Genomic DNA, 69,536 nt, shown 5'->3' on the forward strand with positions numbered 1-69,536 from the left:
CAATAAATATGAGAGACGCCCTCACAAACAAAACAAAACAAAACAAAACAAAAACAACAACAGCAAATATATATATATATATACACACACTTCCAAATAAATAAGTAACCGGGATGTAATGTATAGCATAAGGAATATAGTCAAAATATTCAAAATATTGTAACAACTTGGTATGGTGATAGCTGGTACCTAGAATTATCATGTATATAAATGTTGAATCACTGTGTTGTACACCTGAAACTAATGTAATACTGCGTGTCAACTACCCTTCAATAAAAAATAATTATCCAGAAAAAAAAAAAAGATATTGTTCTGGTGATGGGGGGTACAGGTGAGGAAGGACTAGGGAGGAGAGTACCCAGAGGCTTGTGGGGAGAACGGTTAAAGAGCTAACATACAGTTAGGAGGACACAAAGCCAGGCTTCTCACCCAACTGCAGCAGGATGGAGGCAGCAACATAAGGGCACAGAGAATTCGTGCTTCAGGGTCACAGCCCACATCATGGGGCTGCTCAACCCAGTTCTGTTCCAGGAGAGCCTCCACCTGGAAGGAAACCCACCAGACTGTAAACGCTAAGAATAAAGAACTACACCAGAAATGGCAAATATTTGGCCATATTCCTTAATCCTGAGCCCACAGCAGATTAAGTAATCCATCATGGCACTCTTTCCTATGGAGCCGGGCAAGCCTCATACTTTCTTCTGGAGACCACATTTCTGTATCTCCTCTTCTAATCTTTCTCTGTTAAAATGAAGCATCCTTATCCCCAGACATCTACTATCATCGCCTGCCATTCACCCCACTTTCATCTCCCCAGCTCACCCCAAGTCTAACACCAACCCCAAATTCTCCTCCACCTCCAGGAAATCAAAGCTTATTTAGTCCTTGCCATTCAAAGTGGTCTTTGGACCACCCCAGGAGTAGTAGAGGAAGTTAGAGGAGTGGTTCTCAGCCTTGACTGTGCATGAGAATCACATGGGTAGTGACTAAAAATCCTGATGCCCAGGCCAAACCCCCAGATCAATTAAATCAGAATGTATGGAGGTGGGACTCAGCCACCACTAGTTTTAAAGTTCCTTAGGTGATGTCTACAGATAACTAGTGTGAACCAGCGTATTTAGAGGAGATACAACCTCTGTAGATTAAAGCTGAAACCTGCTTTGGTCACCACCCTACCCTTTTTTCCCCAACCTCCCCCCTCACCCACATAGATGCAGCTACCCTACCTGAGCTGTGGTCCTTGAGACCAAAGTGGGTGCAGCCACCCTGAACACAGCTGGCTCCCATTCTTACCTAAGCAAGATGAACCACCATCCTCCTCTGTAAAGAGGAAAAATAAACTCAGACAGTCTTCAGGTAACCTCTAGCCCCCTATGGACATTCTCTTCCCAGAGAGGGAAGTTTTCATTCCTGGATTCTGAGCCCTCACTGCCCATATCAGGGAACGTGCACCCTCATCATTGTGTAAATGACAAAGCACTATATATTTGCAGACCTCTTCCCACAACCTCAGAGATAGGCAGCCATGGGATTATGCCTAGATGATCAAAGAACGGAAGCCAGAGAGAATGCAAAATATGCCCTCAGTCACTCAGCAAATTTGGGTCAGAGCAGGGACTGGAATCTAACTCCTGACTCCTCTGTTATGCTGCTTTAGAATGACAGATTAACAGCTAGCAAGACCTTGCCAGGACTGAATCTCTAACTTCTACAACTTCCAGGAGTGTCTTAAGTTTTTCTACCACATCTAGACCACTCTCTATCCCTTCCCAAGGCCTCTTAGACAGTACAACACTTCTAGGATCCAGAGAAAGACTGAAATTCCAGAAGAAACCACATTCAGAATCATAAGGATCTTCTAGTCTAACCCATTCATTTTCAAGTCCAGAAAACTATTGCTCCAGAGGCTACAGAGCTATTGGGTGGCAGAGCCAAGACTCCCATTCCAGTGCTCCTTTTACAGCAAGGGCTATCCTGTGAGAACCAGCCAGGTAATTCAGTTGCACTTCCAAGGCCAGTAAAACTTCAGTTAGGGCTATGTCCCCAGGATCCAGCACACTGACCCAGACAAAGCAAGTCAAAGTTGTTGGAGCCTAGAAACCCTAGGTCGACATGCAATCCAACCTGCTCCTCCAACAGGCGGATTTTTCTCCTGCCCTTGCTGCAGTTCCCCCACCCCCAGGTGCACCCTGTTGCATTCTTAGCCCTAGTAACTCTATAATTCCAGGCCATCTATTATCCTTGCTCATTCTGTAATGAAGAACAGGAGGCCCAGAAGCTTACTCACCCTCTGGAAAGGATTTTGTTTTGCCTGAGAAACAAATATCTAAACTAGTACCAAAAAAAAAAAAAAAGAGAGAAAGAGAGACCAGTTACAAGACCAATTCTCGTGCTGTTAAATTCATCTTTCTAGTCTCTCCCTAATCCTCACACCTTGCCTCCACCAAAAAAGAAAAAATCCCGGGAGATGGGAATTAATACCTCTGGACCAGCATTAGTGTGCTGGTGGGGCAAATCATGTGTCAGCGGTGTCTGAGCAAAGAGCCTCAGTCCTTCCTCCCAGTCCTGAACGCCCCTCTTCCTTGGATCTGCCCTCCGCCTTCCAGCTCGAAGGACCCCTCCCGGCCGACAAGGGCCTGGCTGATCTGACCCCGCCCAGCTCGTGTGTCTGGGCCCCCTGCCCGTCCTCCCCCCACCAGGCCTTGCTTACTTATCCTCTCCGTGTTGGGGAAGATAAGCTGCTTTACTCCGCATCCAGATCTCCTTGAGCGATCTTGCCAGCAACTTGGCCTTCTTATGGCTTCTCAGTAAAGTCATCACTGAGTGTGGCACCACTAAATCCCTCCCATTCCTGTCTAGTGATGCAGCTCCTAGGAGGCAGGAGGGCCGGAGCCACAGTGCCTGGAACAAAACAAGTCTTCACTAAACATTTGTTGAATGAACAGTGGAAACAACATGAGTTTTGGGGTCAGGCGGGTTAAAATTTCAGCTCTGCTAATGTTTTTAGCTATAAAACAGGCTCATCTACTGACCCTCTTTGAGCCTCAATTTTCATCTGTAAAATGGGGACTCCCAGGATTGTTCAGGAGATGAGGCAGGATAACTACATAAAGCATCTAGAACCAAAGGACAGAGCCCAGGCTGGCACCCCCGGCCTGCAGTGGGTGGGCCACGGCTGGCCCTGCCTCCCGGATCCTAACCTTGGCTTCATAGCCGAGACTGATGAGCTCCATCAGCCTCTGATAGAAATGGTGCCCCTCACTTCTCAGGGTTTGCTCCTTTGCTGCTTCTGGAGTTTCTGTCACCAGAGACAGATCTTTTCTCATTGTCTGAACTGACTGTAATGAAGTGGGTAGTTTTCAACTTCCTGGAGGGAGTGGACGGAGCACTGGGAGTTCTGGATCTCAGGGGTGCCACCTCCCAGTGACATTTCTCCCTCTCCACCAGCTAGTTCCTATTTGAGATTAAGTGCTTCTGGGCAGGAAAACCAAGGAACACATGCCCCCACTGCAGCTTCCATTACCTACTGTGGGGGCAAAGGGATGTGAAGTCAGAAGGGAACACGTTAGCATTTGTAGAAGATTACAATGTGCCAGCACCGAGATACCTCACATGTCATTTCATGTGATCCCCACCACCTATGATGTAGGTAGAACTGCATCTATTTTTCATACAAGGAAACTGAGGCTCAGAGACAGGTCGTGAATGGTACGAGGTCACAGCTAATAACTGTAGAGCTGGGATTCCAACCATGGTCTGTATTGAGTTCAAACAACATGCCTTACCCTTGGGACTGAGATAGGCATCTGCCCAGCCTACAACACCGTCTTCTCTGAGAAGGGGCTCCAGCTCCTCACACTGGTTCCTGGGGCTGGCCGAGTTGTCCATCCTTAGGCTCCAGGAGGCATCTCTGATTCCATAAGGCAATTCATTTTGTGACTAAAACAGCCTGATGGAACTTCTGGGATTTGCAACCAAAAGACCATCAAGGAAGACCTACATCCTTGCCTCTGCTGACCTTCCTCTACACATCAGTGCCCTTCCCTCCAGCTTTATATACACACACCACAAGCCTCAACCTGGAAACAAGCATTCTAGGAAATACTGAGCTCCCTTAGAAAAACTCCAAACACCCCTCCCTAGCAGTACTGGGGTGGGGAGGGGTAGTTCAAAGGACCAGTAAACTTTCACTGTCAGCCTTTCAGTTTTTAACTAAAAAGGAAAATAAAAGACACCCACCCCACCCCACTCAAGGAGGGCTATCCCAGGAGAACAGGGTGGGCCGGTTCTCCTGAGCTGCTCCACACTTTACAACGATCCCAGCCAGGGAAGGAAACAACAACCCCACCAGAAAAGAAAAACTCCTGGGAGAGAGATGGGAAGAGGGGGGAGGCTGGTGATGCCCCTTTAAGTCCACTGGAAGCACCATACCCTCAGCTATCAAGACCTCTGTGGCACTTGATTAGTGGGCCCTGAAACATTAGTGTTATACACATAGGACTGAGTTCAAGCACTCAGAAAAATGCATTCTGGAACTGATAGAAATGTGACAGAACTGGAAGTAGTGCTTGAACTCAGTCCTGTGTGTGTGACACTAATGTTTCAGGGCCCATTCGTGTCTTGAGCACTGTCAACGCCACCCTGGTGGGGTGGGGTGATGGCACTTTCTGTGCAAGAAATGTTCTACAGGGGTGCTTTGATTTCATTGGGCCTCACTTCAGTTCTCTTACTGAGTACCTACTGTGTGCTAGGGATAAAAATACAGAAAGGATAGTAAAGTCAGCCTCTGGTCACAAGTTGAGGGAGAGGAACATGGAAACCCTGGCTTGCCACAAGGCAGAGTGAAACAAGCATGAAATACAGATTTGGGCAACTCAGTATGAGAGAACAGGGAGGGGGGGCCTCTTAAAGCCAGCAGGTTTTGGTCCAAGCCAGAGTAATCAACCATCCTGGGAGTCAGCAGGGATGTGAGTGAACTGGTGTCAGAAGGTTTCCTGGAGGCTGATCCTGGAAGAATGAGGCGGCTTCCTGAAAGTGGAGAGAAGGAAGTGTGCCTGACTAAGGGAGTGGGTTGGGGGAGTGCTGGAGGTAGGGAGTGAGAGGCTACACCTGTCAGAGCACCCCCACTGCAGATGCCCATGGGGCCCCAAATGGGCTTCTCTCTCTCTCCATTCTCACTGCTGCCCACCTCTAGCCTCACCTGTTGTCAAGGGAATCCAGATACTATTGGGGTATCCAGTACTCCAGTATCTTGATTCTCTGCTCCCCAGACCTTTGGAAGTTCCCTTCAATTGTTATTTCTTTTGGTAATTGCACTTTCAAACTTCCCTTTGAGTCTACCACATCAACTTGGAACTCAGCATTTGGACCTGGGAAGAGAAAGGTGAAGGTCACACTGAGGCCGACCCAAAAGATCTCTCTACAGAAACCCCTTCCTGGAGCAGCCCCTCCTGGGCTCTCCTCCGCAGTCCCTTCCCTCCTGAGGAAGTCCTCCAGCTGTGGATCTCCAGGAAACGCTGTTCTCGCCAGGAGTCTCAGCAGTCACACGATCCCGGGTTTGAACCTGCTCTGCCGTTTGCTTACCAAAAGACCTTGGATAAATTGATTAACCTCTCTGAATCTGTTTCCTCATCTATCGAAGGAGAATATTAATAGTATCTATTTCCAGTGACTGAGAAAATAAAATAATGCAGTTAAGCATTAGCAAAGTGCCTGGCACACATACACACACACTAAATGCTGAATAAATGTGAGCTAGTCCTATTTAACTATTTGAGAGGCTTAAATGAGATAAGGCTAAGTAAAGCTAAAGAATTAGGAGCTCCTGCCAATTAGGAAAAAAGAATTAAGCAGAGATCCATCTCTGGTGTTTGTGTAAACCATGCAGATGTAAAATGAGGCAATGCTGGGAAGTTGCCTATGCACGGGGACGCTGCCCGGACTGATGAGGTGCTTTCATGAGGGCCTTGATTCCACGTCAGCTGCTGCTGCCCCGGAGTTAGAGGAGCCCGTGTGGAGATGCCGCCAGGCTGAGTGCCTGTCTCTCAGACCTCCCAGGTATGAACCTACAGAGGAGAGAGAGCTTCTACTGCTAGGCTTTGGGGATGGGGCTGCATTTCCAGAGAAAAACGCATTCTGGAACTGACAGAAATGTGACAGAATTGGCAGCAGTACTTGAACTCAGTCCTGTGTGTGTGACACTAATGTTTCAGGGCCCATTTGTGTCTTGAGCACTGTCAAAGTGAGTGTATTTTATCAGGGAGAAAAGAAAAATCAAGCCTATGCCAACAAAGAGTATAGAATGGAGAAGAGGAAAAAGGAGTAACTTTACACTGGAGAAATCTGACAAACACTACCTCAGCCAGGTGACCAAGGTCAACATCAACGACGGTAAGTCATGCTGACAGTATGTGCCCTTGATGTGATGATTAAAATGGCATTTTATATCCCCAAAACCCACTACCTCATTCTAACCATGAGAAAAAAATCAAATTCCAACAGAGACGCATCCTACAATATGCCTGACTGATACTCCTCCCAACAGTCAAGGTCATCAAAAACAAGGAATGTCTGAAATATTGTCACAGCCAAGAGAAGCCTAAGGAAATAAGACTAAAGGTAATGAGGGATCCTGGCACAGAAAAAGGACATTCGGTAAAAAGTAAAACCTAAGATAGTCCGAGTAAAGTAAATTGAAAAAAAAAACAAAAAACCTGTGAATACTTTAACCATAATATCAGCAGTGTACAGTTTAAAAACAAATAATCCACTTGAAAGGGATTCAATTCAAATCATCAATCCATGTCATTCTTAAGGATTTTTTTTTTAAGTTTGATTTTACATTTGCCTCTAAGTTTTTTAAGCAAACAGACTTTCCCTTAAAGGAAGTTAACTGACTTAGTCAATATTTTTTCCCCATATTTACTCTTTGCCCCTGCTCCTGGGGAGTGATACGATCATGGCAAAACGCCTTAGTCCTTGTTTCAAGTTTTTTTCTGTTTTCAGTGAACTGGTTATTTGGCAAGCTGATTTTCTGAGTACTAGCTTTTAGCAGTTGGCTCTTTGGCAATTTGCTTTTCAGAGAATTGACTCAGAATTTTTGAAAAATGCCGATATGAAATTTTCCTCAAGACCCTTGCTTGCTTGATTAAACTCCACTTATGGAAAGGCCTGCCACTGCCAAGTAATCTGAGCCCTGCTCCTGGTCACATAACAGCCATGCCTGGCACACGGCAGGTGCTCTAAAGCTGTTCGGTGGTGTTGTCAGAATTCTTTCCATCTCTTGGTGAGACCCAATGGGCTACAGTAGAGATGTCGGAGCTGTCAAACTCCTTACCAAGAGGCACAAGATATTAAGAGCAGTCTTCAAGTAAGGGTTCAGCAACACTTACTCTGGGGCTTCTGAAACCCAAGAAACCTCAGGAATAGCTGATCTTGGAGGCAGGGGGATGGAATAGACTCCTCTGTAATTCCCTTCACGCTCTTAGGGAGTTCTGCTCACTAACAGCATCCCATTTGGTCATGATCTCCAGGGAACATGAAGGGGTAATAATAATGACCGCCACCAGCAGAATGACTGGGGCTAACTCTTACTGAGTGCTTTTTCTGTGCAGGCACTGTATAAATGACTTACACAATTCATCTTATTTGATTCTTGCAACAGTCTTCTCGAGTTGACAGATGAGGAAACAAACTTAGAGAGATAAAGCAATCCGTCCAGAGGTCACCCAGCTGGTGAGTGAAAGAGCCAGGCTTAGATACCAGATGCCCCTAGCTCTAAAGCCAGCAGCCTTTCTTATCCACTAAGCAAACTGCTTCCATTTATTTATCCATTTAAATGATAAACAAGTAAACACATGGGAGGACCTCAGCTAATTTAAAAGTGAATTATTTACAAAGGGAAAAAAACAAGAAAGGAAGACTATTTAGGAATTGTTTGTGTTCAATAAAAATAAATTTCCACTTAACCCATTGCCTTCTCCCCAAGCAGCTCTTTTGTGCATTTCTTAAATTGATAGGTGTGGAAGTGTACATGCAAATTCCAGTTTCTTTCTTGACTGGTTGACTTGGTTGATAGCAGTGGGGAGTAGAGTCGGGTGAAGGAGTGGGCTAGTCCTCTGGCTGGCCATCTCCACCCACCTCATATTGACCTTGGAGCCCAGAATACAGATTATCAAACAGCCCTTCACCCTCTTCTCTCTCCACTATGTCCTACAAGACAAAGCCTGTCCTGAAGTGCCAGCATCGGAATAAATCTCTTCTTCATAAGACTTAAGCAGTGAAGTCTGTCAGCATCCACAATACTTCTGACAGCAATCGTATCCCCTCCAGCAACCATCTCTTGGCCCACAACTCTTGTGACTTTCTCAAATACACTGGCCACTGTACCTGGGTCAACTGGGAAAAGGAAGTCAATTTCAGTTTGAGGGTGGGGGATATTGGTTCAGGTTTTTTAATCTACCTTTGGTAGCCTGGAAGATCTAAAGGTTCTAGGACAACCGGGACTTTGCCTTCTCTGTTTCTAGAAGGTGAGGTAGTCACTGCACACTAAGGAGGGGTGACCATCACCAACACCAGACTCTCCTCTGCCCCTCATGGAGTTCTCTAGAGGAAAGACAGGGAGCAGTGCTTGCTCCAAACAGGAAGTGAGCCCTATTTCTGCACCCCCCATAACAGAGCTGCCCCTTTGCTCAGAGGGGCCTGAGGGGTGGGAAGGCAGGCCCACCATCTATCTCACAGCCAGACCCCCACCAGTGCTGAGGACAGAAGACCAAGGCCATGGCTTCCAGACCTCATGGTCCCAACCCCAGCTGACGGCTTCTCCCCTCAGCTCTCACTCCTGGGACTCCCTCCCTTTGCTATATTCTCCAAGGCAGTCGGGTGGGTGCTTCTACTGACCATTTCCCAACAAGATGGTGGTAAGTCTGCCTCAGAAGGAAACAGAAAAGAAAAAGGAGGGAATGCAAGAGTAGTTTCAAGCTGGTGCCCTGAACAGCCCCCTACCAGCCGGCCCTGCCCCCTCAGTTTATGGCCACCTTCTGCAGGTCCCCTTACACTTGGTAAAATGAATCCCGAAACCCCACCTGGGGCATCTCCCCTGACCCGTTCTCCCCTTCGCCCTCTGCTGGTCTACAGTCAGCCCCTGTAGCTCTGTCACTCCGTCCTGAAGGACCCTCCACAGGCCTCTCCAGGTCCAGCTGGCACAGCTGCTCCTTCCCCATTTCCATTCAGCAGCTCTGACCCCACCCCACTGGACCCTTCGGGCTCTGTTACCTCCACATCCTTCTCATTCTTTCCCTTTCCATCAGTTACTCTGAAACTCCTTCAAGATCGCTTCCCCTTTCTTCAGGGTCCTTTGCTTCCCTCCTAGGGCCAGGCCTCCCCTCACAAGCTTCCTAGGCTCCAGTTCCCTGTCCCATCTCTGGCCACCTTCCCCTAAGTCCCTTCCGGCTGGCCCAGGCACCTACTCACCCACAGTGCCCCTCTGTCCCTGCTCCCATCATGGTGGCCAGCTCTCAGCTCACCCCCGACCTAGGAGTTCTTCTGGGTGTCTGGGAAGGCAGTGCCCAGGGCCCACGAGCCTATCTCAGTGGCCGCCCACTTCCTTTCTGTCCTCAGCTACTCACCAGAAAAGCAGGTTGTTTGAGAATCCCCTCTGTAAGATCTCTGCACATTCCTGGCTAGTCTCAGGAAGCTCTAATAAAGAAATTGAAAGGAACTAGAAAGCTGAGTAAGGCTAGGTGCCCCACCTCTCAGGCATTTAGATAAGCCACATTATGGCTGGGCTGGAGGCAGATTAAGGCCAGAAGCAAGAAACCCTTCTCTCCTCTTAGGCCCACAGAGCGGGTGGGATATTTTCTATGAATATATACACACACACACACACACACACAATGTGTGTGTGTGTATATATATTCACCTGACATCGATACTAGGTGAGTTTGGACCAGAGAATGGTGCAGAGTGAGGCATAGTGGGCCAGGCAATCCAGTGAGTTTGAAACAAAGAAATAAGAGTATGGGTAAGTACCAATCCAGTACCAGCAGGAAATGGCTATGGCTGTGCCAGTGACATGAGGCCAGAGTGATCTAGCCAGAAGCAGCTATCCTATAAGCCTTATTCCATAAGGCTCTGCTATGGTGGGCAAAACTAAAGACTCAGAGAGCAACAGCAGCTAACACACGTAGGGAAAAGTCTGGGTCAGTAAGGACTCAGCCTCCCTCCCCACCATGCGCTCCTGTGCAGCCCTCTCAGAGAGATGGTACCGAGGTCTTCCCCCACCTCCTTCTCCAGGGAGAAGCCTCCGGCCCCACCCATCAGTCCTCAGAGATGCCCATCTCAGTGAGCCCAGCCTGTCTTCTCATCCATGCCTTCCTCAGTTCCAAAAGAATATTTAAAAAGATGATAGTGGTAGTAACAATAGTAATAGTACTGATATGGCCACCATATATTAAGTATTTGCTACATGACAGGTGTACGAATCCTTACAACAGCCCTAACAGGTGTTAACATTAAACAACAGAAGAAACTGAAGCTCAGGGAAGAAACTTGACAAGGCCACAAAGCTAGAAAGTGGCAGAGCTGGGATTCAAACCCAGACTGTTTTTGATGTGCTCCAGACCCTTCCCATGACTGTGCTCCTGCAGATCCACGGGAGCTGCCAGGGCACTCTCACCCCCAGATATGAACCCAGGTGGCTGCATTTCTCCTCTCGGTCTGTACAGGCCTCACTCAGGGGCGGGCAGAGGGTGGAAAGGGTGGACCTGGGCAAAGATCCTGCACTCCTGACACCCACTCCAAGGACACTGTTGCTGCACCAGGGCCAGAGAAGAGCAGAGGCTGCAGGGGGAGGGTGGGCAGCTCTTCCCTTCTCCCTGGGACTTTGTACCTGTCCCAGAAATTGCACATGGTACTGGACAGAGCATGACCAAAGGCCGGGATCTGAGATAAGGACTTCACTAAAGGACTCCTCCCTCTCCTGGCCATGCCAGACTAAGTCCTGGGGGGCTACCTCTTCCCCTCCCACTCATGGAGGGGAGGAGGAGGCATAAAGATTCCTCTGAAGACTGAAAGGCCACAACACACAGGCCTCAGGCAAGGATCCTTGCACCGGGGGAAGAGAAATGAGAATGGGGGAAGGCATTTGGAGGAAAGGACTTGCCCCCCCTCACGACTCCAGCTTCATTTATGAAGCCAGGGCTGGACTGATGCCCTCCCTGTCTGTGGCACAAACCACCCCCTGCCAGCCCAGCTTGGCTCAGCCAGCCTGTGGAGCCCAGATGTGTAAGTTCTTTCAGGAACAGCCAGGCAAGGTCACAGCGCAGAGTTCTGCTCTCTGGACTGCTGCTGCCTCTGCCCTTCCCTCGCAGCCTGCAGGCATGCTCTGCTGGGGGCAGTAAGAGCAGCAGTCCCAGGCCCCTCCCCTATCCAGGCAGAGGGTCGCAGTGATGCCCCCACACCCCGGCCCCCCTCCCCAGGGCTCTCCAGGAAGCAGAAGCCAGACTCAGGGGAAACAGGACCACACTGTCCTTTATTTGCATTTCTCAGAATACTGTACAAAGGGAGTAAAAATCCTATTCACACTTTGCTTAGAAAGATTTTGAGGTGAAAGTTCCCTATGATACATGGGGTGGGAGTTGGAAGGACTAGGAGGCAGAAAACAGGGCCAGTGAGCTCCCTTCTCTCTCAGGGCCCTGGGAGGGGACACAGACCCTAGTCAGATTAGGGAGGGGAGAGGGCAGCTCCTCTCCAGCCCTGCTTAAGGTCCTGCCCCACCTCTCTTCCCCTAAGACTGAGGAGGCAGTGCCTGCAGGTCACTTCTCTTGCCACTACCCTGCTGAAGCAGAGACCATGCAGGACTCTGGCCCACCAACCCTGTTTGGGGATGGCCTCACAGTCCCACATACGCATGCCAAACGAGAGGTCCTACACCAGGAGGTTAAGAGGTAAAGGGCTGTGGAAGGACTCCACCATTCATTTCTGCCCCAGTTTCCCCCATGCCCCTTGCGCCACTGCAGAAAGCAATGTCAAACTGGACCTGTGCTTATGATGACTCATGGGCCTCTTCCACCCATCTCCACCCCCTCATGCCAACCTAGAAGCCTCAAACCCACAGCAGCCTCCCCTCCTATTACATCACTATGCTGTGCATAAATTAACTCTCCAAGCCTGCTCCCTCCCTGACCACTTCTCAAAGGAAGATACTGGGTCTAGCTTCTGTCCCCACCTTCCTACCCTTACACCACCCTCTGCTTTGTGGCCTCCTTCTTCTAAGTCTCAATTCACCATCCCTGCTCCTACCCCCACCCTCACCCCCACAATAGGGCCAGAATGGCAGTGGCCCTGGCCCCCTCACCTCTGGGACCAGCCCCCTTACCATTCCCACCCAGTACCCAGGGTGAGCTGTAGGGATACTGCCAAAAGCGTAAATCTTGGGTAGACCGGTTCTCTACCCAGAGGGATGAGGCGCCATCACGCACTTGGTTTCATCCATACAAGCACACATTGAGTGTCACGTGAAAGACTTGAGGATTAAAGTGAAACAATCTAGAAGCTGTACCGTCCCCTCTGCTCCCCTTGCCGGGGTTAAAGTGCTTTAGCAGTCTGAGGATGAACAAGTGCACAGGGATTCCCCTGGCCTCCTGTCCCAGCCTCACAGGTCTGTATTCAGCCCAGGAGCTCAGCCCATTCCATGACCACCCCCGCAGTCTCTACCCAAAGGCAAAAGGAAAAGATCAAAAAAATCAGAAGGGATCAGAGCCCCCGGCGGGGGAGAGGCCCACCCCAACCCCACTATAAGCTACTTCCAGTCGGCTACTGGGGGAAGTGGGGAGGGACACTAGGGCCTGCGGCTCAACCCCCATCCCTGGCAGTATCCAGAGGGTCCTTCCGTCTTCAGCATCACAGCGCAGGCTTCCAACCCTCCCCTGCCCTCCTGGGCGGGGATGGGGCTGCACTCTCAGTACTTATTGATTCCAAAAATCCGGACTCCATGGAGCTGGGGCAGCTTGGGGATGAGCACGCTCATCAGGGACACGGTGTTGAGGATGAAATGGATCTGGTCGTACTTGGTATAGAAGCTGGTGAGGAAGTACCTGGGTGGGGAAGGTCAGAGAGAGGTTTAAGACTCTGTCAGGAGGATCCCTTCCTCCCTCACTCCCTAGGTGGGGAGAGGCAGCCAGGTAGTTACGGGACAGACCCCCAGAACAGAAGTAGGGTGGCAAGATCTCACCGGCTAAAGAGGTCCCTCCCGATCCAGTCCCCTTGCTTTACCCCAGGCCTGGGGGCCTACCTCACTGGCAGGCAGGAAGCCCCATTTGAGAAAACACTGGGCCAGGGAGGTACAAGGCCCAAGCCCTGCATAAAACCCAGAGATATTCCAACTTCCTTCCTCTGCTCATTTCTATGCCAAAAAAGTAGCAGAGCCAGAGCTGAGGAAGGGTTTAAGCCTTGTGGGGCCCCAGCGTCCCCCAGGTCTTGGCCTGCCTGCTGGCACCCTCCTCTACCCAAGGCACTCACAGAACGATGGGTGTGATGGTCAAGAATTTCCGAGATGCAGTGAACTGGACCCCGTAGTCCATCTGCTCCCAGTGAGTTAACAACCTCGCCTTGCCCTGGTCCGGGGTCTCAAAGGGTGTCCCTTTCACCGTGTGCAGGAAGATGTACATACCCTGGAGGGAAGAGCCTTCATTAGAGGACACAAAACGCCAAAGGCTTTCCAGCTCAGCTCCTCCACCACAGCAAGAGAAGTGGGCTCAGGGTGCCTGGCAGCTTCCCTCTGTTGGGCATGGGGACATGGGCTGGAGGTCAGGATGGAGCAGGGGAGAGCCTGGCAGGAGGATAAGGGGACCCACTAGGTGAGAGGCCCCTGCGTGCCCACTAAGAAAGTAGCAAGCGGGTGGTGAGAGAGCATAAAGGGGCAAAAACAGAAATGGTTTGATATCCGAGCTTGGGAATGAGGCATTTCTGCTCCAGGCTAGGCACCTGGGTCCTGGGGACTCTTTGGCACCCTTACTTCAGCTCTCAGTGGCCCACCCTTCCAGGTCCAAAAGCCACCCCATCCTGAGATGTGGACAAATCTGCAGATTTTATCCGTCTTATCAGCTAAACCCAGAATGGGGAGTAGGACAGAAATGAAAGCTGGGTCTGGGTTCTGGGAACAGATGTTGTCAGCATGTCACCCTGATATCTGGTCCATGTCTGGGGGGTGCCCCCCACTCCTCTGCCCCACCAAAGAGCAGCCCACACGGTTGGGGCAGGCAGCAGGCAGGCCCTCACCATGTTGTGGATGAGGTTGGTAAGGGTCCAGACGACAGGGACGCTCACGAAGGGGATGCTGAGCAGCACTACATGAAGAAGGCCGATGGCCAGCACATAGGAGAGCCAGATGCCGCGGCTGTTCATCACCCGCGTGTTGGGGTTCACCTCACTGTGCGCTGTGCCCACATTCATCCTGCTGCCCCTTTCCTACTGCTGTTTGGCAGACAAGCAGCACAGGTGAGACAGGTCACACCACTTTCCCTCCCCCCTCACACCCTCCAAATCTTACAGGCAGGGAGTGCTCTCCCTGCAATTCTATTGTTTTGATTCTCAAGTAACGAGGCCAGAGAAAGTCCATGTGCACTTAAGTCTATTCAAATTTCCCACTGCTGGGTTGGGATGAAAACCAGGCTGCCCCATCCCATCATCCAAGCAGGAAAGTGCCCCTCCAGGCACTGAGACTCCCTGGGGAGGGACAGCTCATCAACAGGTATCCAATTCCCAGCAAAGAGACCACCGCCCATGCCCCATTCTCATCCTCCAGAGCATTTGCCTGAGGGCAATGCTCCATTCTCATCCTCCAGAGCAAAGCCCAGAGGAGCGGAGAAGAGGCCTGTCCTCCTGGAATCATTCAGCGTAACCTCTGCTGGACTGTCTGGCTGAGGGCCTGATATGAGACATCTCCCACCCCTGAGCACCATGCCCTCACCAGACAGAAGGAAAAAGGAGGGGGAAAGGGGCTTTGAGAACAGAGGGCAGTGAATGAAGTATTTGGAGGTCATTGCTTCTACCCATCAACCCTAATTCTCCAATCCCAAGGCTCCCCCAAACCTGACCCAGGAGAACTGACAGGGTAGAAAGGGGGAGGGAGGAAAGAAAAGAGAAAGCAGTAGAGTAGGGACAACCTTTGCCCAGATCTGGAAGCCTCCTCCTTGGTGACACATCTATCCATAAGTTTTATCCATTTGGCTGCCACTCAGGCTAACCCTCTTTGATGCCAAACCACCCTCTGGTGAGGTGAGGACAGAGGACATGGCCAACATCCACAGCTCCCACGGTTAACTGGAACCCAAATCAACATACCCCTCCCAAGGACACAAAATCCCATCTGCAGCCCTTTCCTCTCTGACCCACCCATCATTATCTCAGCCTCCTTTCCCAGTAGTTGTTTCCAAGTGTAAGTTAGCAGCATGGCCTCCTTTGCCCAGCTCCAATGGTGGAAGCCCTGCAACAGGATGAGGCAGGGCTGCCCTTGATGCCTAGGGAACAATGCAACCCAGCTGTATTCCTGGATTCAGGTAATGAAGGGAATGGGCATCCCCTTGTCCAGAGCTCAGCTGTCCCCAGATCCCTGAGGGCTCTGTGACCAGCAGGGGGTGGGAACAGATGGTGCCTTTATACTGGTACACCTCCCTAACTGAGGGGAGATCCTGCCTGATAAAAACCCTAAGGTCATCACTACGGTAATAGCGTCATCTTTCCTGGGGATGCAGAAAAGGGTCCCAGATGGGGTTATCATGAAAGTACCTCCCTCAGCCTGCTTCAATGAACCCCCTCAGGCTCAACTGCTATCTATCTCTGGCTGGGATCACGATCATGCCTGAGAAGGAACCAGAATTCTCAAGGATCAGTTCCTTACTTTCAGGATAATGACAACAAGTTTCCTCTTCTCATACAATTCCAAGCTTAAGAGATCTCAAGAAAAACATGACCCACAACACACCTTCCCAACACACAAACATATGTGAGATGGTCCAGGGCACATCCGAGAAGAAGTGATGGTCCTGGAGCACATCAGCTGAGCCCTTTAGGCTGGATAATTGGGCTTAAAAGAAACCCAAGGAACTAGAATACTGGACTGGCTCAGTTGTTTACCTTCCCAGAGCCTTGGGACTTCAGTTACCCTAACACTGCTCCTGGGACACCTACACCTGGCAGAGGGAGAGATGGGTGGTGAGATGACTAGCAACAGAGGGCTCTGAAGGACATACTACTGACTAAGGAGAGAGAAGGTTCCCCAGGTCTGACCAACTGCTGCCCCTCCCCACTTCTCCCTAACCCACACGGATGTAGGAGTAGAGTTCCTCTAGCCCTGCCTGCTATTTTGTCAGGGAGTGCCAAGAGCCTCACTAAATCCCAGATCACCCTACACTCCTTTTTGGCTGAAACAGGGAATCCAATGAAGCCTGATGAGTCCAGGAGGAGGCTAAACCTAGGACCTAATGGATACCTAAGGACACTTCTTCCTGGAGCCTGAACACCAGCTGCCCTGACTGTAGAAATCCAAGGAGACCCTCCACCCCCAAAAAACAGAAAAGACCAATAAACTAAGAAAAAGATTGGCAACCAGGAAGCATTCGAGACTTTTGTGTGACTAAACATATCACTTCCATTAGTAAAAATAACCAGTTGCCCCCCCCCCCAACCAGAAGGGGAGACATGGAGAGAAGAAGCTTGCAGAGGTAGAGTAGGTTCACAGCAGTTGAGGCTGAAAAGTTCTGCTGCCATAGTTGGCAGGTGGCTGCCCATGCCAGTCGCTGATGTGGTTTCACAACCTGCCTCAAACCAGAGCCTGCAGCAACTCTGTTGTGTTAACTACTTTCTTGCTGATAACTCTTTTCTACTCGTTCCCTCTCTTCCCCGCTGGCTCCACACACAAATATCCGTGCCCAGCCTGTCTGTCAGACACCTAAGCCAAGACCACAGTGCGCCCCAGGGCAGCTGCCAGTGGAGCACTTCCCATTCCCTCCTGCAAGTAAGGACAGCTGTTTAAGAAGCAAACCTTTGCCTTCTGGGTAAGTAGCACAAAACAGCCAAGCTTGCAACCTAGGCCCCAACGGGGAGTCCCTGACAGCGCGCCACAATGCCATTTTCATTCTTGCCCACCCTTTTACCCGCAGGACCAGAGTTCCTTACCTCTCAGCTCTGGCCCTGCCTCCTGAACTCGGGAGGGCCGCGGGAATAGAAAGACGGCGAGTACCGGGCGAACCCCGACTAGCCTTGGGAGAAGGCGAAGCAAGGAGGCAGTCGTCACTATTGTTGGAGTTTTCTGAGCGGGACCTCCAGCCGAAGGGAGGGGCCTCCCGCTCCGCTCTCCAGCCTGGGACCTGGCACTCGGAGCCTGGCCCGGTACGGAGCCCCACCCCCACCTCCATGAGTTCACTCATCCCTGGAGGCTGCCAAACCTTTATCCCCGAAGCCTGGCCACTCCCCGCCCACCACCAGCCCGAGAGCTCCTCCCCGACACCCCTTCCCCGGCCTTGCATCCCCACTTCCCGCCCTGGGCATCCCCTCGGCTGATGCACTCCTCCCCCGCCTCGCTCACCCTGCCCCGGCCCCCTCCAGCCGGGGGCGCCTCCTCAGCAGCCCCCACTTCCTTTCTCGCCCCGTCTCTAGCCCCAAGAGGCTCCCGGCTCGACGACCTGTCTGGACTCACTGTGCAGGGCCGGGGGTCGAAGGCCCGGGAGGGGTGCCCAGGGTTGGGGGCCTCGGCTGCTCCAGCAGCTGGAACAACGCGCGGAGACAGCCACCCCGCTGGCAGGTCCGGCCGAATCAGCGCGCGCCGGCCCCCGCGACGTCACCGCACAGCGCCGGCCCCCCCAATACCTCCTGGGAGTTGTAGTTTATCCCCGCCCCTTGACCCCCCACCCCGATGCCTCCTGGGAGTTGTAGTTTTTTCTCCTGCTCCCGCTGGTGCTTTGCTGGGGCTGTACAGCCAACGTTTCAATAGGACGCAATACTAAGATCAGATGGCAGTGCCTTGGTGAGTAACAACCCTTCTTTTGTGACCTCGCGCTTCAAGTGTGGCTTACCCTTGCTCCGTTCTGCAGATGAGGGAACTCAAGAGTCTTAAGTAACTTGTCATAGCTGGATCCCAACATGGACCCGGGGCCAGAGATGCTGACCCCCAGTCAGAGTTTCTCCTCTACACCTCTCTGCCTCCGCCCTGGCCGCAGATTGGTTCCCCCAAAAACGACTAGCCCAGCCCAGTGCTGGGTCTTCTGGGAAGAGGGCTTTTCACGACGTTGGTTAGGATGAGTCTGGAGGGCAGAGACCACAGCTTATGGGCAACGTTTGTCCAGAGTTTGTCTAGTCGTCATTTACACCTGATACAGGATGGCCTGGGCCAAGCCACATCCTCAGCCCCACTGCGTGTTTTGGGAAAAGTCCTTGATGAATAGGTAGGAGGCTGAATTCCAGTCCCAGTTAGCTTGTGTGGCTTTGGGTGGGAGGCCCCACCTCTCTGATCAGCAGTTTTCACTTCTGCATGATCTAAAGGCAAGGGCACAGATTTAGGTGCCAGGAAGGAATAGCATTAACACTCTTTTACCAGAATTGTGACCCTGGTCAAATAGTTTGTCTTAGTCTGCAATTCCACACCTGTGAAACCCTACCTCCAAGGTTGTGTGAATTCAAAAGAATATATGTAAAGTACCTGTTGCATGGTAGAAAGCTATTTCTATAGGAAGTTGAACTAAATGGGTCTTGAGGTCCACTCCCCACGTTACCAAGAAGGCCTCGTTTGAGTGGTTTCCACTTCCCCCAACCCAGCTTCTTTCTGAGTCCACTCTGCATGGCAGGGCTGGAATAGCAAGATCAGGTGATGTTATGACATGCCAACCTGACTGGCTGTAAACACACCCTGAAATGAATGTGAAGGGACGGGAGAAGGATAATGTTGACCAAGGGAATCTGGGGAGCACTTCTCTCAGACCTCACTTACCCATCTCCAGGAGACTTCCAGGAAACAGTTGTCAGAAAGCTGGAGTGGGGCCCCTGGAAACACAATGGGCACCAAGCAGGTGGATATCTGAACCACACAGAGCAGGAGAATAGGCAGCTTCTCAAATATTTCCAGGTCAATGGCCAAAGTGCACTTATCCTAAGACCTAAATAACTACCCCTGAGTCTGAGAAAAGTTCTGCCTTGCATTCTACAGAGGTTTCTCCTGGCTCTTGGGGGCCCCTTTCCTTAGCGACAGCCTTCTGAAGACATAAGCAAGGAACTGAATATTGTTCTTGCCACAGAAACCTCCCAGCATTGAGGAAAAAAAAAAAAGATGTCTTTACTTTTTTTCTAAAGTGAGCCTCTTTGACACCTTTGACTTTTGTCTGGGATTCTTCCATCCTCTATCAAATTGATTGGGCTCTCTGGATATTTGCCAGTTTCCTCACATCTCGGTAAAGAGACAATGAGCCAGACTGGGTCTATGTCTCAAAAAAGGTTCTGAGCAATGCACCGTCTAACGGAAAGATTACTGGACATGTCATGCCCTATTAATAACTCCTGTTATCGAGTGTTCTTTTTTTTCACAATGGGAATGAACAGAGTTCTGACTCACTCTACGTCTGTGGTAAATTGTGGATCTCTCTCTGCTTAATTTAGCCTGAGTTCCTGTCATCATCTTTCTCCTTCTCTAGCTCTCTGCCCTCATAATTACCATGTTTTCGCCAAACATCCTTCAGCCATGAATAGGCTAAGTACTGTTCAGAATGAGTGACAACACTCTTATGAGGTTCCTGAGAATGTACAACCCCGTGGACAAACATTTGGTAATATGTGCCAACAGCTTGAAAAATCACTCAGGCCTTGGAGTCATAATTACCTTTCCAGTAGCATATTCTAAGGAAGTACATCCCATGTAAAAATGTGTAAGGATGTTCATTCCAGAATTTATAGTAGTGGAAAACGGAAAGAAACCTAAATGCCCAAGAAAAATATTATGGTATATTTATGGGATGGAGTAACACAAAGCTATATAGTAAATGGTTGTGAAAACTATGTGGCAGTATGGGAAAATGTTTTTTAGGTTATATGAGAAGATCAGGAAAAAATACTCTGAGCGTTCCCCAGGGATGCAATCAGCAAAATCTAGAATAATGGAAACTAGACAAACACCAATTCCATTAACAAATACATTGAAAGAAATAAAGGAGAGGGAAAAACTTACAAATTAAATTAAGCAATGTTAACCAAAAGCTGTATTTGGATCCTGATTCAAACAAACCAAACTTTAAAACATATTTTTTTTATTAATTTATCAGGGAAATTTGCTGATAATTCAAATTGATGATATTAAGGAATTACAGTTTTTAAGGCATAATATGGTATTTTGGTAATGTTGGTTTTTTTAAAAAATAAAAAGCCCTTATGTTTTGCAGATGTATACTAAAATATATATGGACGAAGTGATATCATGACTGGGTTTGCTTCAAAATAATCTGGGCTAGGGACTTAAGGGAATAAAAGAAACAAGATGGTCATGAGGTGATAATTATTGAAGCTGGGAGATGTAGTCCTTATATTATTTTATATTCATTTTTATATCATTTTTTCTACTTTTTTATGTTTGAAATTGCCAGTAATAAAAAGTTTTTATAAACCTGCCTATGCATTATGATTATAAGAAAAAATAGAGCAACACTAGTAGGTTCCTGGCACCAGACTACCAGGGTTTAACTCTCAGCTCCTGTAGTTACCAGCTGTGTGACCTTAGGTAAGTCACTGAACCTCTCTGTGCTTCAGTTACCTCGTTTCTAAATGCAGATGGTGACGATCAAATGCCCACCTCACGCTGTTATGAAGAATCAAGGGGTCAATAAATGTGAAGCACTTAGAACAATTCCTGGTATGTAATAAGTGCTCTGTGTATTTTGCCTTTTATAAATCCATTCCACATTCGATTGATATTTGATATATTGAGACTTTACTAGGCTGTGGAAATTCAACAAAATAAAAACAGATCTTGTGTTAGGATTAGAGATTTGTGGTGATCTTTTTCATTCTCCAGTTTCAAACTTTATACAATGTGAGATCATTAATTTTAATTTTTTTATGAAATGTGTTTGTGTTTTTAAAACAGAGTGAACCACTTTCACAGGCTCTCCCTGCCCTCTGGGAGCTCCTTAGTCTGCTGATGTAGGTGCATTCCCCAGCCTTGGGGTGTTACCATCTGGTGGGGAGACATGGCCTCTGCTTGCTGTAGATACACCCATGTGGGCTGAGATAGTAAACATGGGTGGGGTAAAACTGGGAACACGTTCTGGGGTAATGGCAGTGGTGGGAAGTAATGAGGTGTGGCACTGAGAAACAGAGCCCCTTCCTCCAACCCCTGGGGGAAAGAATGGCACCCCCCCAGTCTTACTATCCCCTCCTCCCTTCCAATTCATTCCTACTATCTCCCTATGCCTCCCATCTCACCTCCCTCCTTCCTGAAGAGGTGGTGTTGAGGTCACACCCAGAGCAAGTGCAAGGAAGAAAAGAGCTGTTTATTTTATTGGCAGTTGTGTTTTTGTTTGGTGGGGGGCACCCCAGGCATGTGAAGGCAGTGGTGGGGAGGGGACAGTGATGCACAGCAGACAAAGAAGCACTGAGTGAAGGCTTCCAAGCTGGTGAGAAGTGAGGAGGAGGTGCAGGGACTGGTAGCATTGCTAGTGGGCACTCGGCTCCCTTGCCCAGCCCTGTGGTTGGCTATTTCTGGCTGCAGGCAGAAGGGCTGAGCCAAGGCCTGGGAACCAGAACCTCCCTCTGGAAACCAAGAGCAGGACTGGCTTTTAGACACCCCTCAATTTGCATATTTTTTTATATGGACAACTGACATTTTCTCTCAAGAAAAATAAGCAGTTAAGGAAACTAAATATTACAGATCAAAAGGGCAGTGTTAAAAACAGCGGCTTTAAGTAAAGGTCCCCTAGCATCCTTCCAGTTGCATTACTGCCCTTAATAGGCCCCACCTCTCAGAAAATCCACCTGCCCACTGCCCCAGATCACCCTCTTCCCCTGCCTAATGCCCACTCCTCTTTCAGTAACAATCACAGTAGTGTTATTTAGTGTTCGCTTTGTTCCAGGTACTGGGCGAAGGGCTTTATATGTATAAAACTCTTTCAATCTTTAAAACAGCCCTGAAAGTTGATATTTTTATTATCCCAACTTTACAGATGAGAAAACTACAGTGTTTTCATTCTCCAGTTTCAAACTTTATACAATGTGAGATTATTAAGTTTAAATATGTTGCCCAAGGTCACACAGCTAGGAAGTGGCATTTCTCCCCAAAACCATTCCTGGCCACCCCTGTCTTGTGCATCCCTCATGTTCCCTTCGGTGCCTTATAAAGACTTCTATGCTGCACCAAGGCACTATATGTAACTTATCTATTATACATCCATCTCCCCTGCAAGGCTGCTTGATCCACATCTTACTCATATTTGCATTTCCTGCGCATAGTAGATTCTCAATAACATTAGCCGAAGGAGGTAAAGCCCAACCCAGACCATAGCCACACTGAGCTCCTGTAATGTGTCCATTCTCAGAACACATCTTGCTCTTTCTTGCTCTTGTCTCCATCTACAGTGTTTTTCCTACTATCCTTCTCCATCTGGTAGACTCCTACTCATCCTCAAAGCCAGCCCTCACCTATCACCCTCTCTCTGAAACTGTCCACAACTGTCCAAGTGAAGCCCTCTGCTTTGTCTTCTGAGTTCCTCTGACACCTAGACACCTCAGCTAGAGCCCACCCTCACCAGGCGGCCGTATTTGTACATACACCCATCTTCTGTTGTTGTCTGGGGGGTGTTTTACTTCTTCTTGCTTTCCTGATGCCTAACAGGCCTGGGAGGTATGCACTGAACAAATGGAAAATGGATGGGGGATGAGTGTGTGCTCCCTTTGCCATTTTCCACAAGGAACAAGAATAGCAGAGGCCTTCGCTGCCCTCCCGCCTAAACCAGCATTAGCTATTATGGCCAATATGAAAGGTAAAGTAGCTAGCCCTCCTTTCCTTCTGATTATCATCCACTACTTATACTGGATCTAGGGGCTTCCAACATTAGGGAGACTGGGGCCTGGATGCCTGCTGAACTTACTTCCTCCAAGGTCACATTTTTGGGGCATGGAGTAACTGTCCTTAGAGGGAGGAGCTTGACTCAGCTCCTCCATACATGGTGGGGGCGGGAGGGGCCTACTGTCCTGAGCCCTGAACTTGGGAGCCAGGCCCTGCCACGGTCAGCCTCTTTGCTGCCCCATCATTACAGACACAGTGAACACCAGGCTTGAAGAGATCTCAGAGACTACAAGGTTAAGAAAACCAAAGGCCCAAGGGAACTGAGAAATGATGTACCCAATGGTACAAATATCTGATGGTCTTGCGCCAGGCCCAAGGGTTTTCCCATCCAGCCCACAGGCCATGGCAAAGCATGGAACACCCCCTTCAGAGCTCCCTTAGTCCCGTGCCATGCCTTCCATTCAGGCCCTTACCATCTCCCACCTGAACTGTTACAGTAACTGGTCTTTCTTCCACCAATATAATACATCCTCCACACAGCCAGCAAAGTGGTCCAAATATCAAAGCTAATTTTTTTTTTTTTTAATTTTAATAATTATTTTTTATTGAAGGGTAGTTGACACACACTATTACATTACATGAGTTTCAAGTGTACAACACAGTGGTAGAACATTTATATACATAATTCTAGGTTCCAGCTATCACCCTACCAGGCTGTTACAATATCTTGACTATATTCCTTATGCTATACATTACATCCCGGTTACTAATTTATTTTACCATTGGAAGTCTGTCCTTTTTTTTTTTTTTTTTTGTGAGGGCATCTCTCATATTTATTGATCAAATGGTTGTTAACGACAATAAAATTCTGTATAGGGGAGTCAATGCTCAATGCACAATCATTATTCCACCCCAAGCCTAATTTTTGTCAGTCTCCAATATTCTGAGGCATAACAAACAAGTTTTTACATGTAGAACAAATTCTTACATAATGAATAAGTTACATAGTGAACAGTACAAGGGCAGTCATCACAGAAACTTTCGGTTTTGCTCATGCATTATGAACTATAAACAGTCAGTTCAAATATGAATACTCATTTGGTTTTTATACTTGATTTATATGTGGATACCACATTTCTCTCTTTATTATTATTATTTTTAATAAAATGCTGAAGTGGTAGGTAGATACAAGATAAAGGTAGAAAACATAGTTTAGTGTTGTAAGAGAGCACATGTAGATGATCAGGTGTGTGCCTGTAGACTATGTGTTAATCCAAGCTAGACCAGGGCAATAAAACATCCACGTATGCAGAAGATTTCTCTCAGAACAGGGGGGGTGAGGTTCTAAGCCTCACCTCTGTTGATCCCCAATTTCTCACCTGATGGCCCCCCTGCGACTGTGCCTGTCTTAGGTTGTTCCTCCCTTGAGGAATCTTACCCGTCTCTGGCTAACCAGTCATCTTCCGGGGCCATACAGGGAAATGTGAAGTTGGTAAGTGAGAGAGAAGCCTTATTGTTTAAAAAAGTTAACTTTTTACTTCTTTGCATATTTATGCCCTGTGGCTTCTATGCCCAGCATTTGTCTTGAGGTATCTTTACCACTTGGAAGAATTATGATACTCGGTAAATTTGATATGAGGCACGAATTCTATTTAAGGGTTGTAATTAGGAAGGAAGAAGAAAAGCTATAGAAGTAGCAGGCGGAAGAAAACATGGGAAGATTGATTATTTCTTTGATATATCTTCTTGTAGAGTAACTTCAGCATGTATAGGTTTTAAGCTACTACTTAAATTGCACACACACATTAACATAATAGGAGTATAGTTACATAACCAAAGCATATCTGTAATTACCAGCCATCTGCAGTGAAACCAAGAAAACCAGTTAGGCACCTTAGGCATTTGTGAAAACTTATCTATGATATGGTGGATATTGTCCAAATGAACTTGAACAGTCTGAGAGAAATCAGACAAATTAAAACAACCCATTCCTGGGGACTGTTCACATGCCATATGTTCTTTTAACAATAAATAGTTTGTAGTTGTAAGACTTTGGAGCGCTACAATTTGCACTTCTCCAAATTCTTGCAGTGAAACCAAGAAAACCAGTTAGGCACCTTAGGCATTTGTGAAAACTTATCTATGATATGGTGGATATTGTCCAAATGAACTTGAACAGTCTGAGAGAAATCAGACAAATTAAAACAACCCATTCCTGGGGACTGTTCACATGCCATATGTTCTTTTAACAATAAATAGTTTGTAGTTGTAAGACTTTGGAGCGCTACAATTTGCACTTCTCCAAATTCTTGGTTGAGTTCCAACAGTATAGATCCAGTCCAATTTTGTTGTTTTACTGTATGCACAGGCCAGCTTAGATATCTCCTTCCTCATTCCCATGGCAGGTCCAGGAACTGGTGGGATGAGTGCATCTACAGCTGTAGCAGTGCGTGGATCTTTGTTGGGGTTTTTTGATGATCATCTTCTGGCATGAGTCTTCCAGAGGGTGCAGATGTTGGAAGTTCTTTTTCATATCGTATCTTAGTTCATTTTCGGGGTAGCCCAATTAGGCTTTGATCCTCTGTATAAACACAAACAGACCCTTTGCCTACACTTTTATATGCCCTTTATACCCTTGTGTAGAACTCGTTGGAGGTTACCACACAGGAACTGCCCTTTTTTTTTTGCTATCACTAATCTACACTTACATGACGAATATTATGTTTACTAGGCTCTCCCCTATACCAGGTCTCCCCTATAAACCCCTTTACAGTCACTGTCCATCAGCATAGCAAAATGTTGTAGAATCACTACTTGCCTTCTCTGTGTTGTACAGCCCTCCCTTTTCTCCTACCCCCCCATGCATGTTAATCTTAATACCCCCCTACTTCTCCCCCCCTTATCCCTCCCTACCCACCCATCCTCCCCAGTCCCTTTCCCTTTGGTACCTGTTAGTCCATTCTTGAGTTCTGTGATTCTGCTGCTGTTTTGTTCCTTCAGTTTTTCCTTTGTTCTTATATTCCACAGATAAGTGAAATCATTTGGCATTTCTCTTTCTCCGCTTGGCTTGTTTCACTGAGCATAATACCCTCCAGCTCCATCCATGTTGCTGCAAATGATTGGATTTGCCCTTTTCTTATAGATGAGTAGTATTCCATTGTGTATATGTACCACATCTTCTTTATCCATTCATCTATTGATGGACATTTAGGTTGCTTCCAATTCTTGGCTATTGTAAATAGTGCTGCAATAAACATAGGGGTGCATCTGTCTTTCTCAAACTTGATTGCTGCATTCTTAGGGTAAATTCCTAGGAGTGGAATTCCTGGGTCAAATGGTAAGTCTGTTTTGAGCATTTTGATGTACCTCCATACTGCTTTCCACAATGGTTGAACTAACTTACATTCCCACCAGCAGTGTAGGAGGGTTCCCCTTTCTCCACAGCCTCGCCAACATTTGTTGTTGTTTGTCTTTTGGATGGCAGCCATCCTTACTGGTGTGAGGTGATACCTCATTGTAGTTTTAATTTGCATTTCTCTGATAATTAGCGATGTGGAGCATCTTTTCATGTGTCTGTTGGCCATCTGTATTTCTTTTTTGGAGAACTGTCTGTTCAGTTCCTCTGCCCATTTTTTAATTGGGTTATTTGTTTTTTGTTTGTTGAGGCGTGAGAGCTCCTTATATATTCTGGACGTCAAGCCTTTATCGGATGTGTCATTTTCAAATATATTCTCCCATACTGTAGGGATCCTTCTTGTTCTATTGATGGTGTCTTTTGCTGTACAGAAGCTTTTCAGCTTAATATAGTCCCACTTACTCATTTTTGCTGTTGTTTTCCTTGCCCGGGGAGATATGTTCAAGAAGAGGTCACTCATGTTTATGTCTAAGAGGTTTGTGCCTATGTTTTCTTCCAAGAGTTTAATGGTTTCATGGCTTACATTCAGGTCTTTGATCCATTTTGAGTTTACTTTTGTATATGGGGTTAGACAATGGTCCAGTTTCATTCTCCTACATGTAGCTGTCCAGTTTTGCCAGCACCACCTGTTGAAGAGACTGTCATTTCGCCATTGTATGTCCATGGCTCCTTTATCAAATATTAATTGACCATATATGTCTGGGTTAATGTCTGGATTCTCTAGTCTGTTCCATTGGTCTGTGGCTCTGCTCTTGTGCCAGTACCAAATTGTCTTGATTACTATGGCTTTATAGTAGAGCTTGAAGTTGGGGAGTGAGATCCCCCCTACTTTATTCTTCTTTCTCAGGATTGCTTTGGCTATTCGGGGTCTTTGGTGTTTCCATATGAATTTTTGAATTATTTGTTCCAGTTCATTGAAGAATGTTGCTGGTAGTTTCATAGGGATTGCATCAAATCTGTATATTGCTTTGGGCAGGATGGCCATTTTAACGATATTAATTCTTCCTAGCCACGAGCATGGGATGAGTTTCCATCTGTTAGTGTCCCCTTTAATTTCTCTTAAGAGTGACTTGTAGTTTTCAGAGTATAAGTCTTTCACTTCCTTGGTTAGGTTTATTCCTAGGTATTTTATTTTTTTTGATGCAATTGTGAATGGAGTTGTTTTCCTGATTTCTCTCTCTGTTGGTTCATTGTTAGTATATAGGAAAGCCACAGATTTCTGTGTGCTGATTTTGTATCCTGCAACTTTGCTGTATTCCGATATCAGTTCTAGTAGTTTTGGGGTGGAGTCTTTAGGGTTTTTTATGTACAGTATCATGTCATCTGCAAATAGTGACAGTTTAACTTCTTCTTTACCAATCTGGATTCCTTGTATTTCTTTATTTTGTCTGATTGCCGTGGCTAGGACCTCCAGTACTATGTTAAATAACAGTGGAGAGAGTGGGCATCCCTGTCTAGTTCCCGATCTCAGAGGAAATGCTTTCAGCTTCTCGCTGTTCAATATAATGTTGGCTGTGGGTTTATCATAGATGGCCTTTATTATGTTGAGGTACTTGCCCTCTATTCCCATTTTGCTGAGAGTTTTTAACATGAATGGATGTTGAACTTTGTCAAATGCTTTTTCAGCATCTATGGAGATGATCATGTGGTTTTTGTCTTTCTTTTTGTTGATGTGGTGGATGATGTTGATGGACTTTCGAATGTTGTACCATCCTTGCATCCCTGGGATGAATCCCACTTGGTCATGGTGTATGATCCTTTTGATGTATTTTTGAATTCGGTTTGCTAATATTTTGTTGAGTATTTTTGCATCTACGTTCATCAGGGATATTGGTCTGTAGTTTTCTTTTTTGGTGGGGTCTTTGCCTGGTTTTGGTATTAGGGTGATGTTAGCTTCATAGAATGAGTTTGGGAGTATCCCCTCCTCCTCTATTTTTTGGAAAACTTTAAGGAGAATGGGTATTATGTCTTCCCTGTATGTCTGATAAAAAATTCCGAGGTAAATCCATCTGGCCCGGGGGTTTTGTTCTTTGGTAGTTTTTTGATTACCTCTTCAATTTCGTTGCTGGTAATTGGTCTGTTTAGATTTTCTGTTTCTTCCTGGGTCAATCTTGGAAGGTTATATTTTTCTAGGAAGTTGTCCATTTCTCCTAGGTTTCCCAGCTTGTTAGCATATAGGTTTTCATAGTATTCTCCAATAATTCTTTGCATTTCCGTGGGGTCCGTCGTGATTTTTCCTTTCTCGTTTCTGATACTGTTGATTTGTGTTGACTCTCTTTTCTTCTTAATAAGTCTGGCTAGAGGCTTATCTATTTTGTTTATTTTCTCGAAGAACCAGCTCTTGGTTTCATTGATTTTTGCTATTGTTTTATTCTTCTCAATTTTATTTATTTCTTCTCTGATCTTTATTATGTCCCTCCTTCTGCTGACCTTAGGCCTCATCTGTTCTTCTTTTTCCAATTTCGATAATTGTGACATTAGACCATTCATTTGGGATTGCTCTTCCTTTTTTAAATATGCTTGGATTGCTATATACTTTCCTCTTAAGACTGCTTTTGCTGCGTCCCACAGAAGTTGGGGCTTAGTGTTGTTGTTGTCATTTGTTTCCATATATTGCTGGATCTCCATTTTGATTTGGTCATTGATCCATTGATTATTTAGGAGCGTGTTGTTAAGCCTCCATGTGTTCGTGAGCCTCTTTGCTTTCTTTGTACAGTTTATTTCTAGTTTTATGCCTTTGTGGTCTGAAAAGTTGGTTGGTAGGATTTCAATCTTTTGGAATTTTCTGAGGCTCTTTTTGTGGCCTAGTATGTGGTCTATTCTGGAGAATGTTCCATGTGCACTTGAGAAGAATGTATATCCCGCTGCTTTTGGATGTAGAGTTCTATAGATGTCTATTAGGTCCATCTGCTCTACTGTGTTGTTCAGTGCTTCCGTGTCCTTACTTATTTTCTGCCCAGTGGATCTATCCTTTGGGGTGAGTGGTGTGTTGAAGTCTCCTAGAATGAATGCATTGCAGTCTATATCCCCCTTTAGTTCTGTTAGTATTTGTTTCACATATGCTGGTGCTCCTGTGTTGGGTGCATATATATTTAGAATGGTTATATCCTCTTGTTTGACTGAGCCCTTTATCATTATGTAGTGTCCTTCTTTATCTCTTGTTACTTTCTTTGTTTTGAAGTCTATTTTGTCTGATATTAGTACTGCAACCCCTGCTTTCTTCTCACTGTTGTTTGCTTGAAATATGTTTTTCCATCCCTTGACTTTTAGTCTGTACATGTCTTTGGGTTTGAGGTGAGTTTCTTGTAAGCAGCATATAGATGGGTCTTGCTTTTTTATCCATTCTGTTACTCTGTGTCTTTTGATTGGTGCATTCAACCCATTAACATTTAGGGTGACTATTGAAAGATATGTACTTATTGCCATTGCAGGCTTTAAATTCGTGGTTACCAAAGGTTCAAGGTTAGCCTCTTTAGTATCTTACTGCCTAACTTAGCTCGCTTATTGAGCTGTTATATACACTGTCTGGAGATTCTTTTCTTCTCTCCCTTCTTGTTCCTCCTCCTCGATTCTTCATATGTTGGGTGTTTTGTGCTGTGCTCTTTCTAGGAGTGCTCCCATCTAGAGCAGTCCCTGTAAGATGTTCTGTAGAGGTGGTTTGTGGAAAGCAAATTCCCTCAGCTTTTGTTTGTCTGGGAATTGTTTAATCCCACCGTCATATTTGAATGATAGTCGTGCTGGATACAGTATCCTTGGTTCAAGGCCCTTCTGTTTCATTGTATTAAATATATCATGCCATTCTCTTCTGGCCTGTAGGGTTTCTGTTGAGAAATCTGACGTTAGCCTGATGGGTTTCCCTTTATAGGTGACCTTTTTCTCTCTAGCTGCCTTTAACACTCTTTCCTTGTCCTTGATCTTTGCCATTTTAATTATTATGTGTCTTGGTGTTGCCCTTCTTGGATCCTTTCTGTTGGGGGTTCTGTGTATTTCCGTGGTCTGTTTGATTACTTCCTCCCCCAGTGTGGGGAAGTTTTCAGCAATTATTTCTTCTAAGATACTTTCCATCTCTTTGCCTCTCTCTTCTTCTTCTGGGACCCCTATAATACGGATATTGCTCCTTTTAGATTGGTCACACAGTTCTCTTAATATTGTTTCATTCCTGGAGATCCTTTTGTCTCTCTCTATGTCAGCTTCTATGCGTTCCTGTTCTCTGATTTCAATTCCATCAATGGCCTCTTGCATTCTATCCATTCTGCTTATAAACCCTTCCAGAGTTTGTTTCATTTCTGCGATCTCCTTTCTGGCATCTGTGATCTCTTTCCGGACTTCATCCCATTTTTCTTGCGTATTTCTCTGCATCTCTGTCAGCATGTTTATGATTCTTATTTTGAATTCTTTGTCAGGAAGACTGGGTAGGTCTGTCTCCTTCTCTGGTGTTGTCTCTGTGATCTTTGTCTGCCTGTAGCTTTGCCTTTTCATGGTGATAGGAATAGTCTGCAGAACTGGGACGAGTGACGGCTGGAAGGACTTCCCTTCTTGTTGGTTTGTGGCCCTCCTCTCCTGGGAGAACAGCGGCCTCTAGTGGCTTGTGCTGCGCAGCTGCGTGCAGATAGGGTTTCTGCTTCCTGCCCGGCTGCTATGGAGTTAATCTCCGCTGTTGCTGTGGGCGTGGCCTGGCTCGGGCAGCTACTCCAAAATGGTGGAGTCGCGTTGGAGCAGGAGCTGCTGGGAGGCTATTTATCTCCGTAAGGGGCCTCCCTGCTCCCTGCAGCCCAGGGGTTAGGGTGCCCAGAGATCCCGGATTCCCTACCTCTGGATTAAGTGGCCCGCCCTGCCCCTTTAAGACTTCCAAAAAGCACCCGCCAAAACAAAACAACGACCACAAAAAAAACAAGAAAAAAAATTTTTTTAATTAAAAAAAAAAAAATTTTTTTAATTAAAAAAAAAAGGTGGTCGTTCGTTTTTCTTTATTCTCCGGTGCCAGCCTCAGGCCTCTGCTCACCGGTCTTTCTGCCCTGTTTCCCTAATATTGGGGTCCCTGTCCCTTTAAGACTTCCAAAAAGCGCTCGCCAAAACAAAGCAGCAAAAAAGCAAAAAAAAAAAAAAAAAATGGTCGCGCGCTTTTCTTATGTCCTCTGTCGCCCAGCCTCCAGTGCCTGCTCACTGTTCTTGCTGCCCTGTTTTCCCAGTATCGAGGGCCCTGCACTCTGGCCCGGATGGCTGGGGCTGGGTGTTCGGCAGCCCTGGGCTCCGTCTCCCTCCCGCTCTGCCTGCTCTTCTCCCGCCGGGAGCTGGGGGGAGGGGCGCTCGGCTCCCGCGGGGCCGGGGCTTGTATCTTACCCCCTTCGCGAGGCGCTGGGTTCTCTCAGGTGTGGATGTGGTCTGGATATTGTCCTGTGTCCTCTGGTCTTTATTCTAGGAAGGGTTGTCTTTGTTATATTTTCATAGATATATGCTGTTTTGGGAGGAGATTTCCGCTGCTCTACTCACGCCACCATCTTCCGCCCCCAATTTTGTCCTCAAAGCTAATTTTGAAACCCCTCAATCCATCTGAAATTGGAAACCCTTCAAGTCACTGAATCTAGTCCCAATTCTTACATGGTATAAAGACCACAAATCTGATCCTTTTCTGCTTTAACCATAGCCTTTGCCACCACCCACTCCACTTGGTCCAAGAGGTGCCAGGCCTTCTCGTGCTTCTTTGCTCTTGTACATACTCTGCTTCCCCACCTGATGACCTCGGCTTTAGAGACCCAGTTCACATGTCACTCCTTGGTGAAGCCTCCCCTGATACCCTGAAAAAGTTAGTGTATCAGGTAAGAATGCTCTCAGCTGAAAGCAATGGAAAGCCCAAACAAAAGAATGATTCTGACCCTAGGTTGCCATTAGAATCATCTAAGGAGCTTGTAAAAGTCCCCATCACTGGACTAATGCCGATCAATTTAATCAGAGCCTCTGTAGTGGACCCAGGCATCAGTAGTTTCTAAAACCTCCCATATTCTAATGCACAAATAAGTTGAGAAATACTGCAGCAGAGGTTTATTTGTGAGTCCAGAGGTGCTGTTGGTGTTGGTTGAGTGGCTCAGTGAGATCCAAGCCAACGTCTCAGTGATGCACCAGACCTTTCCTTTCTGCTTTGTTGCCTCTCGGTCACAGAATGGCTGTGGATGGCCCTCCATGTTCAAAGCTGGGAGAAAGCTGTAGGGAGAAAGGGGGACCCATCCTCTTTTATAAGCAAATCAAAGAGTGTCTCAGAAACCCCTACTGCAGACTTCCACTTAGATGTCACTGATCAGAATTAGGCACCCCCGGCTGCAAAGGAGGCCAGGAAAGTGGGCACAGGATTTCTGACAGACTGAGAGGGCCAATCAGGCTCTATCATGAGGGACTGAGTAACACTGCTACTCCCGAATCAGTGTGTGCTATCAAGGAAGGAGGTCATGCATGGATATTGAAGGGTGGCAGAATATGCCCCTCCAAAATATGCCACTTTGGCATAAGGATTATTTTGAGCTAAGGGCATATAAAAAACAGCAGATCCAAGAAGGGCATTCTAATCTCCCCTTTTCTTTCTGAAAACAAAAGGCAAGAGCTCTCATGTGAAGCCTTCTCTGTACCAGGAGAAAAGAAACATTCTAATATAGGGAGTCAAAGCCAAGAAAATTCTGTACAAGCAGACCTTATTAAAATAATTATCATCTTCCTCTAGCCTCCCTGTGTATTTTAGTTACTTTTCTGCAATTGCCTTTCTTTATTTAACCTAGAATAAAAATATTTGCGTTTTGCCACTTCTTTGAGTTTTCGTTTCTTTATGATGGCTTCCGTGTCACATAAAACTTACATAACCTTGTATATATGCTTTTTTTCCTATTAAGCTGTTTTATGTCAGTTTAATCCTTAAGTCCAGCTGAAAAGCCCTAATAGGGCAGAGGTAAAATCCTGCTTCCTCTACACTATCAAGAAGACAGCCAGCAGATTCTGCCAGAATCACCCATTTTCTCTCTGGGCTTCAAAGCTCCTTGTACACACCTCAGTTATGGCAGACATCACTTTAGTGCATTTGCAGACATGTGTTGACATGTCCATGTCTCCCTATAGACTGGCAGTTCTCAACTCAGACTGCACGTTAAAATGCCCGCGGAGCTTTAGAAAAATACCAGTGCCTAGACTCCATCCACAGACATGTTAATTTAATTGGTCCAGGTGAAGCCCATAACTAATTTTTAAAAGCTCTCCAAGTGATCTTAATGTGCAGGCTGGTTAACCGCTGCTACAGATCTAGGACCTTAAGAACAGGATCTGTATCCCTTCCATGAGCACTGTTCTTAAAACATGGGGCTCATAGAAAATCCTCACTGAACAAATGAATGAATGTCAGAGAAGAATTTCACTCCAACCTCGTCCTCCCCCAGCCTGCACTGTACCTGCCCTAAAGGTAGTTCTTCCTTCTTTTAGTTCTCCCTTCTCTGCTGAGCACTGCCCTTAACCACCTCCATGGTCCAGTTGGATGTCCCCAGGTGCACACGCTGCCTGCCTCTCCAACAGCTGCTGTTCCGGGCCCTCCAGCACCGCTCTTTCCTGGTAACTGCTTTAGTCTGAGAAGGAGATAACTCTGTCAACAGCCAGGCTCAACTCTTGTGCCTCGCTCAGCTAAAGCCCCTGCCCAATATGAGAGAAGGGCAGTGGGAGGGGCTGGGTTGCACATGCTTTCTATTCCACAGTCAGACACAATCCCAAAATGGACATCCAAGTATTTGGTGGCAGAGTGCCTAGTTAGCAACCACCAAGCAACCCACAGTCAAAATTTTTGTTTTTCCTGCCCAAATGTAGAAAATGTATTTTATCTGATTTCTTGGACAAATGTGAGTCTGAGCAATGCCCTTGTCAATGTCACAAGAATGAGTCAGTGATGAAGGGGAACCCTCCTACTCTGCTGGTGGGAATGTAAATTAGTTCAACCATTGTGGAAAGCAGTATGGAGGTTCCTCAAAAAGCTCAAAATAGAAATACCATTTGACCCAGGAATTCCACTTCTAGGAATTTACCCTAAGAATGCAGCACTCCAGTTTGAAAAAGACAGATGCACCCCTATGTTTGTCACTGCACTATTTACAATAGCGAAGATATGGAAGCAACCTAAATGTCCATCAGTAGATGAATGGATAAAGATGATGTGGTACATATACACAATGGAATACTACTCAGCTATAAGAAAAAAACAGATCCTACCATTTGCAACAACATGGATGGAGCTAGAGGGTATTATGCTCAGTGAAATAAGCCAGGCGGAGAAAGACAAGTACCAAATGATTTCACTCATATGTGGAGTATAAGAACAAAGGAAAACTGAAGGAACAAAACAGCAGCAGAATCACAGAACCCAAGAATGGACTAACAGTTACCAAAGGGAAAGGGACTGGGCAGAATGGGTGGGAAGGGAGGGATAAGGGCGGGGAAAAAGAAAGGGGGCATTACGATTAGCATGTATAGTGCAGGGGGGCACAGGGAGGGCTGTGCAACACAGAGAAGACAAGTAGTGATTTTACAGCATCTTACTACGCTGATGGACAGTGACTGTGAACGGGTATGTGGGGGGGACTTGGTGAAGGGGGGAGCCTAGTAAACATAATGTCCTTCATGTAATTGTAGATTAATGATACCAAAATAAAAAATAAAAATAAATAAAAAAATAATGAGTCAGTGATGAGTACATCCCTGGAGATGACCTCATCCAGTATCCTACCGTCTGATTCTGGCGCCCATTAATGCTTCTGAAATTGCTTGTTCAAAGGTTACCTAAGGGGCCCTCCTCATGAGCGTGCCACCTTGCGGTCACACAGGGCCCCATGCCCTGAGCTCAGAAGGGTTCTGCCCTTCGTTTTATGATCTACTGTCATCATCTTGAAATTCTTAACAGTTTTTGAACAAAGGGCCTGTGTTTTCATGTTACCCTGAGCCCTGCAGTTGTGGGTCTGATCCTGGCCACCCACAACCTCCTACAAAATTCAGTAAGGTTTTCCTTCAGAAAAGTCTCCCCAGCACATGACCTCAGCCTCTTCTGTGCAAGTGTCTGTGATACCCCACTCCCCTGTTCCCTTCCACTACCTTAGAAGAGAGGTGTAATGGGGTGGCATGGGCTGCAAACGATGGTTAGGATCAAGAAGTCTGGGAAATAAGTCATCCAAGCCCTCCTTGGCTCCTAGTCATGAGGGAGACTTAAAAGGTCCAAGCTGAGAACCCAGGGCTGCAGCTCACTGAGAGGACTAGAGTCAGCTCCACTCCACAACTTCAGCCAGAAAACTCAGAGGGGTCCACATCAGACTTCACATATCTGGAAGAACCCTCCCCAGCTCCTAGAAGGGCTGTCTACCAACAGCACAGAGAACAAACTGAAATGAAACCACAGTGCCCCTTGCTAGGCAAGAAGTTGGGCAGGAGTCGGGTGACCAGGAGAGAGACAAGTTACCCAAGGCAAAGGCTGAGAGAGGTTTGCTCACCATGGAAGAATGTGCCAGTGGGTGTGGCAGAAGGGCAGAGGGGGAGAGTCCAGGAGGGATGGGGTTCTAGGGGAGGCAGCTGCTGGAAGCAACAGATACGAGATGGGACCCACCCCCATTCTTCCCTCCAGGCCCACCACACAGCAGTCCTTCTGCTTGGCCAGGCTCTAGACAAGGGCCAGAGGTTCTGGAGGGCAGTCTCAGCCCCAGCTGGGAGGGGAAGAATGGAAGATGGCAAGGTCACGGCCTCGGGAGGGGGGCACAAGGCAGGGAATGGAACTGGGGCCTGGCCTCCTCACAGCAGAGTTCATCAGGACCCAGGATCTGCCTTCCCTTGGCATCACCTGGCCAGGTCATGGCTCAGGTATCCGACACCTGGGGCCCTGGGTCACATGCCAGGTAACCCAACACTCTTGGGCCCCAGCCCCCAACTTCCAGCATCGATGAGCAAGCAGAGCTCCCGCAGGAGGAGACGGGTCTCCAGAGACGAGCAGCAGGGCGACTCCGGGGAGAGGGCAGCACAGGAGAAGGCTCTCCTATCAACAGGGGTGAGAGGATGGGAGGGCAAAGGAGGGGCGTGGGGAGGAAGAGCAGGACAAAGAGGACAAAGCTGGGTCAGGCAAAGAGGTGGAAGCGCCGGGAGAAGGGGTGGATGGGCCCAGAAGGTGGGGCCTTAGTCACCTACCTAACTGGATGCCCTGGAGTCCTGTCCCTGATCCATCTCACTTGTTTCCTTCACACTAGTGAAAACCAGGCCCTCTGGTGCCTACCTTGCCCCCTGGCAACCACCCTGGTAGGTGGTGGGAAAAAATGAGAAAAATCAATACATGGGTAGAGGCAGAAACTTAGAAGCCCCCAGACCGAGAATGACCAACAGGGCCTTAGACCAAGAGATGTCATAGATCAGTGCTCGAGAATCAGATGCCCTAGAAGGTCTCAGCCCAGGGGAGCCTGTACCCACAGGGCCCAAATGAGAAGCCCCAGACCCCAAGGAAGCGGCAAAAAGTCATCCATGCCTGAGAGAACCCCCGAAGGACAGGCTCCAACCTAGAGAGCCTGCAAGAGGGCCTCAGGAAGAGAAAGTTGGCCGTGGGGAATGGAATCCTCTGGACTCATTCTTCCTTTATGGGGCTTTGTCTTCCCCAGGTCCTCCACTCCAGGACAATGCCAACCTGTGGCCATGCTCCAATCAGCTGGTCACCTGCTGTCCCTCCTGCTGGTAATAGGCACAGGGGGCAGCATGCCTAGCCCCCGGGCACCTCCCCAGGGCTGCTATGTGGCAGAAGAAGCTGGTGAACGGACGTTCCGCTGCAGCCAGGCAGGCCTGAGTTCCGTGCCCACTGGCATCCCCAACGACACCCGTAAGCTCTACCTGGATGCCAACCAGCTGGCCTCAGTGCCTGCTGGTGCCTTCCAGCACCTGCCTGTCCTGGAGGAGCTGGATCTGTCCCATAATGTCCTTGCCCACCTCTCGGGGGCCGCCTTCCAGGGCCTGGAGGGCACGCTGCACCACCTCGACCTCTCTGCCAACCAGCTGGCCTCGGTGCCGGTGGGGGCCTTCGTGGGGCTGCAGATCCAGGTGAACCTGTCCTCCAACCCATGGCGCTGCGACTGTGCCCTTCAGGAGGTGCTTAGGCAGGTGAGGCTGGCACCAGGCACTGGGACAGGCATCGTTTGTGGCCCAGGAGCCCGACCAGATCTGGTGGGGCAGGAGTTCCTGCCACTGGCAGGGGAGGAAGAGCTGTGTGGGGCAGGGCGGGGCGGAGCCCGGCGGAGCACTGATGTGGCCCTGCTGGTCACCATGGGAGGCTGGCTGGCACTCGTGGTGGCTTACCTGGTCCACTACATGTGGCAGAACAGGGAGGAGACTCGACGCCCCCTCAAGCAGGCGCCCGTGCTACCCGTGTGCTCCGAGGACCCCTCCACCCTCAGCACAGTGGTCTAGGGACCAGGGCCACGCCTCTGGCCCCGAGGCCCACACTCCTGCCCCCACGCCCTCTTGTCCTCTGATCCCCTCTGTCTCCTCTGCAGCCCCATCCCATCCACCCTTCCTCTCTATCTTCCCTGAACACCTGGTCCCTCTCTCTCTCTCAACCAACACCACCTTTGGTGCCTGGAGTTTTCATGCCTATTCTGCCTGGAAGGTGCTAGCCTCAGAGACCCAAAGCTGCCAAGTCCACAGTGGTGCGGGGCATGACAGATCCAAAAATGACTGTAGGTGGTGTGTGTGCCAACTCGGAGGTAGGGCAGGCAGCTGCAGGGGCATGGCGTGGGGCGCCCCTGCCTGGCTCATCCCAAAGGCTTCACTGTAAGGATGGTGAACTGACTTTTCAAGAATGAGAAGGACTTTGAGCAGAAGCGAAGGACCCTAGCTGGAAGGCAGCGGACAAAGGCAACGATGTAAAATAGATGGAATGCTGGGGCCAAACGTGCCTGGGGCTGGAACAGAGGCTGCAAAGAGGAGTGAGGGGGTAATGGGAGCAAGCTGGAGGTGAGATCAGGAAGCTGGGTGCGGCCAGACTGAGGAGAACCCTGGGGGCTCCTCCTCTCCCTCTCTCCACCTCCACCGAGGCGCTCACCTCACTTCCGGCCTCTCTCTTGGCCCGGGGCTCTTCTCCCTGCTCCCTGTGCTGAGGAGCCGCTGGCTTAGGATACCCTGCTTCCCTTTCCCAGCTCTCTGCTCTCCCCCCCATACACTGAAGGGCTTCCTGAGCCCTTTCCCTTGGGGGAAAAGTGGTCTCCCCTCTGTCTGAGCTGGGGATGGGTCACTGGGAGCCGAGGGGAGGCGGGGAAGCTAGGAGGCCTCCCACCCCCAGAACATGGCTGGACAATTCAATAAAGTCCTTTTCATGAATGCCCCTGATCTCTGTCTTACCGTTCATTTCACTGAACAGTGTGGCCTGGCGGTGAGGAGTGGGGAGGGTACGGAGGCTTCACCACCACCTCCTCTACCCCTTTAGTGGTGGGCGCTCCCACTGGGCAAGATCCCAGTTCCCCTCTTCCCTCCTACCTCCCCGCTCCTAACACTCCGAGTGTCTGTTAGGGATGCCAGGGCCTATGAATTAATGATGATGGAACCACAAGGATGGGGAATTTGAGGGGCCCAGGAGGAGGGCAGAGTCCAGGCAGTCTCCAGCCTGCTGGAGGGGCACAAGAAGCAAAGGGAGAGAGAGCTGTTACCCTCCTGGCAATGTGTCTTTTCTCTCAGTGGGAGTCTGAGCAGGGGGTAGGGAAAAACTGGATGTGCTCAATATTAATTAAAAAATTCATAGGAGCACGGACACCAAGCTGGCTGCAGGAGAGGGCCCACATGAGGTATCCTTATCTCCAAAGGGGTCAGCATACCCTGTCTCTCACCCTATGCAGGATGACCCAGCCATGTGGCCCCCCTGGAGGGAAAAACCGCTTTGGGGAAGCTCATGGGAGCCCCAACAGAAACTGAAGATAAGGACCACAGAACCAGGGCTCCACCCAGCCTGGGGCAGACGAGGCAGCCACTCAAGGAGCAGCAGAGAGGACCCCATCCCCTCCAGTGGCCCCTCTGACTCGCCCCGACTTCCCGGTCCCCGTTCCAGCCCCCTCCGCACTGGCTCCAGCCCTCCCTGAGGCTCCCACCGCCACTCCGTGGCTCATCTCCTCCCTGTCATCCAGGAAGCCTCGACTTGATTCATTTCAGAAAAACTTGGGAACCTCCCCCACCCCCACCCATCCTCTTTTCTCAGGAGACATGGGCCTCCTGACTTCCCAGGATGCCCAGGGATGGGGGAAGAACTAGGATGTGGGAACTTTCAGGCTGCAGCTTTGGCCATCCACCCCAGCCCCACCTTCACCTGCGCCTTGGAATCCAGTCTCCATTGTTATCAAAGCCCTCCATCAGTCCCTCCGTTGCTCCTGGAATCAAGGTGGGACACATCTCACCGGGTGCTAGGAAGGGGACTGTGCAGACCAGGTGGGGCCCCAGGTCTCTGTTCCTGGTGCCCATTTCTGGAGCCTCATTCACCTTCCTGTCATCCTGAGCAGCAGAGACCATGTATTTAAGGTCTGCAGAGAAGTGGTTCCCCTACCCTGACACCTAATGCTCAGAGGGGAGCTCAGGATGGGAAAGGTTCCAGGGAGGGAAGCTCTGCCAGGAGCCCAGATCAGGAGGGGTCCTGGAGCCCTGAGTGATAAACATTCCACCAGGGCCCCCCTCTGGCTCAAATTCCCTTCCCTCTCTGGAGCTAGGACAGGAGGAAAGGGAGAGGGAAGATGAGTAGGCAGAAGACGGTGGCTTGGGGAGACGGCAAGGGAGATGCCTCATTGGCTCCCTGCCCCTTCACCCCTGCCAGTTAGGGTTCCTGAGTCAGAAGTTGGTGGGAGGGGGGCCATCAGAAGCTGTAGCTTCAGTTCAGCCCATTACGGGGGACTGGACAGAGTAGGGCCTCCACAGACGCTGCTGAACACCTAAGCCCCTTCCTCAGCACCCTGGCTCCTGGGTTGTACTTGTCCGCTGGGCAGGCAGGGCAGGGTGGTATAACGGGTTTCTTCCCCATCTTTATCTCTGCCAGAGACCAGAGATCACAGGAGCCATGTTCCAAGACACCACCTGGCCCCCGGCAAGGCAGCTGGATGGCCTTATTTTTGCTGCTTGTTTCTGGCCCTTCTGCCTGGAACAGGGGAAGAGGGGGACACACTACATTAAGACCAGCCTCTCCCGCCAGGAACAAAGCTGCCAGGTACGAAGAGAGCCCAGCCACACACCTGGCCCAGCTCTGTGGCAGAAACCAGCAAGGCCAGGGGCAGGCCCTGGCTTGCCATCCATGTGCAGCATCCTAGAGCCAGTGGGCTCCACCAGGAGCCAGGCAGGAAGAGAGAAGATGCCCAGCACTCAGCCCTTCCACCACCCGCTCCTTCCGGCCCTGTGGAGCAGGAGCCTGGAGCAGCAGGGAAGGCAGACACTGCCCTCAGGGAGCCTCCTGTCAGAGGAGGAGATCTGAACCTAACTCTCAGGGACTCCCAGACTAATAGAAGAAATGGGATCCTTTCTCTCTGGGAAACTCACCTGAGGAGACAAAGATGTGCCCCAGACACAGAGACTGACATACCTACAGAGCCTTGTTACCTACAAAAGGAAGTGAACAGAGAGCAGATTGAGTAAGTGGGGCTAAGGGAGACAGGTAAGGAGCGTCGGAGGGTTACGGCCCCCACCCTTCCCACCTGGGGCTCACTTATGGGCATCTCAAGTACAGCACTGAGCTCTCCTACAGGGTGAGGGGATGTCGGCACTGAAACCAGCAGCAACCCAGGCAGCTTATTCCCCGGGGAAGGAGTGTGCCTCCTCCCTTAGACTAAGGAGGATTCTGACGAGAAACGGTTTCACGTCATTCTTCTGGGATTCGGTCACCAGCAACCTCACTTGTCTATGAGGAATGTTGCCCCAAACCAGGCAGCACAAAACAAAGCAGAATGAGGCCTCAAGCCACCAAACAGATGCCACCACAAGCCTACTTGGTCATTCGACAAACATTTAGATGAGTGACTAGTACACGCCAGGCACTGCAGACAGAAAGATGAGGAGGTTGTGGTGCCCTCTGGAGACCTGACAGGTTGGTGTACTGGTGATGACAGCTTGATGGCAGAGGTGTCCACAGGGGATGTGTGAGCCCACAGGGGTCATCAAAAGCAAACACTGACTAAGGTTCATATACCTTGTTCATAGGAGTAGTCACTCAGAGCCTATTTATTTTACCCATTTTAAAAATCTTATTTTACATAGCACTCTAATAATTTTGGACCTACAATTTCCTGCATATAACAGGTTAAAAGCAGTATATCTGAGTAGCAAAAAATGTTTATTACAGATACAGTAACAGCAGTGAGAAATGACAGCCTGACAACTGGAAAGGATATTATTAATAGTATTCAGAAAAACTCAAAAAGCATTGCAGTAGGACCTTTTAGTGTCTTCTAAATGGCCCTGTGTGAACAAATGATTCTCCCTGTCTCCAAGAGGCCTATGGACATGGGCAAAATGCATAATATTAATCACAATGAGCTGCCTACAAAAAAGGTCCAATCTTGGTGTCCACTTTCAGGGACAGGGAGCAAGTTTGAGAAAGTTTCCCTCATATCATGGCAGAAGTAAATAATGCAGAATGACTGTTGGAAAATGCTCATTCTAGCTGGCCTACTTCCTTGTACCTTCCTCACACAGGTCCCAGATCAGCCCCTGGAACTGTGCAGAGCAAGCCTGATGTCTCTGGGACACAACCCTTTGGACAGGTGAAGACGGCTCTGGAGTCTCCTGCACTTGGAGTCAGCTGATCATGGTTCTTCTCTCTTCTTGTCTCTCTGTCCCCAGTTAATGTCCTCCCACCACAACCACACCCACATACCTGCCTCAGGTCCCTGGAATTCAGTTTATCTTTTCGCAGCCATGATACTCATTTCTGCACTTATGACGATTACTATCTTCCTCTTTTAAAAATGCTAAAAAAAATCCCAGTCTCGTAAGATTCCTCAAGGGAGGAACAACCTAAGACAGGCACAGTCGCAGGGGGGCCATCAGGTGAGAAATTGGGGATCAACAGAGGTGAGGCTTAGAACTTCACCCCCGCTGTTCTGAGAGAAATCTTCTGCATACGTGGATGTTTTATTGCCCTTGTCTAGCTTGGATTAACACATAGTCTACAGACACACACCTGATCATCTACGTTTGCTCTCTTACAACACTAAACTATGTTTTCTACCTTTATCTTGTATCTACCTACCACTTCAGCATTTTATTAAAAGCAATAATAATAAAGAGAGAAATGTGGTATCCACATATAAATCACGTATAAAAATCAAATGAATATTCATATTTGAACTGTTTATAGTTCATAATGCATGAGCAAAACCGGAAGTTTCTGTGATGACTGCCCTTGCACTGTTCACCATGTAACTTATTCACTATGTAAGAATTTGTTCTCCATGTAAGAACTTGTTCGTTATGCTTCAGAAGATGGGAGACTGACGAAAATTAGGCTTGGGGTGGATTACTGATTGTGCATTGAGCATTGACTCCCCTATACAGAATTTTATTGTTGTTAACAACCATTTGATCAATAAATATGAGAGATGCCCTCACAAAAAATAAAAATAAAAAAGTACACACTTCCAATTGTAAAATAAATAAGTAACCGGGATGTAACGTACAGCATAAGGAATATAGTCAAAATATTGTAACAACTTGGTATGGTGATAGCTGGTACCTAGAATTATCATGTATATAAATGTTGAATCACTGTGTTGTACACCTGAAACTAATGTAATACTGTGTGTCAACTACCCTTCCATAAAAAATAATTATCTACAAAAAAAAAAAAAATCCCAGTCTCTATACTAAAACAAATATCTGAGGTCAGCCCTCAATTCTCATTCACTTTTGGGGTCAGGGGCAATTTGTCTTGTAGAGTCGAACCATTAGGGAAGGTTCCTGCAAAGACTGGGAACAAGCACAAGGGCATGTCTGTCCTCTAGAACCAAGAAGATTGCAGAGTGGCTGGCACACACACACACACTGCTCTTCCAAGGGAATGGGTTGATGGAAGGGCAATGAGAGACAAGGGTGGGCCCAGGAGTGCAACTGAAGGAGCCTGACATGGACAGCAAGAGGGCCCTATGCACTCAAAGCCAGCCCTACGCCACCCACCAGAGGAAGCTGAAGAAGCTTTGGAAGCATGGGGAGAACTTGTACGTGTGTGGTGACTGACGCTGTGGAGATGCAGAAGGAAGGCACGCTGGAGAACAGCGGAAGGGTGGAAGGGGATTGCATCCCCCCCTCCACTGCTGTGTGGTTCAAAGCTGGGAATTCTCCAAGATGCTTCCTCTGCCCACCCCCAATCCATACCCACATCCATGCTCCCCTCTTTGCCTCCTGCAGCCCTTGAATCTCCCCATCATTAGGGCAACCTAACATCCCTCTCTCAGCCATACCTGCCCCTCAGCCAGTTCCCCTAACAATGGCATTTTCATCTTTTGTAAATCCATGCTTCTCTTTTCTAAGGTCTTCTCCATCTATGACCACACACCAATCCTGCGAGGTAGGCTAAATTGCTACTGCGATCCCCATTCCACAGTGTTTAGGAAACTACATGGGAAAGGTCCAGGAACTCACCGCGTACACACTCCAGCAAAACCCGGGTTTGCAGACTCCCAGCTAGTGCTGTCCCTTCACAGCTCCGCCCCGGCTGGAGCCCTCACCCTCTGCCAAGTGCTGCTCTCTTCATTTCTCTCCCATCTCCCCCTTGGGGCTCTCAGTCCTCTGGCTTCTGTTCCCACCTCCGTCAACCGCAGTCACCCACCGTGACGCGTGCGTGTCTTTTGGAAAATACTGTAAAGAGTTGAGCTCCCCGGGCACCCCACACCAGACCCTGCCTCATCAGGGAAGGGGTACCTGAGGGAGGGCCCGGGACGCCAAGCCCCAGAGGGGGCCTCTGTGCCTGGGGATGGGGGCCCCGCTGAGTAAAAGTCACGTCGAGGCGGGTGGAGCGGAGTAGGGTCCTGGTCATCACTGTCCTTTACCCAAAGCTCAGTCCGGGCCTGAACCGGCTCCCCGGGAGCACGCGGGGTTTCGGGCGCTGCAGGATGAGATGGAGGAGGAGCTGCAGGCGCTAAAGTGCTCGACCCCAAAACAGCAGACAGCCCGGCTGCGGGAAGGACTGACGACCGGGGTCCAGGCGCCGACGCTGCGGGCGCTCGGGGACGCAGGGCGGGCGCTGGGGGCGGTCCACGGACGGAGTCTGGGCAGACGGAAGACGGCAGTGCGGGAACCCGAAGGCGGGGTTCGGGAGGTCAGGGGCGGGGCTGAGGACTGTGCGCGCCGGGGGCGGGGCCGGCGCGGTTCTGGCCGCACTCCAGGGGCGAGAGGCGGGGCCTAAGGTGTTTCGGGTGGGGTCGATACGGGGCGGGGTGAGTGCGGCTGGGGCCGGCGTGATCTGGAGTGGTTGTGACCCGCCGCCTTCACCAGGAAGAGCTCAGACCCCTCGAAGGAGTCTTCTTTAGGCTGAAGAGGACCCTGGGCCGCTTCCCTGGGGAAGTCCCCACTCAGAGCGGGGATACCTGTCCCCCTCGCTCAGGGAACTCCCTAACTTCCGGAGTATCCAGCTGACCAATTCCCATCTCTCTGCTAAACGGATGGGGCCCTGAATCTTTAAGGAGCCAGAGGTTCTGGGAGTCCGAAGGGCGGGGCCTGGGCACTCAGTCCTGAAGGACTGCAGGAGACTCTAATAATTAAACTCAACCCCACACTACCCGGACACATCCTCTACCTGCTAGGGGCTCTGCGTGGTGAGAGCTGGGAGTGGGGATGGCGTCAGTCCCTAATGTGACTGATGGGCCTCCTGGGTTAGGCCCAATGGTACCAAGCAGGACTTGCAACATGATTTCCTGGTCCCAGTGCAAGTTACAAAATACAGGGCACCTTGTTAAAAAATTATTAAGAATTATTCTTCAAGATTGCAACAGCAGAGCATGAAACCAAGCATGGGACCTGTGTAACTTCATAGGTTGCATGCCCATGAAGCCAGCTCTGGTACCAAGCTACAAGTTGAATGTATCAGAAGCCAAACCCTGTTGTACCCCTTCTCCACGGAAAAGGCAAGAGCTGCAAACCCACCTAACCCCCCAGCCCCCACTTTTCCCAAATAAAGGGGACATACCCTTCCAGAAATCTCTTATCCTCTCCTGGAGGTGAAAGAGTGAATCCGATGCCCTCACAACACACACACACACACACACACACACACACACACGCCCCAGTTCCCAGAGCCACCTTACAATGCCCTGCTCTGCGGAGGGAGAGAGAACATGCCCCTGTCCCTCACACCATTTCCTCTCCTCTCCTTTAACGTCTGCAGAGCTGAGTAGCAGAAGCTACTGACCATGTCCACGGAGAAAGAATTCCTTCCATGACAGACGGAGCTGGTGAGAGGTCTGGGGGTTGCAGGGAGAAGGACAACTAGAGTAAAATTGTGTTTGAGCACTAGAAGGGACCAGGGAGCTCCTCCAGCTCCAGCCCTCACTCATGGATGAGCACTCTGGCCCAGAGAAGGGAAGGCACTTACTTCTCCAGGACCACACAGCAGGCTCCTAGCAGAGCAGTCTATACAACTCAGGTCTCCAGATTCTTAATCCATGTCCATTCTGCTCAACTCTATCATTAATGGGCAGAGGATGTCAAGGATGGGGGCAGGGCTGAAATTTTAAATTTTACCTCGGAAGCTGGTGGTTCCACAAATGCAAAGCATCCTATGAAGTTCATTCTCTATTGTGCAGATGGAGGCTGTCCTAGGCTAGAATGTCTTCCAGGGGGAGGCAGGCTCTTTCATCTTCAGGTGCTCAGAGACTTTTGGGGTGAGGAGCTGAAGGTGACCCAGACCCTAGTGGGACTCTTTAGCCTTGACATACTAGGGATGGACCTGTCTATACCCGGGAGCACAGTGACTTGCTCGTCACCCCTCTGTGCCCTCTATGCCACTTCCCCCATCTTCTGGGGACTGGCCTTCCCCAGCCAGGGCTAGGGCAAGCAGAGTGGAGCTCAGCATGGACCTAGGGGAGGTGCTTCACTTCCAAGTTCTCTTGGAGGAACAGCTTCAAAGGCTCCACCTGGGACCCGGTTTCTTTGACAAGGATCTGGGGGCCCTGTCCCATCAGGAGGGCCTAGCAATCACAGATGAAGAAGAAAGCCTCTCTTTCATCAACCATGAAGTGGACAGGAGCTCCAGCACCCACTCCAACTGCATTTGCAGGGCTTGGGGAGAGTTGGAGTGATGGGAGGTTCAGCTGGCAGGGGAGGCTTCTCGGGGTTTAGGCTGGTGGCTGGTGGTGGTGGCCTCCTCGCCCAAACCAGCCTGATGAGTAGGAGGTCTGGCGGTGGAGGGGGAGGGGCTGGTGGCAGTGAGGACTGACACCTTGGTTTGACACACTTCTTGAGTTCTTCATCCCAACTTCAAATTGAACAAGTGCTATGAGACCCTGAACAACGCCTGGGCAGCCAGGAGTTTGGAGACATTCCCAAAGCTGATTTGGGACTTTGGGAAGAAACCTCCAAGTTTTTTATTGGATAAGAGAAGAGGTTTTACTGTATTTAGAGAGGAGAATTTATGGAAGTAGAGCTCACAGTCTGCAGTCTGTACCCCAAAACTTCCAAGCTCCCATGGGAGATATAAAACATGCGCTCTCAGGGCACATTCTTCCTGTCCCTTCACCAAGCAGTCATGCCCCAACTCCAGCCTGTCTTCCTCCCTAGCTGATCCACATCCTTTTACTCAGAGAAGGTCTAGGAATAGAACACTTCCCTCAAATGCTCCAGCTGTCCTGCACTCCGTAAGTGGGCTCCATATCCAAGTGCATTCCTGAACCTTCTCATTGCCCTCATAACTCCCAGTGTGCCAGCTGCTCCCTATTCTTGCCAGGATCGATGCCTGCCACCCTTGTGAACTACAGTAGCCTACCCCTCTCCCTTTCTTTTTTGTCCCTTTCCTGAGGAGAAAATCAACAATAACAAAAAGGAAAAATGGGTAAGAAGACAACATCCCCATGTGTCTGTGTGTCTGCAGTGTCTGCAGTGTCTGCAGTGTCTGCAGGTCGCCCTGTGGAGGCAGAGAGGTGTTCAGGCTCCCAGAGAACAGAGGGCTGGGGCTTCCTCCCTTAAATCAGTTCCCTTCCTGGATCCTCATCTCCTAGTAACCACGCGCAAATCACAAGCGTGGGGCGCAGATCAGGGGTGATTATCTCCCATCACCTCCCTCAATTGCCCACCAGAGGGAGATAGAGAGCAAATCCTGCCACCTGCATCACCACCATGAGCCACCCAGCCTCCTGTTTCAATAAATCACTTTTAATTGACCTAGAGTTCTTACACATTACTCTAACTTACATCTCTTCCAGAGCAATTTAAATTATGCCCCAGATTCTCCTGAATTTACAGAAGGACTCAGGAGAAGGAATCTCTGGACCCTGAAGGGATTCTGTAGATTATCCCTAAAACTATGGGGGTGGTGTGTAGGTAGGTGACAAAAAGACAGGGTATCCTGGATGGGTAGGAGGAGCAGCACAAGGACTAGCCTGACATGGATATTTTTATTCCAAAAGCACAAGACCTTCAATCTGGCTGACCCCACAAGCCCTTATGTCTTCTCTCTGCCTTGAACTCTTAAGGCCTCCTGCTTGGAAAACTATTAGGCACTTTGGGGGATGGGGCAATGGTGAGGAGGTGGGATGTGGGTGGCACAAGGAGAATGAGGACGGGCCTGGCAGGGTTCAGAGTGAATGAAGGAGGGCAGGAGACATGAAAGGAGCAAGGCCTCTGGGTTATAGGAAAGGAGGCTGGCTAGATGGACTTCTGGGGTCAGAGCAAGCAGATACATGTGTGGCTTCTCAAAACCACTGTTCTCTAGATTTTTGGAGGACAAGCTGGACTGGGAACCTTAGCCTGCAGCCAGTGGGAAGAGGGTAGACACTAGGAAGAAACCCAAAAACCTGACTGAGGCAATGGCGGGCTGGTGGGGGTGCGGAGCTCAGCCTTCTTTGGAGCTGATTAAGGCCCAGGAGACTGCACAGCCCAGGACCACATGCTGGATTGCAGTGACGTCACATCAGTGATTAAGAGCCACGGAGAAGAGATGGAACTCCCAGAGGAACCAGGAAAACAGGTAAAGATGGAAAGAATATAACACATACAACATATTCCTGTATACCGTGCCCTTGACAGGACCAAATGACTAATGACAAGCTTCCCACACACCCAAGCCCTTGGTTAGAGCTGTCAAAGGAGGAAATCTTACAGAGCTACACAAGAAGGGCCTGGGGCGGTTTGGGAGGGGGGTGAGCCAAAGGGCAGGAACCAGAGACCCAGGGAAGGCAAGGTCTTGTTTTGTTTTAAGGAGTAGAGAGATTTGGGAGCAGCTGTCATAGCGAGTGAGGCTTTGGAGACAGGCAGAATAACAGAGTTTTTAGGGAGTTTTGCTGAGTGTGATGTCGTCTAATCCCCCCATTCACCATCAGCCCAAGAAAACCTCCAGTAAAGACCTTGACTTATTTTCCATGGCCTTCAAGTTTGCATTTCAGTTTCAAAAAGTGACACAGAGGAGAGCCTCAAGGTGAGGGCAGAAGGCTCAGTTGTATTCAGGTTAGACGCACACACAGACATAGACACATATCCCAACACTACAGGATTTTTAAATGTCTGAACTTGTCATCTAGAGACCTGACCATGTGTTTGAAGTCCCCTTTAAAATTCCTTCCAGGCAAGGACTTAAATATGAGCAAGACCTGAGGGACCTACAGTGAGATGACTCAAGTCCCACAGCAGATGTGCATTTAGGCTTTCCTACTAACTCTGCTCTAGAAGTGTGGTGTGTGTGTGTGTACAATATTCTACGAGGAGCAGAGACACTGAACATGAAACAACAGGAAACCATTTGGTCTATCTCCACCTCTGCCCATGCAGACATACGTGCCAAGCTGTACTGTAGATACGTATATGTAGCTAAAACAAATGGAGCAAGGTGCTAACATGCAGGCTGACCAGCAGAAAGATGGACAACTTTTCAGCTGCTCTGCTCTCTGCGGAATCTGCAGATACACGGGATTTCTCATCCCCTTATCACACCCACAAGGTTTCATCACAAATTCTGGAGGCTTCCTGATGACCATGATGGTGGCAGAAGATGCCTCCCCTCCTCTCACACACACACACACACACACACACACACACACACACACACACACCTGCTCTGCTGCCTCCTTCCATAGGCTCTCTCCCGATGGTGCCTGCCTTCCTCTCCTCTCAACCCATCAAGCTAACCTTCAGTTGCCACCTGTCTCTGGGCCCTGGCTCCCCCCCCCCACCCCATGCTGGCATCTGCATGGCAGCTCCCCAGGAGACCAGGGCCCGGGGCCTGGGGCAGGGCACACGTGGAACAGGTTGATGCTGTTCTCCTGGAAGTGCAGCAGGAGGGGGTGGGGTCACTGGGGCAGGCGGGGTCCCTGGAGGCCAACATCCTTTCCTCCTCAGAGGCATAAAGCAGCAGCCTGTCCTGGTGAAGGACAGTCACTCTCTCAACCTACAGACCAAGTGAGCCCTGGGCCCTCATCCCGGACCCCGCTGCCAACAGGGACCTAGCGCTACTCCCCGGTAAGAACTTGATGACAGCAGAGGAGGCATGGGGTGTTCTAGGGCTGAACAGAGCATGAGTGGGATGAGAAGGGCCTAGGAGTTCCCTAGAACCCAATGGGCTCAGTATATTGATAGGCCTTAGGGAGAAAAGGGCAGGTGGCCCATGAGCACCTCTCTGGTAAGGAGACAGTAGTCACCAAGCCCTTCCCAGTTTCATCTGGCTGGCCCCTGGAGGTTCTCCAGGCCTATCCTGGCCCTCTCAGGAATGAAAGGTGAAAAAGGCCCGTTGGAGCTCATGTGCTTGGCAGAACAGCCTTATGCATCTCTGTGAGTGCCTCCTGCATCCCTGACTCCGTGAGGCACCCACAGCGGAGGTGAGGAGGTTTCAGGCCAGCCGGTGTGTCCCTTGCACCCAGTGGGTAATTTGGCTGTCCCAGCTAGCTGCGCAGCCAGAGCACCTGGACTTGAGCCTCAAAGACAGAGCCCTGAGACTGTGAACCTCAAGATCTCATGTGTCCCAGGTTCTCCAGGGCCTCACCCCAGTGGATGTCTCCCAGAGCCACATTTATCCCCTCATTTGTTCATTCATTCTTTCCCCACGCATTTGCCAAGCTCCAAGTCTGTGCCAGGCACTGTGCTTGGTGCTGATGCTACAGAGATGACTAAGACCCATTTCCTGCCCCCTGGGAGTCACAGCTGAGTAGCAAGAGAGTCAGGTGAACAGACCATAACCACGGGAGCTTGCAGGTGTTTGAGAAGGGCATGTATGATGTGCTTTAGGGACACAGGATGGAGTCACTAGCTGCGTGAAGGGGAGAGGGAAGGAGGTCACAGAGGAGGTGACCTGAATTAAGTTTTAAAGGATGAATAAAGATTCTTTAGATTGAGAGGGAGCATTATAAATAGAGGGAGCAGAGGCAAAGAGCACCAAAATGCCTGCCTCTCCCGGGCAGTACCTAGAGGGACACGCGTCAGCTCACACCACGAGCCAGGAGGAGGGCACAGTGGAAGGAAGAGTACAGGGATGTGACCCACCCACCCCCAAAGAGCGGGCAGCTGGGCAGGTGAACTCCTCCCCAGACCCTCGGCACCAGCAGTGGCTGCCCACCGTGGGGTCCCCAGGTCCCAGATGCCACTGTTCTCTGGGAAAGACAGGTGGGCACAGCTGTATGAGACGGGCTTTTCTTCCGCCGCTCATGAAATGCTCCAGCCAGGCTCCAAGTCTGAAGAAGATGAGTGTGGAATGAGAAAAGAGCCCTTGTCAAAAAAAGTGGGGTGCATCTGGCTTCTCAGTCCAGCCGTGTGACTTCAGGCAAGTTGTTTTAGTGCTCAAGGCCTCATTTTGTCATCACAATATGAAAACTCCTGTTTCCTTCCAGCTCTGACATTCTGAGAATTCCAGGCATCTTGAAGGGTGCCCTGTCCCCCAGGGCTGCATGACCTCTCTCTGCAGGGCCCTTACCATGTTCTGGCACCCCCACTTGTCACTCCTCTTCCCCTGCCCCCACAGAGACAATGACCATGTTTGAAAATGTCACCCGGGCACTGGCCAGACAGCTAAACCCTCGAGGGGACCTGACGCCCCTTGACAGCCTCATCGACTTCAAGCGCTTCCACCCCTTCTGCCTGGTGCTGAGGAAGAGGAAGAGCACGCTCTTCTGGGGCGCCCGGTATGTGCGCACTGACTACACCCTCCTGGATGTGCTCGAACCCGGCAGCTCGCCTTCAGGTCAGCCTCAGGAGTAGAGTTGGGCACCGAGGGCGGGGGCAGGTGCTGGCCTATGAGAAGAACGTGAAGCCCCCTCTACACCTCTGTTAGGTGTCATGTAGCCCAAAGTCCTCCGAGGGGGCAGGAGAGGAAGGATGCCTCTCAGCCTACCCCCGCTGTCTTCTCCCGCCTGCAGATCCAACAGACTCTGGGAACTTTAGCTTTAAGAATATGCTGGATGCCCGAGTAGAGGGAGAGGTGGATGTGCCAAAGACAGTCAAGGTGACGGGGACGGCAGGGCTGTCCCGGAGCAGCACCCTGGAGGTGCAGACCCTCAGCGTGGCTCCCAAGGCTCTGGAGACCTTGCACCAGGAGAGGTGAGAGTGGGCGGGGCTGCAGGCCACCTGGATGGGGAGGGGGGTCTGTGGTAAGGTGCTTTGGGCTCTGAGTTAAAGGGAAGGGCCTCCTGCCTTGACCTTCACCTATGTGGTCACCACAGGGGAGCTCTTGAATGACCTGTGGGTGCATCCAGGCCACTTCCTAACCACCCACTACCCCTGTCCTTCTACTACCTCCAGTACCACCTCCCCACTGTCACACACACACGAGGGTGAGTGTGTTCACATTAACTTACTGTGTGGCCAGGGAAAAGTCACTATTTCTTTTTGCAACTTTAGTTTTCTTTCCTGAAAAATGATGGGGTTAAATGAAAACCCCTAGGGTTCCTTCATGCCCTAAGACTCTATGAAATACACTAAAAAGGGAAGGGGTCTTCATTGCTCCTTACTGAAGCTTGAGCACAGTGTTCTGCTCCCATAAATGAAGCCATCTGCCCAGCCCCATACACATACCCAGCAGTCCTCGGCCATGCTGCCCCAGCACACAAAGGGTGGCAGAAGCCATGTCATTGCGGCACCTCAGATGTTTGACTTGATAGGGGAAATGACTTTTAAGCAGTTAAGTAGTGATTGAAAGGAGGTGAGGATGGGAGGCAGGAAGAAAGGGCCGGGGTGCTTGGAAAGTCATCCAGTAAACATTTATGTAGCCCCACTGAGTGCAAAGCACCGTGCTAGGTGCTGGGGGTGCACTAAAACATCTTTATCCAAGAACCTTGCCATCAGAAGTGTGAGAATATGTGCAACAGTAACTATGATCCAAGGCAAGAAGTGCTTAGTGCCACAGGAGGGCTTTGCCTGAGTATTGTGGCAGGTCAGAGTGTCTTCTGGCTGGGGAAATGAAGGAAGACTTCGCAGAGGAGGCAGCCCATGATCTAGGCCTTGAAAAATGAATAGAAATCGTACATGCAAGGCTGGGAGAAAGACCTTACAAACGCGCACAGGTGAGAAATCTCAGAACCTATGGAGAGCATGAATAGCTGGTTTGGCAGGAGCAGAAGAGATATGAATGAAACAGTGGGAGATGTAGGGTGAGCCCAGACCATGGAGGACCCAGGCGCCTGGTCAGGCACCTGGAACTATTCTGTAGGCACCAGGGAGAGCCTAGCAGTGCTCTGAAATGTCAGAGATGAATCTGGCCAGATGGAGGAAGAGGATGAGGGGTAGGAGTTTGAAGCAGGCAGACCAGGCAGGACACTGAGCCCCTGTCCATCAGAGATGGAAAATGAGGACCCAAACTGGGAACAGCAGTCAGACTGAAGAGGAAGAACAAATGAGAAGCCTCTGAGGAGGCAGAATGGACCGGACTTGGCAGCTGACTGCAGGGAGGGGAGAGCTTTGTCAAAGAGGACTCTGATAGACTTGTAACACACAGCGTGACAGCTATGTTAATAATTCTATACTGTATACTGGAAATTTGCTAAGACAGGAGATTTCAGGAGCTCTCACTATACACAAAAAATGGTAACTATGTGAGAGATGGATATGTTAATTAGCTTGACTGTAGTAATTACATTTCTGTATGTATATCAAAACACTTTGTATGCCTTAAAGATATACAATTTTTATTAAAATAAATGAATCAGGTATATCAGATTTTTTTTTAAAAAGATGACTCTGAGATTTGACCCAAGCAATGATGCTAATAGAAACAGGAAGACAGAGTTCAGAAGCAGATCTGGAGAGAAAGATTGTGAGTTCTTCTTGGACATTTTGAATTTGTGTCTCCACTGAGACATCAGCTGAGAGCGTTCAGCAGGCACCAGGAATGACTATAGTTAACAGCACCGTAGGGTATACTTGCTAAGAGAGTAGACCCTCAAAGTTCCCATCCAACAGGAAAAAAAGTTTTGTAACTATGTGGGGTGATGGATGTTAACTGAACTTACTGTGGTGATCATTTCTCAATTTATACCTATATCAAATCATGTTGTTCACCTAAAACAATACGATGTCAAATATCAATTACATTGCAATTAAAAAATTTTAAAGGTAATTGGAAATGAGGGTTTGGAGCTTAGGTGGGAAGTCAAGGTAAAGAATCCTGTGGAATGAGCAACATAAAGATTAAAACGAAAGGAATGGGGGAGAGCTGTTGGAGGAAGTGCAGAAAGCAGAGAACTGAGAACAGTATCTTAAGGACATAAACTCTTAGGGGACCGAGGAAACTAGAAGATGAAATACAGACAGAATGGGTAGGATTCAGAAGCCAGAAAGGTAAGAGCAGAAACAGGATGGCACAGTGTGATCCCAAACCAGGAGACAGTGTCCCACGGAGCAGCAGGGCCCGACATGGCGCAGAGTTAAGGAAGGTCTTTGAGTTTGGTGGGTGGGAGGTCATTGTGGTTTCAGTCGAGGAGTGGAAATAGAGGCCAAATTTTTAAGAATTTAGGCATGGACACTGAGCAAGTACAAGCAGAGGGTATGGGTGTGTCTTTTGAGATATTTGCCAGTGCAGTGAAGGAAAGGAGCAGAATGGTAACTTGAGGGAGTAGCATGATCAAAAGACATGTTTGCATATGTCAGCAAGTGGAGAGCAGAAACTGGTGTGGACCACAAGAGAGAGGGTGAGAGATGAAGACGAAGGGCCCCGGAAGAGATGAACAGGGCTTGGAAGGGAGGAAGGAGCGGGGAGTCCACGGCAGGGCCCCATGAAAAGACAGAATGAAGCGACCGCAAGGCCCCGTTCTGCACCAGGTGCTGGGCCAGAGAGGCACCTAGTTTCTCCCTCAACACCCTGGAGGCAGGTGTCATTATCCTCACTTTATAGGTGTGGCAGGCAGACTCGGCAGCTGCCCTGTGCGTGAGCGGGTCTGGGTTTCAGCCTCAGTCTTACCCCACAGTCCCTGACCCCGCCAGGCCCAGCTCCTGCGAATGACAGCAGAGCGAGGCATGGCCCCGGTTCGAGGGGCGCTGAGCAACCCCCTCATATTTCTCCTACCACAGGAAGCTGGCAGCAGAGCACCCGTTCCTGAAGGAGATGCAGACTCGAGGAGAGAACCTGTACGTGGTGATGGAGGTGGTGGAGACGGTACAGGAGGTCACTCTGGAGAGAGCCGGCAAAGCAGCGGGTTGTTTCTCCCTCCCATTCTTCGCCCCATTAGGGCTACAGGTTTGCTCCAAACACACACCGACACATGCACATATTCACATACACACATAACCCTCGGAGGCTGGGTTAACTTTGCCTGATCAGTGCCCACTGAAGTGAACCCACTCCTTCTCCCTGCTCCTCACGATCCAGGCCCCAGGTGGCCAGACACAATGCTCTCTCTGCTCAGTGGCACCCAGCATGGGCAGATCCCTCTGCCAGATGCCACAGGGAGCTTTCAGGGAAGGGGCAAACTCTTAGCCATTGGTTTCCCCTCATGGTGCTCCCATTGTGCAGGAGAGACGTCCTTGCTCTCACAAAGTTCTCACAAAGTTCTCAGTCTTGTGGAGGAGACACAGAGGTTAAAGCCTAAAGGACACAGGCTTGGAAAACTCAATGTAAATAAGTAATGCTCTACATACCTGTACCTGTTTTGTATAAATATTCAAGGAGTGAGTTGAAACTGGGAGTAGGGATTAGTCATGAAAGACTTCCCGAAGGAGGTGAGCATGGGACAGACGGTGAAGAGGAAGAAGGAACCAGGGCCTGGATGGAAGCTCTAAGGTGGGACAAGGAGTCCAGGCAGGTGATGGAGCAGGTCTGCCCAGTTCCTTCATGTGTCTGAAACAGGAAGAGAGAGATACACCTATATTAGAGGGATGATCAGTGGAAATGAGCAGAAGAGCTTCTTTGAAGCTCACTCCACAGAGTCCACACTGGGTGGAAAGGCTGTCAGGGACACCAGTGGAGGGGTCCCAACTTCTGATCTCCCCAAAGGTGCTTAGGCCTGCCCCGCACCACTCCGCCACCACCCACTCCCAATGACTCATACTTAGAAGCTCTGAAGATTCACAAATCCTTATTATCTAATCCTAGGGATCCATAAACCACAAGGAGGCTGTAACCATTCCCAAGGGCTGCATCCTGGCCTTTCGAGTAAGACAGCTGATGGTCAAAGGCAAAAATGAATGGGGTGAGCAGACATCAGCGTGTGTTCCCCTCAAAACAAGAATTACCCACAGCATTCTAAGGCATCAGGGAATGAGTGAAGATGTCAGGAAAGGAGTGAAGAGGCGTATTGTAATGTGGTCCAGGTACGAGGGACAGAACAGCAGAGGCTGCTCTAGAGAGGCAGTAAAGGGACCCCTGGGCTCTGAACACCTCCTGTGTGCTCAGCACTATGTCAGTGAGGGGAAGAGGGCACAGAGATAAAAAAGCATAGCCTCTGCCCTCCAGTCTGCAGCCAGTGGAGGAAACAGATGCAGTGCCTGTACTAGAATGCATGGTAGAAAATAGTGTTATAGAAAAGGAGTTACAGAGGAAGAAAAGATAACTTTCAGCAAAAGAAGTAGAGCAGGGGACTGGGGGAGGCATTTAAGGGTAGGGCCCTAGTGCTTAGCAGAGCCCACGAACTTGAGACTGGAGAAGGAAAGGTGGGGCAGCTCCTAAAGGTCTCCTGCTCTCCTCCTCTCGCTGCTTACAGATATTCCACATATCTACAATGACGACATGCAAACCTTCCCTCCTGTAGGTAAGAGATCACTTCCTGCTCCCCACATTCCCTGCTAAAATCCTACAGCCCCTAAAAATGTATGCCATAATTCCCCAAGGCACCCCTGGTTTTGTTTCCCAAGTCCCTAGAAATATCTATGTAACTTTAGAAAAGACAGATAGAGGCATATAAATACTGCCCGAGAGAGAGAGAGAGAGAGAAACAAAAAGACAGAGACCAGAAGGCACAATTGGAAGCACAAATAAGACTTGGAGGTGGTGTGTGTTCCCAGTTGTAGGGGGCGGGTGAGCTAAAGTAACTGCCATGTGTTTTTGTAATGATCTCTGATAAGCTGCCTTGACAACTGCAGCTAGATAAAAAGGCACAAATAGGTTTTATGCTGACATATGTGCATTATTTGTCTTCAGAAAAGCCAGAAGAGAAGTTCACCCATAAGTGTTTCCTGTCATTTCACCGCAACTTTCTTGACTCAGAATTTGAACACGCTAATCTTTTTCTTCCCTTCTTGGAGGAAATGACAGGGAACATGGCAGAGCAGGTCTCAGCCAACCATTGTCCCTGAAACGTGGCAGAAATTCCAATAGCTTAGGAAAAAGCAGTGGAAGGGGAAAGTCTTTGGGAAAGACACCCAGGCCCTCGAGGGCCTTTTGTAGCTATAACCCGTCACACGTTACCTGTAGTTCTGTCGCACACCACCTGGGGTGGGGGCCCATGAGTCACAGTGACGCCAACCCAATCCAGGTGCCCCTTTTCAGACTGCATTAGCTTCTCTCCTGACCTACTGCTGCCTCCCACAAGGGGAGCAAGAGTATCCTCAGGATGGTTGGGGTATCCCAGGAGACAGATTTCCTGATCCCCACTCATGTCTCATCCCCTGGGTGTGGTCACTGTCGTGGAGGATTACATTCTTTTATGGTTTTTTTTCCTCAGTTTTCCTGGTGTCTGATGTTGGTAAGGAATTCTGTGAGTCCCTCCCAAGACTTCGTCATGAAGGCAGTGGGAGAAGCACCAGGGACCAGAAGGAGACCAACGCTGAGTCCCAGGTCCTGGGGATTGGAGCCACTTCCAGAAAGTCACTCTTCCCAAAGCAGACTGGATGTGTTCTTAGGATCCCAGTTCCCTGGAGGGTCAGGCCAAGGTTCAAGCTATCCCTCATCTACCCACATGCCTGGATATAGACCCAGCCATCCCCGTCTCCTCTCAGTCACCAACGTCATTCTTCTTGTCAACTAACTCATGAGAGGGGGAAATAGACCTTCCTTCTCAACTTTGCACTGGAGTCTTAGAGAAAGGGAAGTCAGCTGTCTACTGATACGGAATGGTGCTTGGGATCTCAGGGGAATTAACTGCTGCCTTAGATGATAACATGGGTCCTGGTCCATCCCCTCGCCCCAAACCACCTCCCCCAACACCTCAAGACAGGGCGGGTGGGTAACTTCCTAACCATATTCCTTTGGTCAAAAAAACAGAAAGAGAGGCCAAGATCAAGCTGGGAGCAGAGCAGGGGGACCTGAGAAGGCCTGGGTGAAGGAACCCTGCATGGACAAGGCCAGCCGTTGGGGGGGACCAGACGGAGGGCGGTTTGTTTGCGACATTTACTGTGCCCATAGGGGAGGCCCCGACGGACTTCACGACACTAAAAGAAGAGGTTCAAAGAGAGACCGAAGAAGTGGAGAAGCTGAGCCGAGTAGGGCAAAGCTCCTTGCTCACCTGCCTCAGCAAACTCCTAGGGAAGAAAAAGGAGCTACAAGATGTGGAGCTCAGTGTGAGGCCCCAGGGAAGGGTGGGGCTTGGGAGAAGGGAGGCTTTGGGGGAGGTGTGTGTGGGAGTACAGCTGGTAAGAACCCAGACACTGACGGGCACCCAGACACTGACGGGAAGGGGACAGGGCCAGGGGAATCTACAGCGTGTGCTTCCTCAAGACAGGCCACGTCCTGCCAGGCTGCTCCTGCTTGCTTGGTGCCTCTGGAAGTGGGCAAACAGCTCGGGTTCCCCCTAAGCACATGCTCCTTCCTGATGGACAGAGGGTAGGCAGCAGGCCAGTGGAGCCCTCTCTTGGAAGGGGGCTGAAACCTTTTCTTTGCAGAGTCAGGGCTCAGGGACTAAGGAGTTCAGGAGTTTGATGCTTTTCAGGACTTGATACCTTGAAAAAGAAACAAGAAAATGGGAGACAGCGCATCTTCAGGGATTGTTATGTACCAGGCATGGTGCTGGGCTCCTCACCGATGTTCATCTTAAATAGTTACCCACCTTTCCCCACAGCTCGAGGGGGCTTTGGACAAAGGACATGAAGTGACCCTGGAGGCACTCCCAAAAGATGTCCTACGATCAAAGGAGACTATGGGTGCGGTCCTCTATTTCCTTGGGGCTCTAACAGGTAAGTGAGGAATAAGGTCTTCATTCATACACCTTTTTAGTGATAGGAATGAATCACTGAATGAATTCCCAAGTATATGAATGAATGAATGCCAGACAAACTATACTACAGTTAAGTAGTTTATATCTACATTTTACAAAATAGGTTTCATTCCTAAGGATTGACGTGGTCACCTTGGATAATGTGAGAAGATGGCCTAATCATGCTAATAAAGGTTAGGAAATAACCCTGGTTTAATCAGCCACATATTTAAAACTTCAACATACAACTAAGATCACCACTCTTATATTGATATTTGTTAACTTTAATTTCAGAGAGCACATCTTTTGATTTTCCCTCTGCATGAAGCAGTCTCCCACTTAGAAAAACTTTTTGGTCTTCCGATGTTAGCTGAGATAATAGTTCCCTTAAGACACCTACCCTCAAACACCAGGGCCAAAGCAGAGCCCTCAGCTATGGCTTCCTTAACACCTTGTACTGTATTGCACATACTTTGTCTTCTCCACCAGCCTGCATGTTCTTTGAGTGAAGACAGTATGATTTTTCCCTAACACACCTAGCAAAGGGGCCTGGCATGGAGCAGGTGTTCAACCATGGATAAATGTATGAATTCATTAATGCTACAATTATGGATGTACCCCATCTGGAGTCTGTAGTCCTCTTTGTACCAAAAACACACATCTCCTTCTCTGCTTTTTCTCCAGAGCTAAGTGAAGCCCAACAGAAGCTGCTGGTAAAATCCACGGAGAAAAAGATCCTACCGATAGAGCTAAAGCTGGTGAGAAAAAGTGGCAGATGCTCGGGGGAGTTTGGGAGGGAGTCAGCTAGAACCAGTGGAAAGATACAGATTTAGCCTAATGACAGACCATCCTAGGGGGCCTCTGTCTTGTTCCAGGAGCTCATGCCCCCTTCTCATTTCTCTCCATGTTTCTTCCTTTTTTCTTATTTCACAACTAGAGGTAAGAGAATAAATTTCTGGCCAATTATCTGGGTTTAACAGCCTGATCTTGAGAGAAGAGAGAGCAAATCTTTTAATGTCTCTGAGTCTGCTTCAATTCACTCCTCTGCAAAATAGAGCTAAAAATAAATGAGCTGCCCACTGTACAGGGTTGTTAAAAGGCCCAAATGGAGTTGTGATGTAATGTAATGTAATGAAAGGAGTTATAAAAAGAGAAAGGTAGCCCTCTTTGTAGTTTTTATGAGTTAGGAGAAACGAAGAGAGGTTTCTAGTTCTTTCTTTTCATGTTATTTTGGTTCCTTCCAGGTGGAGAGTATAATGGAACAGAATTTCCTACATGATAAAGAGGGTGTTTTCCCCCTGCAACCTGAGCTGCTCGCCTCCCTTGGAGAAGAGGACCTGACTCTCACAGAGGCCCTAGTGGGACTGAGTGGCCTGGAAGTGCAGAGATCAGGCCCCCAGTACCTGTGGGACCCAGATACCCTCCCTCACCTCTGTGCCCTATATGCCAGCCTCTCCTTCCTGCAGCTGCTGACCAAGGCCTCCTAACTAGCCTTTCCATCTGTTTCCTGCTTCCCTAATGCCTTCCCAACCTCACTGTGCTGTGTCCTTAACACCCAAGGGCATTTCAGAGTCACCAGGCTGAGGATGATGGAAATCCTAACTGATCACTCAAGACTCAAGATGACCATTTCCACCAGCTCACCTCTATAACTCCCCCTGCCCCTCTGGCTCTGCAACCTGCTAAGTCCATCTGCTGATGCTTAACTCCTCTAAAAGTAGAAACACTCGAACCTTTAAAACTATGAACCATTTCAACAAAACCACAATTAATGACTTAATTTCTTATCCCAACCCCTCCTACTTGCTCTTCTAAAAATCAAACATTACTGTAATTAGCAGAAATATGATTTCACTTTGCATGAAATGTCTTTTGGTGTTTTTCTTTAAAGAATTTATCATAAGGAAATCCTTAACGTGTGCCAGGAAGAAAAGCTATTATCATCCTACATGTAGGTTGTATGTACAGGAATTCTATTATACTGTCATCGGGCCAGCTTGAAAATACTTGGAGAGGAACTACAAGGGTGTAGATGTGGAATGTAGATTCCAAAGTGAGAAGATCATCAAAGCAGCTTGTCTTCAAAGCAGAGTCTTTGGGGTCCTCTGGACTAGGGTTGAGGGACTGGAGACATAGAGATATATGGTACAAGCCCGAAACAAGAGTAAGACAACTTTCAAGTTTATCGAATAGAAAATGCAAATAGATCTTTTTTTTAAAAAATGATACACAAGAGCAAGACCCAAAACTTCTAAAAAAGAAATTGTGATATTATCTTATTTCACCTTCCCCTCTTCTGACCTCAATTCAGAATGGTTGTAGGAGGAAGTGATGTGGGTAGGCTTGGCATATGGACCTGCAGATATGGATGCTGCAATCCCATAAAACTGCTGGGTTCATACCACTACAGCTGGATTTTAATCTTTCATCGATCTCCTTTAAAATAGTTCTATGGGTGGAATAATTTCTCCAAGTTTTTTGGCTCCAGGAGACAGACTTTCCCCCTTCTGAGTCACCCCCTGTCCTGGCTAGTTCCCTCACTCACCAAGAATTCACGACAAACTGCCAAAAGCTTTACGTTGAGCCATCCTCCCCTATTCTGGGGTATTTTCCAACGTCTCGCTATATTGCTCAAAGACACACTGAGTAATTATCTGCTGACTTGATTGTTATTCTCTTGTGATGTAAACTTAATAAAGAGGTGAGCTAACACCCTAACTATCCAGAAGGGTAACTTCATATGGATGAACAACAAAGCTTGTCTGTTTTCTTCCTTTACCATTCTCGCCCACCTTCAGTTACAGATACAGTGTTATGAAGAAGAAACTTTAATGAGTTTATGCCAGTCATGATTTAAAACTCCTGTTATCCATCCCCTAGCCCTAGGGGGAATGGGGACAGTTAAGGAAGAATTGGTCAAGGCATGTTCTGGGGAACAGTTAAGGAAGAATTGGTTAAGGCATGTCCCCTAAAACGGAAGTACACATTTTTCCACTTAGCAAGTGGCTTTAGTGCATGGAGCTATTTGCTGCAGTAGTGTGAAAGGGACGATACAAGACTATCCTCTCTATATATAAATATAAAAGAGAATATGGTCAAACCATATTCTCTGTCTTCCAGGACCCTACAACAGGACTGTTTTGTCCTGTAGGGTCTGACCTGATCTAAAACTCAGGACTTCCGCTTACGGAAGAGATAAAGATTCCAAGAGAGGGGCCAAGTTTTTGTTCTGTGTCACAAGAAATTGGAATCTGTATTCTCCTGGAGAATCACCGGAAGGTAACTTTGAAAAATAAGTGGAAAGGGTTTCTGATCCAATTTCCTTCCCCTGTGGGAGTCTTAAGTTCTCTTTAGGTACACAATTATTCTGTTCCCCATTTCACCACAGTATCTGGATGCGTACAGGAGCCCCACCGGACTCCTCGAAGCCTCTGCCATTAGAACTTCCACACTTTCCTCTTGCTTCACAATACAGAGCAGAGCTTCCAGCAGGGCACGTTATGGAGCTGTTTCTTACCACCGCGCCCCCCGAATGTACTAGCCCTGGGCGACACGTAAGAGTGGACCGCTACATTTTATTAAGCTAGAGTGTGTGTACACAAATGCACTCTTCCCCCATTCGCACTCCCAGGCTGCGGAGATTTAATGCCTTATTTTCAGTACTAGCTAAAATCCTACAGGGAAATCTGAACCCCCTAGGGTTCTTCCTACTCTCCAGTTCGGTTTTATTTTAAGCCCAATAGCCTAGCTCCACATCCCTGTCTCGCAGCTTTTCTTCCCTCGTTCCGGTTGCACTGGGAGGCAGTTGAGGACGAGCCTCGCGAACATCGAAGGCGACCCAGCCGGGCACAAATCCAACGAGTTTGGACAAGAAACCCTCCAGGCAACTCGTAACGTCACCATGCCCGGCGCTCCGATTGGTCCTCCCACTCCACGCCGGTGTAACCAGACTGGAGCCTGAAGGGACCTCTAGTGGACGTGCTCGGAAATGCACTCGAGGGGAACATGAAATCAACACAACAGGCACTCAGCGAGGAAAGCCCCCAAACCCAAACAGGCTCCTCCCCGCTCCTGCCTCGAAGAACCGCCTCCATCCTGCACTCCGGCTGTTGATTTCTTTCCCCTTTGTTGACTCGGCCATCGGCCCCGCGGGCCTGGCGTTTCCCAGAAGGCCCAGCGCCGGGAAAGGTTTTGCAGCTGCTCCGTCATCGTGCGGCCGGACGCGAGTCCGCGCTCTGTGCAGGCCCGGCTTGGTTCCTGGTCTCTGGTACGAGGGTTCACGCGAGGCCCCGGACTAGGCCGCGACCCCGGGCGCCATGAAGCAGGAGGGCTCGGCGCGGCGCCGCGGCGCGGACAAGGCGAAGCCGCCACCCGGCGGAGGAGAGCAAGAACCACCGCCGCCGCCGGCCCCCCAAGACGTGGAGATGAAAGAGGAGGCGACGGCGGGTGGCGGGTCAACGGGGGAGGCTGACGGCAAGGCGGCGGCGGCTGAGCACTCCCAGCGAGAGCTGGACACCGTCACCTTGGAGGGTACGAGAGCCCGGGCCCGGGACGTGCCACGATTACGGGTGACAGCGCCCCGGTGATCCAGCCTCTCCTTGGGATCCCAGCGCAGCCTCCAGCATCCTCGGTTTCTTAGGATCACTCCCAGTGACCCCCCAGTACCCTGACACCCCCGACCTCAGTGCCCGTCACCGAACCTTCTCCCCAGCTCAGGCCTCCTCGCTCACACAACGCCTCCTCCCCGCATCTGGGTTTGCATCTAGAACTAGGTCTCCCTGAGCCTGTAGACTCCCTCTTCCAAGTCCTCCCCTCCGACCTGCCCCATTTACATCCCACCGGACCGATTCAAGTTCCTCTAGATTGTTGCCTCTAGAAACTAGTTGTTTGTATTTACGTGTGTGAAGGGGTCGGGATGACACAGAATAATGGCCCCGGAGTTACAGGAATGTGCAAAAGGTTTCTGTGGTCTTAGCCGCCTTTAGCAAACTCCCCTAAAGGAACCTTTTCTACCTAGTATCTTATTTCCATGTTACTGTTAATTGAGGTTCCCAAACGGTCCCATTGCTCTTTTCCTCACCCTTCAAGCCCTTACTTCTACTCCGTTTCTAAAGGGTTTAAACACAATTACACACTTTCAACTTCCAGGATGTCATGTTCGTTTGAGTTCCTAATACCTTCCACCTGAACTATAGGCCAGTCTCCCCATTTCTTTTCTTCTGGGTGCCTGTTCCCAGTTTTCCTACTGTCTTCTTGTACCTCCAAGTTAGCATTTCCCTTTTCCTGCTTAGAGCATCCAGTCCACATTGAATGTGGGTAGAGTGAGAGCTTCCCACTGTGACCCTGGTTGTGTTTTCCCAGTTCTGGATCAGGTGGGACAGGCTATTTGTTGGGTTTTCTCTCCGACTGCATGAGAATGTAGCTCTTAAACATTGACTCCTGAGTTGTGTTTTTGAGGCTGTGGTAGTGTTGACTGCAGCAGCTCCTGCTCTAAAGTTGGGCAACAGGCTCAGCATCTAATAAAGATCCTTTTACCTAAAATAATGGTAGTCTGCCAGTGACAAAGATGTTCATTGTAAAAGTTTTGGAAAATATGAGCAGTCTAAATTGGCAGGTGAAAACATAAACCATAGTTAACATTTTTTCCTATGAATTTTTCATTTCACCCATAATTAAGATAAAGTTATATATACAGTTTGGAACAAGGCATAAGTAAATACAGATGATTTTGTGTGCTTTCACTTAACATATCCATAAACATAGCACTGAATTTATTTCAGAAACATTTATGGAATGCCTGATATAGTGGCTTAAGAATACAAGCTCTGGAATTAGTTTCCTTATTTCTATAAATGAGAGTAATAGCACCTACTTCATTGGGTTGTGAAGATTAAAATGCCTAGAACTGCACCTAGCGCATGATGAGCCCATAGTAAACCCTCTCATTACTAGCTTTTATCATTATATCATTAATGTGACCCAGGCACCCTATGCTCTAAGTATACAAAGGTAACTAAGAAGCTACTGATTGGTTGCATTCCCTTATTCTTGGACATTTAAGTAGTTCCTAGTTCCTTACTGTTATAAATACCCTTGCAACAATCATCTTTATGCCCAAAAGTTAAGTCAACCTTTATAATTATTTCAGTATAGATTCTCTATATGTCTGAGTTGAAAGGGTAAACGTTTTTAAGGTTTTGAGTAGGTGTCCTGAGAAACTACTGATTTACATTACTCCAGCAGAAATGTCCTGTTCACCCCTGTACACTATATGTTACCATTTTTAAAAAATCATTTATTTGCAGTTGAAAAATATTTCCATTGAAATTTGAATACTAGTGAAATATATTGTTCATATCTATTACCCATTTGTTTTTCCTCTGTGTATTATCCTTTCATGTTCATTTTTATTTAATCTAATTGCTTATACAGACTCTGTAGAATAAGAATATGAACATTTGGTCAAATTTGTTGCAAATGTTTTTCTTTTGTTTACACAGATATTCAGAAGGTTTTTTATTTAAGAAGTCAAGTTCATCAACCTTTTGTGTGTGTGATTTCTGTCATTGTTTACATTTAGAAAGACTTTTCCTATTTAGAGAGCCTGATAAATCTCCACATTTGTTTTGCTTCTCATCGTTTTCTCCCTCTCTTCCCCTTTCTGTCACCGTCTACTACTACTTCCCCCACCCCAGCTTTATTTTTCTTTGTCTCTTGGTTATATCTTAAAATAAGTGTATGGCATCCATAAGCATTGCTTAACCCTATCAGGGCAAAAAAAGAGATTGGCCACATCCCAGAGGTTCCCTAGAACTTCTTGCCTGAAGCGGTGGGGGAACAGGAGGAGTCGGAAGTAACATATTTTTCTCCTCTGGTCCTCCACAGACATCAAGGAGCATGTGAAGCAGCTGGAGAAGGCAGTGTCCGGCAAGGAGCCACGATTCGTGCTGAGGGCCCTGCGGATGCTGCCTTCCACATCACGCCGCCTCAACCACTATGTTCTGTATAAGGCTGTGCATGGCTTCTTTACCTCAAATAATGCCACTCGAGACTTCTTGCTGCCCTTCCTGGAAGAGGTGAGTGAGTCAGGCTGGCTTTGAGGGTGTAAGCTTGGCCTTAGGACCTCCTGCCCATGTTATTGTTCCCTATCCTGAAGACCTGCCTGATAACCTGCTGCACAGAGTAGTGAAACAAAGCAGCCCATTTCAATACTCACTTGCCCACTAACAAGGAAAGCATCTTTGTGCCCTATAGCATCATTCTTCTGAGTTGGGGAAAGGAGCTGGGAATCAGAACCCTTCCAGCCAAACTCAATTCCCACTGCTGCCAACATGGATCCTCTCCTTTGGTTGGGAATTTCTCTGTTGTCCTAGGAGAAAGTGCCACCACCTCTTTGCCTCCAAAACTTCACCATAAGACAGTGGTTAAGCACAGGTTTTGGAGGTAGAGTTGAATTTGAATCCAAACTCTACCACTTAGTACATGTGGGGTTTGGACAAATGACTTAACCTCCTTGTTACCCATTTTCTTCCTTTGTTAAATAGGATGAACAGATTTGGGGGACAGTGGGGACAGGAGGAATGTGTGCAAAGCTCTTAGAACAGTGCCTGGCGCATAATGAACACTGATGATGTTAGTTTGAGGTGGTAGTGGTCCCTGTGCCATGAGAGACCTCGCCTTTTCTAGCCATCAAACCCCATGATCACTCATGGTACAGCCCAGGTCCTGCCCCTTCTCTAACCTCGTCTCTTCAGCCACCTTCATCTCCCTAAAAATCCTGTATGCTTACAGTCTGTTCCATAGACATGAAAACTCAGAAACTCCCTTGAGGTGGAATGATAAAGAATGTATCTGCAGAAGTCGAAGAGCAGCCTCCCCCAGCCCTGCCTGGAATGTGCTTTAACTGTTAGGTCTCTGAATTCACCCATCATGATCGCTTTTGGAGCTGTTACATGTTATTCCAGTTTTGGTTACTAGACCTGAAAATAAGTTCTATGTACATGTCACTTTTCCCCAAGTTGCCTTAGTTGCCACCAAGAAAACTTTTTTTGTCTCATTATTCTTGATCTCACCTCTAGAACTGTATCACTTAATTAAACCCAGTTGATAGAATTTGTGATGGTTCCAGGTGTGGTAGTTTGATCTTTCTGCTCATATTGTAGGCTCTTTGATGGATCCTTACATCATCCTTTCTGCCCCCTTATATTCTGTAAAGGTGTCAGTTACACTCCTGTAGCTCTTTTTTGTTCCTGTTATATCCATCCTCTTAGAAAGAGACTGGTGTTGCCCCTTTATTTTTGTATCCCCACAGCACCTAGAAAAATCTTATTATATAGTTGGCATTGAATAAATATTTGTTGAAGTACATAGCACTTAATAAGTCTTGATTGATCTGACAGCTATTCCGTGGTAATTGATCTGACAGCTATTCCGTGGTAATTCATGCCCTCTCCTAGCCCATGGACACAGAAGCCGATTTACAGTTTCGTCCCCGAACAGGAAAAGCTGCATCCGCACCCCTCTTACCCGAAGTGGAGGCCTATCTGCAGCTCCTCATGGTCATCTTCCTGATGAACAGCAAGCGCTACAAAGAGGTATTCAATGAGAGCAATTAATGTGCCCCAAGCAGTACAACTGGCTTGTGGGGGATTGTCTCTAGTGGAGAAGTGGAGATAATCACTGGGTTATTTTCTGTCCCCAAGACTTTCCCCCTTTGTGGGATACACCTAACCCCACATCCAGGGAAGCCCCCTGAACTCCTGCTCGGGCACTTTGGGAAAGGGCTGGCAGTGGTCAGCATGTACTTGTCTGTGACACAATACTAGTAGAGGGGATTCTTTTGGGAAAAGTAGGAAATTTCGAGATGGAAAGGCCTGGGTTCAAATCCCAGCTGTATTAGGCAATTAATTTCTCCTAGCTATATGTAAAATGGGGAAAACAATGCCCACCTTGCAAGATTACTATTAGTGTTAAATAAAATAGTATGTTAAAAAACAGCACAATGATCTGCATATAGGAAGCTTTCGCAGTATTTTAATGAATGGCAGCTTTTATGGGAGTGAAGAAGTCCACTGATAACTATGCTCCCACTACTTCCGGCTGGAGTCAGCTTCTTGCTAAGCCAGCCACTGTGCCGGGAGCACACTCAAGAACTGACAGGTGTCACTACTCAGTTCCCTGTTTTATTTTTCCCTTTCTTTGCCAATTGTTGGCTTTTCTTTGCTTGTTTATTGGACAGAATTCAGCCCCTTTAAAGCGAACAGTTCAGTGGATTTTGGTGTTTTCACAAGGACCATCATTATGTAATAATACCAGAACAGTTCAATCACCCCAAAAAGAAACTCCATACCTATTAGTTGTCACTCCCCTTCCTTCCTCACCTCAGCCACTGGCAGCCACTAATCTGTCTTCTGTCTCATGGATTCACCTGTTCTGGACATATCATATAAATGGAATTACATAAAATGTGGCCTTTGGGTCTGACTTTATCCCTGTTGGAGCATGTATCTGCTCTATTCCTTTTTATGGATGAGTCATTTCCCACTGTATGGATGTGCCACATTTTGTTGATCCATTCTTCAGGTGATGGATAGTCATATTATTTCCACTTTTTGGTTATTAATGAATGATGCTGCCATGAACTTCTGCATTACCTGTGTTCATGTGAACATAGGTTTCCATGCCTCTTGGGTATATGCCTCGGAGGGGAATTGCTGCCTCACGATAGCTACAGATTTTAACTTTTTGAAGAACTGCCACTTGATTCTCTTTTGGCTGCCTCCCCAGGCACAGAAGATCTCTGATGACCTGATGCAGAAGATCAGCACGCAAAACCGCCGGGCCCTAGACCTTGTGGCTGCAAAGTGTTACTACTATCACGCCCGGGTCTATGAGTTCCTGGACAAGCTGGATGTGGTGCGCAGGTATGGGTGGCCAAGGGTCTCACTCGCAGCCCTTGGAGTCAGAGATGTGGTCAGCCACTACCACAGAGCTGACATGGGCTTGCAAGGGGCAGTAGCCTGGTAGATGTAAATTGCCCAGCAGGAAGTGGGGCAATGCTTAACATGCTCTGAGCCACATAGGGGGTTGAGAGACTGATACTAGATAAAGAAGCAGAGATGACCACCTGGCTGTTAAGAATGGTCCCCCAGGCTCTTCCCGTCACTCTGCATCAAGGAAAAGCTGATTGATAGGTCAAGGAAGGAAGGACAGGTTGGAAAACATTTCACTCCTCTGCTTAAAACCTGCAGTGGCTCCCCATTGCCCTCAGGGAAAAGCCAAAGGCCTCATGATAGCGTGCAGGGCATGATGTGATCTGGCCCCTGCTACTGCCTCCTTGATT

General features: G+C 48.7%; 4 protein-coding genes and 1 long non-coding RNA gene across 7 annotated transcripts in view; 3 read left to right on the forward strand and 2 right to left on the reverse strand.

The window, feature by feature from the left end:
• Positions 1–306: 306 nt before the first annotated feature.
• On the reverse strand, positions 307–7,788 carry LOC118934732 (uncharacterized). Its single transcript, XR_005033571.2, has 3 exons — positions 7,392–7,788; positions 5,201–5,369; positions 307–543 (listed from the first exon to the last, which is right to left on the reverse strand). It is a non-coding gene; the product is annotated as an uncharacterized LOC118934732 (long non-coding RNA).
• Positions 7,789–11,511: 3,723 nt separating this feature from the next.
• Positions 11,512–17,837, reverse strand: ORMDL3 (ORMDL sphingolipid biosynthesis regulator 3). 3 transcript variants are annotated; one of them, XM_036930456.2, is made up of 5 exons: positions 17,696–17,819; positions 17,176–17,258; positions 14,278–14,472; positions 13,519–13,670; positions 11,512–13,094 (listed from the first exon to the last, which is right to left on the reverse strand). In XM_036930456.2, the coding sequence occupies exons 3-5, from the start codon at positions 14,449–14,451 to the stop codon at positions 12,959–12,961; spliced, it is 462 nt and encodes a 153-aa protein (XP_036786351.1). In that variant the 5' UTR covers positions 14,452–14,472; positions 17,176–17,258; positions 17,696–17,819; the 3' UTR covers positions 11,512–12,958. The 3 variants fall into 3 exon arrangements, with proteins under 3 accessions (XP_036786351.1, XP_036786350.1, XP_036786352.1); XM_036930455.2 differs by lacking the exon at positions 17,176–17,258 and having other exon boundaries at positions 17,696–17,837; XM_036930457.2 differs by lacking the exon at positions 17,176–17,258 and having other exon boundaries at positions 14,278–14,469; positions 17,696–17,807.
• Positions 17,838–17,903: 66 nt separating this feature from the next.
• LRRC3C (leucine rich repeat containing 3C) lies at positions 17,904–38,932 on the forward strand. The gene is made up of 2 exons (XM_036930452.2): positions 17,904–18,022; positions 37,097–38,932. The coding sequence occupies exons 1-2, from the start codon at positions 18,009–18,011 to the stop codon at positions 37,893–37,895; spliced, it is 813 nt and encodes a 270-aa protein (XP_036786347.1). The 5' UTR covers positions 17,904–18,008; the 3' UTR covers positions 37,896–38,932.
• Positions 38,933–49,954: 11,022 nt separating this feature from the next.
• GSDMA (gasdermin A) lies at positions 49,955–61,950 on the forward strand. Its single transcript, XM_036930451.2, has 11 exons — positions 49,955–50,108; positions 51,601–51,819; positions 51,995–52,175; positions 55,140–55,305; positions 56,161–56,257; positions 56,768–56,815; positions 57,728–57,748; positions 58,408–58,562; positions 59,060–59,174; positions 59,879–59,952; positions 60,439–61,950. Exons 2-11 carry the CDS (start codon positions 51,606–51,608, stop codon positions 60,679–60,681), a joined length of 1,314 nt encoding a protein of 437 aa, XP_036786346.2. The 5' UTR covers positions 49,955–50,108; positions 51,601–51,605; the 3' UTR covers positions 60,682–61,950.
• Positions 61,951–63,353: 1,403 nt separating this feature from the next.
• PSMD3 (proteasome 26S subunit, non-ATPase 3) overlaps positions 63,354–69,536 on the forward strand; it is a 13,213-nt gene continuing 7,030 nt past the window's right edge. The window contains exons 1-4 of the mRNA XM_036930444.2: positions 63,354–63,724; positions 66,080–66,270; positions 67,651–67,788; positions 68,981–69,117. Of these exons, the coding sequence (XP_036786339.2) occupies positions 63,511–63,724; positions 66,080–66,270; positions 67,651–67,788; positions 68,981–69,117 (680 nt within the window). The 5' untranslated portion in view covers positions 63,354–63,510. The remainder of the gene's footprint in view (positions 63,725–66,079; positions 66,271–67,650; positions 67,789–68,980; positions 69,118–69,536) is intronic.

Source organism: Manis pentadactyla, chromosome 4 (assembly GCF_030020395.1).
Source record: "Manis pentadactyla isolate mManPen7 chromosome 4, mManPen7.hap1, whole genome shotgun sequence".
In the NCBI taxonomy this organism is placed as follows: domain Eukaryota; kingdom Metazoa; phylum Chordata; class Mammalia; order Pholidota; family Manidae; genus Manis; species Manis pentadactyla.

What these genes read in the sequence shown, in the direction of transcription:
- GSDMA (XM_036930451.2), top strand. Translation starts at nt 51,606, where the DNA reads ATGACCATGTTTGAAAATGTCACCCGGGCACTGGCCAGACAGCTAAAC. An exon ending in ACCCGGCAGCTCGCCTTCAG is followed by an intron (nt 51,820 to 51,994) that starts GTCAGCCTCAGG and finishes TCCCGCCTGCAG; the next exon opens with ATCCAACAGACTCTGGGAAC. An exon ending in TACAAGATGTGGAGCTCAGT is followed by an intron (nt 58,563 to 59,059) that starts GTGAGGCCCCAG and finishes CTTTCCCCACAG; the next exon opens with CTCGAGGGGGCTTTGGACAA.
- ORMDL3 (XM_036930455.2), bottom strand. Translation starts at nt 14,451, where the DNA reads ATGAATGTGGGCACAGCGCACAGTGAGGTGAACCCCAACACGCGGGTG. An exon ending in CCAACCTCATCCACAACATG is followed by an intron (nt 13,671 to 14,277) that starts GTGAGGGCCTGC and finishes TCTTCCCTCCAG; the next exon opens with GGTATGTACATCTTCCTGCA. An exon ending in ACCATCACACCCATCGTTCT is followed by an intron (nt 13,095 to 13,518) that starts GTGAGTGCCTTG and finishes TTCCCCACCCAG; the next exon opens with GTACTTCCTCACCAGCTTCT.